We start from the raw sequence: 70,323 nt of genomic DNA, 5'->3' as shown, positions 1-70,323 counted from the left end.
TTGCACTCCAGCCTGGTTAACAAGAGCGAAACTCCGTCTCAAAAAAAAAAAAAGAAACAAACAGTAGAAGAATGTCGCAGATTAACCTCTTAGGCGCCGCAGGGGTTAATCGTTCTTCCTTCCAGCTACTTCAGGTTTCTAATTCCAGAAGGTGCTCCTGAGGCATACGTGGGTGTCACAGGGGTTGCCATGCCATCCTTGGCGCAGTCAGACCTTACCTATACCTGTCTGCTACAGTTTTTGTTTTGTTTTGCTTTGAGACTGAGTCTTAATCTGTTGCCCGGGCTGGAGTGCAGTGGCATGATCTTGGCTCACTGTAATCTCCACTTCTTGGGTTCAAGCAATCCTCCCACCTCAGCCCCCAAGCAGCTGGGATTACAGGTGCGTGCCACCACGCCCAGCTAATTTTTGTATTTTTAGTAGAGATAGGGTTTTGCCATGTTTGCCAGGCTGGTCTCAAACTCCTGACCTCAAATGATCCACCCGCCTCAGCCTCCCAAAGTGCTGGGATTACAGGCATGAGCCGCCACTCCTGGCCCAGTTTTTATTTTGGCAGCACCCAGGGCCTCCTGTGCAGGTCTCTGGTTGGCTTCCTCACCTGCCTTCCTACTCCGAGGCACTAACTGCAGGAACACAGCAACCACCAGCCAACGGCACAGTGAGGGGAGCTCAGGGCCAACAAGGCTGGCTAGCCACTGCCAGTGCTCACCACCGCCCCAGGGCTGCCCTGCTGCCCCCTGCTTTACAAAAGCACATTTCTATAGAAAGTAAATCTGCAGGAAATGAAAGCAGTTATTGATTTCCATTTGGTCAATGAGATTACAGCTGGGCAAGGGATGTGGGTTCATTTATCTTCCTTTTTTTCTAGTTGAGCTATCTTTATGTCCTTAAAAAAAAGAAATTTCTGGCCAGGTGCGGTGGCTTACGCCTATAATCCCAGCACTTTGGGAGGCCAAGGCAGGTGGATCACGAGGTCAAGAGATCAAAACCATCCTGGTCAACGAGGTGAAACCCCGTCTCTACTAAAAATACAAAAAAAAGAAAAAGAAAAAGAAATTTCTGACGTGTACCTCAATTTTCTATCTACACACTTAACTTCTGCTAGAAAATGCCTACTCATAGAGGGGAAAACTCCTGAATTTTTAGATCCCTGAAAAATGATCCTTGACCTTTGGCAGAAAACTTAGAGGACACCGGTGTGACCGGAGCCTGTCGTTAACCCCTTCTCTGTGAGGAGTTACCTTTTTTCACACATGCCAAGCCAAGTCCCCAGAGAAGGCGTGACACCGAGACCGGGATGTGCTTCCCAATTTTTTTGGAGGACAAGTCATCAGGACACATGGTGGGAGCAGGCTTCTTTGGGCAAGAGGCTGCCACCACAGTGAGGAAGGGAATGGAGGAGAGAAGGTGGCACTGCCATCAAAACCACAGCAGTTCTTGCCTATAATCCCAGCACTTTGGGAGGCCAAGGCTGGTGGATCACTTGAGGTCAGGAGTTCAAGACCAGACTGACCAACCTAGTGAAACGCCATGTCTACTAAAAAAAATACAAAATTAGCAGGTGTGTTGGTGGGCACCTATGATCCCAGCTACTTGAGAGGCTGAGGCAGAATAATCGCTTGAACTCAGGAGGCAGAGGTTGCAGTGAGCCGATATCGTGCCACTGCACTCTAGCCTGGGCAACAGAGCCAGACTCTGTCTCTCTCACACACACACACACACACACACACACACACACACACCCCATCTGGGGAACAACAGGTTAGGTGTACTACTCAGTTTGGTTTTTTTTAGCTTGAGTGTCCTAGAGTTGAAAGCCATCACTGTATCTAGAGAAGAAAGAGCTGGATGGAGCAGATGTTTTCGGAAGTTCTTGGGGGGTAGGGTGGGGGGACCAGCACAGACGAGCTGGACCCTGGGCCATGCCTCAATTCCCAAGGCACTACCCCCACATCTGGGCAGCAGGGTGAAAAGACTGCTGCAGGGCACCCACCCCTGCCAGAGCCCGCAGCCTCTTAAGGAACTGTTTGCTTTCGTTTTCTCTAGTACTTCTGCACTCATCAAGCTGGCTCAAGATGCATATAGTAATGAAAGCCAGGAATAGAAAACTCCTGGAAACCCTGCTGGGTTCCAGAAAAAGAAGAAAGGAGGCTCCTCTGGAAGCTCTTCCCAGCAGGGACCACAGACACACTCCCAACCCCCACTTCCACCCACGTAGCCACAGACGGGGGCGGGGAGGGCCTCTTCACACTCAGCCCCCCATCCTGGGGCTTCTTTTTCCCAAGAACTCACCAAAGGTCACTTTACAGTCCTCAGAGGGGACTCCTGATAAATATTTCCACTCTGGCCTTGGTTCTGAGCCACCTGCCTTTTGTGATTACTGAGAGTCCATTTCCCTCTCTCTGCTTCCAAGTGTTACCTGGTGGCTACTTCAAAATCGGTGACCAGCCATGGTGGCTCATGCCTAGAATCCCAGCACTTTGGGAGGCTGAGGCGGGTGGATCATTTGAGGTCAGGAGTTCGAGAACAGTCTGGCCAACATGGTAAAACCTTGTCTCTGCTATAAATACAAAAATCAGCCAGTTGTGATGGCGTGAGCCTGTAATCCCAGCAACTCAGGAGGCTGAGGCAGGAGAATCACTGAGCCTGGGAGGGAGAGGCTGCAGTGAGCCAGGATCGTGCCACTGCACTCCAGCCTGGGCAACAGAGCAAGACTCCGTCTCAAAAAAAAAAAAAAAAAAAAAGTCTTCTTTGAGGTAACTATGAGGTTTGACAAATATAGTTTAAAGCATAGTAATATCTGGAAGTTAATTCTGAGTTTTTTCTTTTTAGAAACTTGAATACAGAACCATAGGAACTGGAGTTAGAGAGGATCTCATTGATATCTAATACTCCTCTAGTAACTCATGAACTCATTAATAATTACAACATTAAAACCTCATAAGTAACTCATTACTCACTGGGAACTCATTTATTGACTCTCTAGTCACCTACAACTTCCCCCAAGTGTCCATGGAAGGAAGGTAAGGAGGGTTGTGCTGGCCCCACCAGCCTCTGCTGGCCCATCCCATCACATCCATCATCTGTCCCACAGCTTCCCTGGCCCTTCCCCAACAGGACCCAACACCAACACCACCAACACCACCTCCCCCTCCCCCAGCGCTTCCACTCCAGCAACAGCTCACTGGATCAAGCTGGGCCAGGGCTCTTCCCTACTTTTCACTTTGATCAACGTACTTTATGAACATGGAAGGAAATCAAATCTCCTTGGCCCTGCTCATCCCCACCCGGAGTGCAGCTACCCAGTGAAAGGACTCACAACCCACCAGAATGGAATAAAGATTGCTTTAGACCAGCAGTCCCCAACCTTTTGCCACCAGGATGGGTTTGTGGAAGACAGTTTTTAACCCAGGGTTGGGCATGGGGGATGGTTTCGGGATGAAACTGTTCTGCCTCTGATACCAGGCATTTGTTAGATTCTCATAAGGAGCGGACAGCCTAGATCCCTCACACTCGCAGTTCACAATAGGGTTCGAGCCTCTATGAGAATCTAGTGCTGCTGTGGATCTGCAGGTAATGCTGGCTCACACACCCACTATTCACCTCCTGCTGTGTGGCCTCGTTCCTAACAGACCACAGACGAGATCCAGTCCATGGCCTGGGAAGCTGGGAACCCCTGCATTAGACTAAAGACATCTGAGATGCAGCAGATGCAGCTAGGGGCCTTTTGTTTGTTTGTTTCTTTGAGTCAGCGTTCTCGCCCTGTCACCCATGCTGGAGTGCAATCTCAGCTCACTGCAGCCTCCACCTCCTGGATTCAAGTGATTCTCCTGCCTCAGGTTCCCGAGTAGCTGGGATTACAGATTCACACCACCACCCATGGCTAATTTTTAAATTTTTTTGTGGAGATGGGAGCCTCTCTGTGTTGCCCAGGCTGGTCTTGAACTCCCAGGCTCAAGACATCCTTGAGCCTTGGTCTCCTGAAGTCCTGGGATTGTAGGTGTGGCCCACCACACCAACCTTTTAGTAGAATTTATTGCTCACATTTGAAGTCATTTTACAGGAGAATATTTATGATAAACAGAAAGTGCTCACTATAGGCCAGGCAGGATGGCTCACACTTATCATCCTAGCACTTTGGGAGGCCGAGGCAGGCAGATGACTAAAAGTCAGAAGTTCGACACCAGCTGGGACAACATGGTAAAACCCTGTCTGTACTAAAGATACAAATATTAGCTGGGCATGGAGGTGTGTGCCTGTAGTCCCAGCTACTTGGGAAGCTGAGGCGGGAGAATTGCTTGATCCCTGGAGGCAGAGGTTGCAGTGAGCTGAGATCATGCCACTGCACTCCATCCTGGGCAACAGAGTCAGGCTCCGGCTCAAAAAAAAAAAAAATGCTGACTATATATTGAGTGGGGGAAAGCAGTTTACAAAATAGGTTTTGGGAATGAGTGCGGTGGCTCATGCCTGTAATCCCAGCACTTTGGGAGGCCAAGGTGGGCGCATCACAAGATCAGTAGTTCAAGACCAGTCTGGCCAACACGGCGAAACCCCATCTCTACTAAAAATAAAAAAATCAGACGGGCACAGTGGTGGACACTTGTAATAACAGTTACTCGGGAGTCTGAGGCAAGACAACCGCTTGAACCCGGGAGGTTGCAGTGAGCCGAGGGGAACTCTAGCCTCACTGCACTCTAGCCGGAGGGGGAAAAAAAACAGGTTTTGACTTAAAAAGAAAACAGAGAGATATAATATGGATAGATAAAGACAGGAAAGTGATATCTCTAGGTGGCTGGATGCTAGGCATAAGTTTTATGCCATGTTATTTTTGTTTGTTTGTTTGTTTGTTTGTTTGTTTGTTTTGAGATGAAGTCTCACTCTTGTTGCCCAGGCTTGAGTGCAATGGTGTGATCTTGGCTCACTGCAATCTCTGCCTCCTGGGCTTAAGCAATTCTGCTGCTTCAGCCTCCTGAGTAGCTGGGGTTACAGGCGCCTGCCACTGTGGCTGGCTAACTTTTGTATTTTTAGTAGAGACAGGGTTTCACCATGTTGGCCAGGCTGGTCTCAAACTCCTGGCCTTTAGTGATTTGCCTCCCTCAGTCTCCCAAAGTGCTGGAATTACAGGCGTGGTGGGGAGGTGGGGAGTACTACAAATTATAGCCGTTCTAGCCGGCGAGGTGGTTCACATTGTAATCCCAGCACTTTCAGGTCACCGCTCCTGGCCTAGAGGCTTTTTTTGAGCTTCCCATATCTGATTAAAGGCAGAGATTTCTGATCATGGAGCTGTCATACATCCCCTGTCTGGGAGAGTTTGCAGCCAGGAAGATGCCTGTTAACACCAAGATTAAACCCTATGTAAACAAGCCCTCTGCAAACCTTCCACACTTCCCTCCAAAGTCCTAACCACCCCTTTTTACTCTGCTGATGGATGAACTCTCACTCCAGCCGCTCCTGGAGCCACTCCATTTGGAGTGCTCCTAAATACGGTGGAAGCAAACTTTTCTGCTGTTACTCTTTCTACTGTCAATTAATTTGCAGTCCTCCCCACTGCCCCTCCACTCAGATCTATTGGTAAAGAAAAGCCTTTGGTCAAAGCTGGGAACACTTATGTTAATACTTTTTTGGTGGTTAACTCTATTACTTTTCTTTAAAATCTTACAATTTCCCTTTTATTACTATTTTATACATCCTCAGTTCAATCTGATTCTTTATTGCTTATCTTTACACTTTCAAATAATAACCACAAAACTCCATTTCTTGTTTTGTCAACTTAACATGCCCCCACACTGTGTGAGAGTGTGGGCACCTGCTGCTCCGTCATCAGCACAGTGGACCCTCCTGGCTCTGGCCGGCAGCACTCCAATTTTGACAGCACTCAGGCTTGCCCAATTGCATTCTATTCTGCAACTATACTGGGGTTGTCCATGTTTTTGTCTAACTGCTGCTTCTACAAGATAAAAATCAATATGCATCAAATGTATTATATTGACTATTATGTAAAAAGTGGTCACTATAGCCAGGCGCAGTGGCAATGCAAGAGTATGTTCTTCAATCCCAGCACTGTGGGAGGCCAAGGCAGGTGGATCACTTGAGGTCAGGAGTTCGAGACCAGCCCAGCTAACATGGTGAAACCCTGTCTCTACTAAAAATACAAAAATTAGTTGGGCACCTTTAATCTCAGCTACTTGGGAGGCTAAGGCAGGAGAATTGCTTGAACCTGGGAGGCGGAGTTTGCAGTGAGCCGAGATCTCGCCATTGCACTCCAGCCTCGGTGAAAGAGTGAAACTCTGTCTAAAAAAAAAGGTGGTTGTTATAAACCCAAGTGAAGTGGTTTCCCAATGCAGACGGTTTTGAGTATCTGCATAACCATAGTGACTTAGTTTCCACTCTTTTGCCAACAGTCCTGAAATTTGGTTGTATGGATCTTGAAGTAATCTTTCATGAGAACAACCCTAATCAACATTAAGGCCACACAGATAATCATCACCCTGGGTCCGTCGTCCAAACTGTTTAAACATAACTATCTCAATCCCAATCTGCCAAATAGAAATATGGTAAAAACCTGGATCATGATGTGCCACATTTTCTTCTCCTTAAGCATAAAATGTGCTGTTTCCTGCTATATGGAATATTTGATCAGATTCTGCTTTAAAAAAAGAAAATATAAAAAGCTTTCTCAAGTCCAACAGAACTTATAAAGAGTAAAAATAAAAAGCTTTCATCAGACATTAGGGGCTAAGGTTTTCTGTTTTTAATCAAATGTGCCATTAACAAGAACAGAGAATACGTGAAAAAAAATTCTTTTTGAGACAGGGTCTCACTCTGTTGCCCAGGCTGAAGTGCAGTGGCGTGATATTGGCTCACTGCAGCTCAACCTCCCAGGGTCAAGCCATCCTCCCACCTTAGCCTCCTGAGCAGCTGAGACTAGCTGTTGGTAGCTGTATACCACCATGCCTGGCTAATTTTTGTATTTTTTGTAGAGAAGGCATTTCACCATGTTGACCAAGCTGGTCTCAAACTGCTGGGTTTGAACGATCCACTTGCTTTGGCCTCCTAAAGTGCTGGGATTACAGGCGTGAGCCACCGTACCCAGCCAAGAATTGAGAATACTTAATCTCCATTTATCTGTATAATATGCTAGCAAAATTCTATATAATGCTCCTAGGCCCTTGGCCAATTAATACCTTCAGTCAATCATCCAGCTAACCTTGGTGGATTGTTATTACCTGTCATAAACAATACAATACACCATTTCCTCTGCCTCCCATGTTTAAGGTTATTTAAGCATCAACAGTTTCACATAGCTGAGTGTCCAACCCAGAATCAATGCAAGAGTATGTTCTTCAACCATTTTTTTTTTTTTTTTGAGATGGAGTTTCACTCTTGTTACCTAGGCTGGAGTGCAATGGCACAATCTTGGCTCACCGCAACCTCCACCTCCTGGGTTCAGGCAATTCTCCTGCCTCAGCCTCCCGAGTAGCTGGGATTACAGGCACGCGCCACCATACCCAGCTAATTTTTTTTTTGTATTTTTAGTAGACAGGGTTTCACCATGTTGGCCAGGCTGGTCTTGAACTCCTGACCTCAGGTGATCTGCCCACCTCGGCCTCCCAAAGTGCTGGGATTACAGGTGTGAGCCACCGCGCCGAGCCGGTAAGCATTTTAAATGTATCAGTATCTTGTTCCTTGGAAGCAGAACACCTAGTACTGGACTCCCTTTACTCTAATTAACCAAAGGCACCCCACATGAGTGGTTAATAAATGGTTGGACTTTGTCCCCTTCAGAGCGGACACATATGGTACAGTTGCCAAGTCATGGACTCACTTTCTGACAAAGGAAGTCATATGTGTCAGTTTGCTGTGGTGAATAATACTCTGAACTCTGGACATCCGAACTTTGTGTGTTGAAATCCCAACCGCCAGTGTCTCAGAATGTGACTGTATTTGGAGACAGTCTTTAAAGAGGTAACTGGCTAGGCATAGTGGCTCATGCCTGTAACTCCAGCACTGGGAGGCCAGTGTGTGCCGATCACCTGAGGTCAGGATTTCAAGGCCAACCTGGCCAACATAACAGAACCCTGCCTTTACTAAAAATAGAAAAAGTAAAAAAAAAAAATAGAAAAAGTAGCTGGGTGTGGTGGCTGAGGCAGGAGAGTTGCCTGAACCAGGGAGGCGGAGGTTGCAATGAGCCGAGATCACGCCATTGCACTCCAGCCTGGGAGACAGAGTGAGACTGTCTCAAAATAAAAAAAGAGGTAACTAATGTTAACTGAGGTCTTTAGGGTGGCACCTAATCCAATATGACTGGTGTTCTTTATCAGAATAGGAGATGAGGAGGATCGATTCAAGATGGCCGACCACTAACAGCTCAGGATTGTAGCTCCCAGTGAAAGCTCAGAGAACGAGACGACGCCACATCTTTAGACGAATTTTCGTCACTCACCGATTAGCCGATTCCCAGTGGAGGAGCCCCACGGGTCGCCAGCGCGGTTCATCTATAATGAAGGGAAAAAAACAGCCTAAGAAGGCCGAATATACTCAAAATCAGAACCCATCAGCAACGGAACAAGCCCTGATGGAAAAGGACTCATCAGCAACCGAACAAGCCCTGATGGAAAAGGACTCATCAGTAACGGAACAAGCCCTGATGGAAAAGGACTGTGTTCCATTATCTGAAGTAGGCTTTAAAAGGTGGATGATAAGAAACTTCTGGGAGTTAAAGGAACTTGTTCTAACCCAATGTAAAGAAACTAAGAACTTGGAAAAAAGGTTCGATGAAATGTTGAAAAGAATAGACAATATAGAGAGGAATACAAATGAACTTATGGAGTTGAAAAATACAACACGAGAACTGAGTGAAATATGTACAAGCTTAAACAGCCGAATGGATCAAGCAGAAGAAAGGGTATTAGAGGTCGAAGACCAACTTAATGAAACAAAACGACAAGACAAGAATAGAGAAAAAAGGATAAAAAGGAATGAGCAAAGTCTCCAAGCAATATGGGACTATGTGAAAAGACCTAATATACGCTTGATTGGTGTACCTGAATGTGACGGAGAGAATGAAGTCAAGCTGGAAAATACTCTCCAGGACATTATCCAGGAAAATTTTCCTAATTTAGCAAAGCAGGACACTATTCAACCCCAGGCAATACAGAGAACACCACAAAGATATTCCTCAAGAAGACCAACCCCAAGGCACATAATCGTTAGATTCACCAAGATCGAAACGAAGGAGAAAATATTAAGGGCAGCCAGAGAGAAAGATCAAGTTACCCATAAAGGTAAGCCTATTAGGCTTACAGCAGATCTCTCAACGGAAACCCTACAAGCTAGAAGAGAGTGGGGGCCAATATTCAATATACTTAAAGAACAAAACTTTCAGCCCAGAATTTCATATCCTGCCAATTTAAGCTTTACATTTGAAGGAAAAATAAAATCTTTTAGGAACAAGCAAGTACTCAGAGATTTTATTACCACCAGGCCTGCTTTACAAGAACTTCTAAAAGAAGCATTATACACAGAAAGGAACAACCAGTATGATCCTTTCTAAAAATACACCAAAAAGTAAAGAGCATTAACATAAAGAAGAATTTTTATCAACAAAAGGACAAAATAGCCAGTTAATATCAAATGGCAGTAACCCTAAAGTTAAATCAACCAAATCTCCCAATCAAAAGATACAGACAAAATCCAACGGTATATCCAAAGATATACATAGACTCAAAACAAAGGGTTGGAAAAAAAAAAAACGTATCAACCAAATGGAGAGCAAAAATAAATAAATAAAAAGCAGGAGTTGCAATTTTCACATTTGACAAAATAGATTTCAAAGCTATAAGGATACAAGGGTAAAAGGATTAATGTAACAATAAGAGATCTTAACACCCAGATACATAAGACACATAGTGAGATTTAGATTCAACGAGACAACAAATTGATAACGATATCCAGGATTTGAACTCAGAGCCAGAACAAATAAACACAATAGAGGTCTCCATTTTAAACACATAAAATATGCATTAACCACTTTAAACACTCAAAATATTGATCGGCCATTATTGAAACCCATTTTAGGAATGAAGTAATATTCCTTTTTTCCTCTTTTTATTTTTTTCCCCTTCTTTTTCTCTTTTTCCCTAAAAAAAAAAAAAAAAAAAAAAACAGAATAGGAGATGAGACACACGGCAAGATGCCCACCTGCAAAGCTAAGGAGAGAGGACTCAGGAGAGAACGCCACTGCAGACACCTTGATCTCAGACTTCCAGCCTCCAGAGTTGTGGGAAAACAAATTTCTATTGTTTAAGCTGCCCAGTGTGTGATACAGAAAGCCCTCACTTAACATTGTCAATAAGTTCTTGGAAACTGACTTTAAGTGAAATGACATATAACAAAATCAATTTTCTAATCAATAGGTTAATTGATATAAACAATAGTTAAGTTCCTACAGCGCACTTCTCCCTTTGCAGGGCGCCTCCCACACACGCTCATAATCACTCACACTGGGACTGTGTAGACACACCAGTTCACCTAACGGACATGACCTTGGGACTGAGGAGGAAACAGGAGCACCCAGAAAAATACCCACACAGACGTGGAGAGAACATGCAGACAGACTCCAACTAACACAGGTAGTGGCCCCAGATGAGGATCATTCTTTTCGCATCAGCCTTATAACAGAGCCATGTTGAGGCCGGGGTGGTGGCTCATGGATGTAATCCTAGCACTTTGGGAGGCTGAGGCAGTAGGATCGCTTGAGCCCAGGAGTTTGAGACCAGACTGGGCAACATAAGAAGACTCCAGTCTCTACAAAAAAAAAAATATTAAAAAAATTAGCCAGGAATGGTGGCACAGGCCTGTTTTCCCAGCTATGTGGGAGGCTGAGATGGAGGAGGATCACTGGAGCCTGGGAGGTCAAGGCTGCAGTGAGCCATGATTGAGCTACTGCACTTCAGTCTGGGCAACAGAGTAAGACACTGTGCCAGAACAATAAAAAAAGTAAAAACAAAATGACTTTATTCTAGGATCTGCTACTTTGTTACAATAGCCCAAGCAAACTGAGACACCATGTGAATGCCAGTTTTCCCTTAAATGAAGACAGTGGCACACGTACCCTAGATGTGACAACTGTAGGATTCCATTTGAAAGAGCAGGCAGACCAGGCGCAGTGGCTCAGACTTGTAATTCCAGCACTTTGGGAGGCCGAGGTGGGAGGATCACCTGAGGTCAGGAGTTTGAGACCAGCCTGGCCAACATGGTGAAACGCCATCTCTACTAAAAATACAAAAATTAGCCAGGCATGGTGGTGCATGCCTGTAATGCCAGCTACTTGGGAGACTGAAGAAGGAGAAGAGCTTGAACATGGGAGGTAGAGGTTGCAGTGAGCAGAGATCGCACCACTGTACTCCAGCCTGTGTGAATGGGAGTGAGAGCTCCATCTCAAAAAAAAAGAAAAAAGAAAAAGAAAGAAAGAAAGAAAGAGCAGGCAAGCTAGGCACAATGGCTCACCCTGTGATTCCAGAACTTTGGGAGGCCAAGGTGGGTGAATCATGAGGTCAGGAGTTCGAGACCAGCCTGGTCAACATGGTAAAACTCCATCTCTACTAAAAATACAAAAATTAGCCAGGCATGGTGGCTGGCGCCTGTAATCCCAGTTAATCAGGAGGCTGAGGCAGGTGAATTGCTTGAAGCCAGGAGGCAGAGGTTGCAGTGCGCCAAGATGGCACCAATGCACTCCAGCCTGAGAGACAGAGCAAAACTCCATCTCGAAGGAAAAGAAAAAAAAGAAAGAGCAGGCAATTTTCACCTTACAGTAACCTATGATTGAGGATCTCAGTTGCCCCCTCAACAGACTTTCCTGTTTTATTCTTCAGTTCTTCTCTGCCCTTGACCAGAGACCAGACATAGCACAAATCTGAGGGTTGAGCCCTGGGGTGGAGGACAAGAAAACTGTCTTCTCACCACCACGACCCTCTGTGAGCTACCACTTGCTTCTTCCAAGAATTGTCCTTACAGTGAGCACCTTCCTTACCTGTTATTTTCCTTCTTCCTTGCAACAGGCAATTTATCCCCCCTCATCTTGATGTTGACAAAAGGTGATATTCTTTGCTAATTTAAAGTGTGATGAAACATACAGAAAAAAAGTTTCTGATAAACATTCTTTGCTAATTTAGTATTTGGAAATCTACTTATACCAAAATAATATGACATTCCTCCCTCTGCCTTTTATTTCCTCTAATAGAATTTTTTTCCTCCACAGAGGTGCATTCTTAATCACTAATTTCTCCACCTCACTTGGAAGATTGCTAGAAATCACAAATAAAGTCTGTAATGTAGTTATATTGCTTTCACTGAACATTTAAAATCCTTGAACAAAAATTTCACGAGGATTACACATAACCAAGCCCATCCCAAACTTTTTGAAGACTTCATTTGTCAGTCCCCCCATAGTTAATAAATATTGTATTTTTTCATGACTGTCATTTTTAATCATCATTCTGACTCATACCACTCAAAACTGCAGTTTAATTATATTAGTTTTCTCTAATATATAGGTAATTAGTTATGTATTTAATTAACTTCCCTTCTCCCAAAATAGCAACCATCGTCTTTGATTAACCTAGCTGAGTCATGCAAAACCTTATGCTTATCTTGCTGTCAATTACACGCATATTTTAGTTTTAGGCAGAAGTAGCTCACATTGTACCATGCAAAAATTACAGAGTTAGGAGGAAGGATGACAGATGGTTAGGAAATTAATTTCACAAGTAAATGGATCCTCTATTAACTCTAACAGACAAAATGTAGGAATAAGAATCCAAAAGTAAGACCTTTCTATATTCCTAGACTTTTTTCTTTCTTTCTTTCTTTTTTTTTTTTTGCATGTACGGATCACTTTGGTACCAAAAGCTCTCTTATTCAATAAAGACATGGATAGTTCATGACTGCTTTATTCATTACAGGTTTATTTCATTAAAAAAATTTTTTTGGCCGGGCGCGGTGGTTCAAGCCTGTAATCCCAGCACTTTAGGGGGCCGAGGCGGGTGGATCACGAGGTCAAGAGATCGAGACCGTCCTGGTCAACATGGTGAAACCCCGTCTCTACTAAAAATACAAAAAATTAGCTGGGCATGGTGGCGCGTGCCTGTAATCCCAGCTACTCGGGAGGCTGAGGCAGGAGAATTGCCTGAACCCAGGAAGCGGAGGTTGCGGTGAGCCGAGATCGCGCCATTGCATTCCAGCCTGGGTAACAAGAGCGAAACTCCGTCTCAAAAAAAAAAAAAAAAATTATACCAGGGAGAGCGCGAACGCAGTCCCCCACTACCATAAATTATGCAGTCGAGTTTCCCACATTTGGGGAAATCGCAGGGGTCAGCACATCTGGAGTGTAATGGATAAGCCTCGCCTTGGGAAAACCACCTTCGTGATCATATCTTTCCTGCCAGGTAAGAATGATCATTTAAAATGTTATTACTTTTGAAATCTGAATGTCACCGCCGAGGTTGGGTAATAACAATTTAAGGTCGGAGCCCTCCTGCAAGGAGAAGGATGTCAATGGGAGGTGAGGAGAGTGCCAAGCTAGGACAGGCGCAAGCTAGGACCAGGCGGCTGAAACGCAGCCGGAGCGGTATCGCCCAGGCCGGAGGCGCTCTCACAGCGCCCCCTGGTGGTCCGCCTCTGGAGTAGACGGATGAGCTGCTCTCAGTAGTTCTGGAACTCTAGTCCCCAGACTAGCAGCGTACGCATCACCTGGGAGCCTGTCGGAAACGCAAATTGTGGCCAGGTGCGATGGCTCATGCCTGTAATCCCAACATTTTGGAAGGCTGAGGCGGAGAATCTCTTGAGCCCTGGAGTTTGAGACCAGCCAGGGTCATATAGCAAAGCCCTATCTCTAACTCCAATGCACGTTCCAATTTGAGAACCACTGTGCTATTCTAAATATGAGCTGGAAATGTAGGTTGAGCCACAATGATCACGGCTGCAGTCAAAATATAAAGAAAGTTACAAAAGCTTTTTAAAGGAAAAATCATTTGGGACCTAGGTCTAAAAGCAATTCTTTGGGAGTGTGGGTCCTAACAGAGCAAACACTGAGAGGCTGCATGGTGCCTCTCAAATGTCATATGTTGAAGTGCTAACCCCAAGAAGCTCAGAAGGTGACTCTATGTGGAGGAAGGGCCTTTACAGAGATAATCAATTTAAAATGAGGTCATACAGATGTGTGTGGGCCCTAATCCAATCTGGCTGGGTCCCATAAGAAAAGGAGATGAGGCCAGGCACAGTGGCTCACACCTGTAATCCCAGCACTTTGGGAGGCCAAGGCAGGTGGATCACAAAATCAGGAGATTGAGACCATCCTGGCCAACATGGTGAAATCTTGTCTCTATTAAAAATACAAAAATTAGTGAGCGTGGTGGCATATGCCTGTAATCCCAGCTACTTGGGAGGCTGAGGCAGGAGAGTCACTTGTATCCACGAGGCAGAGGATGCAAGCGAACCAAGATCTCGCCACTGCACTCCAGCCTGATGACAGACCAAGACTCCATCAAAAAAAAAAAGAAGAAAGGAAGGAAGGAAGGAAAGAGAAAGAGAGAGAAAGAAGAAAGAAAGAAAGAAAGAAAGAAAGAAAGAAAGAAAGAAAGAAAGAAAGAGGGCCGGGTGTGGTGGCTCACGCCTGTAATCCCAGCACTTTGGGAGGCTGAGGTGGGTGGATCACGAGGTCAAGAGATTGAGACCATCCTGGTCAACATGGTGAACCCCCACCCCCACTAAAAATACAAAAAATTAGCTGGGCATGGTGGCAGGTGCCTGTAATCCCAGCTACTCAGGAGGCTGAGGCAGGAGAATTACCTGAACCCAGGAGGTGGAGGTTGCAGTGAGCCGAGATCGCGCCATTGCACTCCAGTCTGGGTAACAAGAGCGAAACTCCATCTCAAAAAAAAAATAGAAAAAAGGAAAGAAATGAGGACATAGGCACACACAGTGGGGACAACCCTGTGAAGACACAGGGAGAAGAAGGCTGTCTGCAAGCCAAGGAGAGAGGATGCAGGAGGACTGAACTCTGCCTACACCTTGATTTTGGACTTCCAGCCTCAAGAACTGAGAGAATAAATGTTTGTTCTTTAAGCCCCCCACTTGTGGCACTCTGTTACCAAAACCTTAGCAATGTTTTTGTTTTTTTTGTTTTTGAGACAGAGTTTCGCTCTTGTTACCCAGGCTGGAGTGCAATGGCGCGATCTCGGCTCACTGCAACCTCCGCTTCCTGGATTCAGGCAATTCTCCTGCCTCAGCCTCCTGAGTAGCTGGGATTACAGGCACGCACCACCTATGCCCAGCTAATTTTTTGTATTTTTAGTAGAGACGGGGTTTCACCATGTTGACCAGGATGGTCTCGATCTCTTGACCTCGTGATCCACCCGCCTTGGCCTCCCAAAGTGCTGGGATTACAGGCGTGAGCCACCGCGCCCAGCCCAACCTTAGCAAATTAACACGTGCATATAACAATATTCCTCAACAAATGCAAAAGTGGCTTTAAATGGAACTTTGTTATCCCATCGTCTGCGTATAGTAAGGTCAAAATGTCTGCATTTAAATGGATGAATGCAATTTTCAAGGAGGGACATCACTTTCAAACAAGTGGGATTTGCAAGTTCCTCTGCCCATTGCAGGCTCCTCAAGCCCACAGGAGAGTACAGGTGTAGAGTCAGGAAAGAGAAAGGGATGCCACCTCTTTGTGGCACACACAAATGACCCCAGGGATGAATCTCAGCAAACAGGACCTCCCGCGGGGGAAGCCCCTGCTGCTGACTCTGCGTCACTCGTGGCAGTGCCACAGAACCGAACTCTGGCCATGCTGCTTTACAACAGTGGGTGTTTCCTGAGCGTTACACATTCATCCCAAGTGAAATGGCTTATGGAGAAACAGCTCTGCCTTGAGTGCTAACTTCCATGGGGCAACTGATGAGCGCTATTGCTTAGGATAATGAAGAGATACATCAGATATTTGAGATGGGAAACATGGCCAGGACATATCAAGGCTAAAGACAACAGCTGCTGCCTGGAGGGCCAGGGCCTTTGCCAAGTATCAAAAGGGTTGGTCCACCTCAGGAGCTCCACTCCTCCCCTCCAGAACCCAGCCTCTCCCCCTCCCCCTCCAGCCCCCTTTCCAAGCTGCCAGAGTGCCACCTGCTGCCCTCCCCCACGAAGATCCCCTTCCCAGGAATTGCCCTCTGCCGAGTTTTGTCCCTTTCCTGTGAGCAGCCTGGATCTAATGGTCGCATGTGCAGCAAAGCCAGGAATTCAGAGGCCAATCTCACCCAGTGTCCATTCCCCTACGGGGAAGGCACATTTCCTTGGGGTGGCAGTGAATTGAATGTCCTTCAACAATGCTACATAAGAACTGCCAAGCGGTATTAAACAGGACTCTAGATTTAGGGGCAGCAGGTAGTGCGCTAAGAGCCCCGGCCCGCCTCCTTCTCCTACTGCCCTTGCTTTTATAGGGAACGTTTGCATTCTTCTCTGGAAGTGGAGAAAGTAATGCATAATAACTTTCTTTGACTGACAAGTATGTGTTTTTGCCGTGAGCTAACAGGCACTGGACTGAGATGCAGGAGTGCTTGCAGCAGGCCTTCCAGTGAAAGCCTCTTAATTAGATGATTTCCTAAGTCCCCGTTGAAGTCTCTTTTCCCATACAAAGCCATCTACAAATGACTGGGTGTTTGGTCCTGAAGTAGTGGCTTTGAGAAGCAGGCTTCAGAGGGCAGTGAAATATGACCAGGTTAGCAGGCCATCCATCAGCTATTGACTGAATGAGAGCCTGGAAGTCTCACGAGGAGATGTCGTCAAATGACCGCTCCTCTTGCAGCCTGTCACGCAGATAACAGGAGAAAAAGCCTGCAGGATCTGGAGCCATTTTCAAATAGTCATCAGTGATCACCTCCACGTGATCCACAAGCAGGCCCCTTCCCTGTCTCCAAAACATATCTTATCTTCTCTTATCACTTATGGATTTTGCATGAATTTGCATGAAGTCTCTCCCATGACCCCTCAAACCTAATAAAAAATTTCCAAAGCCCTGTCTAAGTACTGCAAGTCAAACAGCTCTGACTTGGCCAGGAGCCCTGGCTCATGCCTATAATCTCAGCACTTTGGGAGGCTGAAGTAGGTGGATCACTTGAGGTCAGGAGTTGGAGACCAGCCTTTCAATGTGGCGAAACCTCATTTCTTCTAAAAACACAAAAGTTAGCCGGGCGTGGTGGCGTGCGCTATAATCCTAACTACTCGGGAGGCTGAGGCAGGAGAATTGCTTGAACCTGGGAGGCAGAGGTTGCAGAGAGCCAAGATCACACCATTGCACTCCAGCCTGGGCAACAAGAGCAAAATTCCATTTCTCCATTCCAAAAAAAAAAAAAAAAAAATCTCTGGCAACCTGTATTATATGGTACCTGTGTCATCCATGGGCTATGAGACTCATGGACTGTCATGTATGGCCCTGTCTTCCCATGTTCTTCCCTCACATCTCCACTGAGCATCTTTCCATGGTTCACAGATATGATGTATTTTCTCTTCCGCACTTGTAAAGGCGGATTTCACGGAAGAGCTATGTAGTAAATGCTGATTAATGCATTTAAAGAACTTTTTAAACAAACAAGCTGGCTTATTATTTTTGAATATATTACTTAAGTCTTCCTTCAGGACCCAGACAAAATTCCCATGGGATACCCCCCACACATACTGTCCCCCCACCACCAACAGCCAGCTTCTTCCCTTCTGGGCACACACAATGCACAGGTCATATTCTGCCCATATGTTCTTTGGCTTCGTTTTCTCATATGCAGATCAAGACCAGGACCAGCAGCTTGTTAAAGGATTTCCAGATGTTTAGCATAGGCTGGCATGGTGGCTCAGGCCTGTAATCCCAGCACTTTTGGAGGCCAAGATGGGTGAATCACAAGGTCAGGAGTTCAAGACCAGCCTGGCCAAGATGGTGAAACCCATCTCTATTTAAAAAAAAAAATTAAAAGGCTGGGTGCGGTGGCTCATGCCTGTAATCCCAGCACTTTGGGAGGCCGAGGCGGACAAATCATCTGAAGTCAGGAGTTCAAGACCAGCCTGACCAACATGGTGAAACCCTGTCTCATTAAAAAATAAATAAATAAATAAATAAAATTTAAAATAAAAAAGATGTTTATGCTGGAACAGTAGTGGTAAAAATAATAATAATAATTTTCAAAAGATGTTTAGCATATGCATGAGGAAGAAAAACCCAGGGCCTGGAAGCTGGCTACATTACCCACTTTCTTCTCACCTGTTTATTGAGTAGTGGGCAGTGATGCTTTCAGCCTTTGGTAGGAAGTCTGCTGATATAAGAGGACTCTTGAAATAAAAATAACTTTTTAAAAATGTATTGGCCAGGCGCAGTGGCTCATGCCTGTAATCCCAGCACTTTGGGAGGCCAAGGTGGGTGAATCACCTGAGGTCAGGAGTTTGAGACCAGCATGAACAACATGGCAAAAACCCATCTCTGTAAAAAAAGAAAGAAAAAGAAAATGCATTTAAATTTCCTCTAGATCTTTTTATCTAATGTGTGCATTCGCCCATTTTGCATTGCTAACGGAATTCTTCAGACTGCACAATTTCTAAAGAAAAGAGGTTTCTGGGCTCACAGTTCTGCTGGCTGTATAAGCATGGTACCCACATCTGCTCAGCCTCTGGGGAGGCCTCAGGACAGGTGAGTGGAGAGCAAGTGTGTCACATGACGAAGAGAGAAAGCAAAAGAGATGCCAGGCTCTTTCAAACAGCCAGCTCTTGAATGAATTAATAGAGCAAGAATGACCCATGACCACAGGGAGGCCACCAAGTCCTTCCGGGGGGATCTGCTCCCATGACACCTCCCACCACGCCCCACCTCCAACATTGAGGATTGTATTTTAACATGAGATGTGGAGGGGTCAATGTCCAAACCGTGTCACTCTGACTAAGTTGAGCTCAGAACCAAGTACAGTGTTTATTTGCTTGGCACTGCTTCTATTGTGTTAAAACATAGCCTTTAAAGAATATCAAACTGTCTTTTTAGAACTATCAGTCTTTAGATACAAAAGTGAGACTTCCAAATTTAAAGGCAGATTTAAAAAAAAAAAAAAATTCAGATCTGGCCGGGCGCAGTGGCTCATGCCTGTAATCCCAGCACTTTGGGAGGCTGAAGTGGGTGGATCATGAGGTCAAGAGATGGAAAACATCCTGGCCAACATGGTGAAATCCCGTCTCTACTAAAAATACAAAAATTCGCTGGCTGTGGTGGGGGGTGCTGTAATCCCAGCTACTTGGGAGGCTGAGGCGGGAGAATTGCTTGAACCCCGGGGCAGAGGCTGTGGTGAGCCAAGATGGTGCCACTGCACTCCAGCCTGGCAACAGAGCAAGACTGTCTCAAAAAAAAAAAAAAAAAATCAGATCTGGGAGAAAAATGGAGAAAACAACTGGGCTAACTCCCAACTGTATAAACATACATCTATTGTTTCTCGTGCTTGTCTTACAAAGGTGTGTTGGGTAAAACCAGAGGTGTTGATGTGACAGGACTGACTATAAGTTATTTATGGTGAAGTAAATTGACTGGCAATAAGAGGAAAAGAAAACCACTGATTTTTCCCTAAAACAAAACTCTTTTAAAGAGGAAAATTCATTTCTTTGAAGAAGCGGCAGGATTTTTTATTCTGCTCAGGCTCTGTGGGGTGCCTGGTTGAAGAGCTGATCCATCCACCAACTGTTCAGCCTTGGAGGATGGTGAAGGGCCACTCACTGCAGAGGAGACAGGACGGCGGTCAGGAAACTTGGCTGCAGGTGAACAGTACCCCTGAGAACCATGAGAGTTTCCCCCAGATGCCCAGCTAAAAGACAATGAGCTAGATTCATAATAAACAAGTTGACTCACACATAACTGTAAGTTCCTTGCCTGGAGGATTACTTTTCAGACATAAATGAGATGCTCTCTCTTCCCAGAAAGCTTTAAAAGGGAGACCCAGGGATATGGCAACAGTGGCAGCAGCTTGGTTCTCGGATCTTACAAAATCTTTTAAAGAGAGAGAGAAGACCAGGCACGATGGCTCACTCCTGTAATCCCAGCACTTTCGGAGGCCAAGGCAGGCGGATCACTTGAGGTCAAGAGTTCCAGACCAGCCTGGCCAACATGGTGAAACCCTGTCTCTACTAAAAATACAAAAATTAGCTGGGTGTGGTGGCGCGTGCCTGTAATCCCAGCTACTTGGAAGGGTGAGACAGGAAAATTGCTTGAACCTGGAGGTTGCTGTGAGCCGAGATCGTGCCACTGAACTCTAGCCTGGGTGACAGAGCAACACTGTCTATTGGAGAGAGAGAGAGAGAACTAGAAAGCAAAACAAAAAAAGAAGATCATTTACAACAAGCAGGTGATGAGCTATCTTCATAAATGCCAAAATTAAAACAGGGAAGGGACAAGCCACCAACAGCCCCAGCCCTTCACGGGATCAGCAACTGCAGGAGGAAGAGGGGAGGCCCCGGGCATCAGATGAGGCCCCCAGAATGCCACCCGCTGTTGGCTGGAATGCAGGCCTCCGAGTGGGGAACAGGAGCTGGCACTGGGAAGGGATTCGCCCTGGCCAGTAGTGGAGGAGGCAAGCAACCCCTGTGAGGGCTGAAGGGACGGAGCAGGCCAGCCCTAGGAGCTGGTAGAACTGAGTGCCAGGGCCCCCCTCCAGGACAGGGTGTGGTAGGGGAGTGACAGGGACAGTAGAGATATGGGAAAGAAGGCTCCGAGGCCAGGTGTGGTGGCTCACGCCTATAATCCCAGCACTTTGGGAGGCCAAGCCAGGCGGATCACAAGATTAAGAGATGAAGACCATCCTGGCCAACCACACCCGGCTAATTTTTGTATTTTTGGTAGAGATGGAATTTCACCATGTTGGCCAGGTTGGTCTTAAACTCCTGACCTCAGGTGATCTGCCCCTCAGCCTCCTAAAGTGCTGGGATTACAGGAGTGAGCCACAGCACCTGACCAATTTCTTTTTTCTTTTTCTTTTCTTTTCTTTCTTTCTTTTTTTTTTTTTTTTTTTTTGAAACAGGGTTTTGCTCTTTCCCCCAGGCTAGACTGCAATGGTAGGATCTTGGCTCACTGCAACCTCTGCCTCCTGGGTTCAAGTGATTCTCCTGCCTCAGCCTCCCAAGTAGCTGGGATTACAGGCGGGTGCCACCATGCCTAGCTAATTTTGTATTTTCAGTAGAGACAGGGATTCTCCATGTTGGTCAGGCTGGTCTCAAATTTCCAACCTCAGGTGATCCGCCTGCCTTGGCCTCCCAAAATGCTGGGATCACAGGTGTGAGCCGGCCAACAATTTCCTTAAAGCAAAAACAAAAACAATAAACAATCTGGTGAACAAAGGACTACTGCTAGTCACCATATAAGAGAGGCACTGGGCTTCACCTAACTGCTGAGCATGGATCTACCTATAGCCTCTGATATCAAACCTTGAATGCAGACTTTGTCAGGAAGAAGACTCTTGATAGGAGAAAATCTTGACAACGAATCTGCTTTAAAATGTTACGTATCCTAAGCAGGACAGAAAACCAAAGGCTGCATGTTCTCACTTATAAGTGGGAGCCGGAAACTGGGTGCTTATGGACACTGAAATGGAAGCAATAGAAACTGGGCACTACAGCCAGGCTCAGTGGCTCATGTCTATAATCCCAGCAATTTAGGAGGCCGAGGCAGGTGGATTGCCTGAGCTCAGGAGTTCCAGACCAGCCTGGGAAACAGGGTGAAACCCCATCTCTTAATACAAAAAATTAGCCAGGCATGGCAACATGCTCCTGCAGTCCCAGCTACTTGGGAGGCTGAGGCAGGAGAATCGCTTAAACCCAGAGGTGGAGGTTGCAGTAAGCCAACTTCTTGCCACTGCACTCCAGCCTGAGTGACAGAGTGAGACTACATCTCCAAAACAGAAAAAAAAAAAGGGAGCCGCGGTGCCTCCGGCCAGTTGTCCTGGCACTTGAGGAGGTGAGGCTATGAGTTCAAGGCCAACCTGAGCAACATAAGAAGCTCTCATTAAAAAAAGAAAAAAAAATGGCCGGGCGTGGTGGCTCACGCCTATTATCCCAGCACTTTGGGAGGCCGAGGCGGGTGGATCAAGAGGCCAAGAGATTGAGACCATCCTGGTCAACAAGGTGAAACCCCGTCTCCACTAAAAATACAAAAATTAGCTGGGCATGGTGGCTCGTGCCTGTAGTCCCAGCTACTCGGGAGGCTGAGGCAGGAGAATTGCTTGAACCCAGAAGGCGGAGGTTGTGGTGAGCCGAGATCGTGCCATTGCACTCCAGCCTGGGTAACAGCAGCGAAACTCTGTCTCAAAAAAAAAAAAAAAAAAGAGAGAGAAACTAGGCACTACTAGAGAGGCGAGAGACGGGGCAGGGGTTGTAAGACTATTAGGTACTGCGCTCAGTGCCCAGGTGACAGGATCGATTGTGCCCAAACCTCAGCATCGCACAATACACCCAGGTGACAAACTTGTATAGGTACTCCCTGAATCTAAAATAAAAGACTTTTAAAATAAAAAATAAAAATGTCAAGTATGATTTGACAGTGTATCTACTACAAACTTCACAACAGAAATAAGACAAACTTAGATATCCTAGAAAATCCAAGGGGATAAATTCTTCTTCACTCTGCTGGTCAGAATGAGAGCTAATGGGGTCAAATGGTTGCAGGGGCCAAGGGAAAATCTCCCCTTTGCCCTCTGAAGATTTACTGAAAAATCAACTCACAAGGGCTGGGTGTGGTGGCTCACACCTGTAATCCCAGCATTTTGGGAGGCCGAGGCGGGTGGATCACAAGGTCAAGAGATCGAGACCATCCTGGCCAACATGGTGAAACCCCATCTCTATAAAAATAATAATAATAATAAATCAACTCACAAAAGGCAGATTAATTGGAGAGGGCACAGAAGTTTACTGGCATGCACAGGGCAGAACCACAGAGTGACTGTCCTGCATCTCAATGGAGTGCAAATGTTTATACACCCTACTGCTTAGGGGAAAGGGAGATGGGAAAGTGTGGATGATTTTAGGGGAACAGTAAATGACATTTAGGGAAATTCAATCGATATGTAAAACATACAATGGTAGCCGGGTGCGGCAGGCAGCACCTGTAATCCCTGCTACTCGGGAGGCTGAGGCAGGAGAATCACTTGAACCTGGAAGTCGGAGGTTGCAGTGAGCTGAGATTGCACCACTGCACTCCAGCCTGGGCAATAGAGTGAGAATCCGTCAAGAAAGAAAGAAAGACAGAAAGAAAGAGAGAGAGAGAGAAAGAAAGAAAGAGGGAGAAAGAAAGAGGGAGAGAAAGAGAAAGGGAGAGAGAAAGAAAAAAAGAAAGAGAAAGAGGGAGAGAAAGAAAGGAAGAAAACAGGTATTCCCATTACTACTGGTGGATCACACCATCCACAAATTTAGTGGTGCAGGTATGCCACAATCATTTACTATACACACAGATCCTATGGCTCAAGAATTTAAACTGAGCAGAGCAGGGACAGCTTGCCTCAGTTTCACAGTGTCTGGGGCCTCAGCTAGGAAGACTCAAAGTTTGGGGACAACTCAATGGCTGGGGCTGGGTCATCAGGAATCATCTTCCTTCACATATTAAAAATTGATAACCAGGCAAGGCAGCTCATGCCTGTAATCCCAGCACTTTGGGAGGCCAAGGTGGGTGGATCACCTGAGATCAGGAGTTCAAGACCAGCCTGTCTAATATGGTGAAACCCCATTTCTACTAAAAAAAAAAAAAAAAAAATTAGACGGGCATAGTGGTGCATGCTTACAATCCCAGCTACTTGGGAGGCTGAGAAGAGAGAATTGCTTGAACCCGGGAGGCAGAGGCTGCAGTGAACCAAGATCGTGCCATACTGCACCTCAGCCTGGGCAACAGAGCAAGACTCTGTCTCAAAATAAATAAATGAATAAACAAACAAATAAATCCTAACAACAAAATAAATTTAAAAATTAAAAAGAATTGATAACCTCTATTGACCAGGACTTCACTGGACTTTTGGCTGAAACATCTACACATGGCCCCCTATGTGGTGTCTCTGCGTGGACTGGTTGGGGCTTCTTCATGACATGATGCCTAGCTTCCCAAGAAAACCAGGTGGAAATGACCTTCTTTTGTGACCTTACCTTAGAAGTTGCAGAGAATCAACTTCATCCTAGTCAAAAACTCATGCAAATCTTTTTTTTTGTTTTTGTTTTTGTTTTTTTTTCGAGACAGAGTCTCATTCTATTGCCCAGGCTGGAGTGCAGTGGTGCAATCTTGGCTCTCTGCAACCTCTTCCTTCTGGGTTCAAGTGATTCCCCTGACTCAGCCTCCTGAGTAGCTGGAATTATAGGCGCACACCGCCACTCTCGGCTTTTTTGTACTTTTAGTAGAGATGGGGGTCTCACCATGCTGGCCAGGCTGGTCTCAAATTTCTGACCTCTTGATCCAACTGCCTCAGCCTCCCAAACTGCTGGGGTTACAGGCATGAGCCACGGAGCCCGGCCCCCAAAGTCATTCTTAAATGACATTGGGGATGGGGAGTGGGTCCATCCAATGCTGTGCAATGGACTCTGCTCTGTTGAAACTACAGCAAAAATGGTATCCTTTTCAAGTCTTCAGAATGCTCCTGTCACAATTCCAGGACCTCCCAAGGTGCTCTGGGTGGGGCAGAGGCAATGATGCTCTGGGGCGGAGGGGGGCGCTCCCAGCACTCTGACTCCCACCCCAGATTTCCCTCCCACACATCTCAGTGAATGAGAAAAAATGTCATTGAAATCTCACGGGTGTTTGCCTTGACCTTACTGGAAAAGAAGAGAAGACAATGAGGGAGAAAGAGAAAAAGGAAATACACCAGGCATGGTGGCTTATGTCTGTAGTCCAGGCTACTCAGAAGGCTGAGGCGGGGGCGTCTCTTGAGTACAGGGGGTTGAGACCAGCCTGGGCAACTAAGCAAACTAAGCAACACCTCATGTCTAAAAGAAAAATTTTAAGGATTTTTTTGTGTGTGTGAGACAGAGTCTTGCATTGTCGCCCAGATTGGAGTGCAATGGCTTGATCTCAGCTCACAACCTCTGCCTCCCAGGTTCAAGTGATTCTTCTGTCTCCGCCTCTCAAGTAGCTGGTATTACAGGTGCCCACCACCATGCCCAGCTAATCTTTTTGTAGTTTTAGTAGAGATGGCGTTTCACCATGTTGGCCAGGCTGGTCTCGAACTCCTAATCTCAGGTGATCCCCCTGCCTCAGCCTCCCAAAGTGCAGGGATTACAGGCATGAGCCACCGCGCCTGGACTGAACTGGCTTTGTCTACCCAGGACATAAAATCACAGGTGTCTATATTCACATTTCAAGTAGTCTGCTTTGTTAGAGGTAGGCAGGGATTGCTATCTATATATCAGAGCATCCTCCCTGGCAGACAGGAGATGCAAACCAGGCCTTCAGATGGAATACCAGGGTTCTTTGTGGCGCCCCCCGCACTGTCTGCTGTTTGTATTATACACCCCAGAGAACTCATGGGCCCCACACTGAGTTTCTTGGGAGCAGTTTTCACTTTTCACGTTCCCATTCTCCAAATCTCCCTGGGAAGCTACCGCTGGGAACCTAAAGGTAGGTTTGCGCTTAGACATTCCACTACCTCCTACCTTTCACCCCCACTTCCAGGAAGGGGGCTGCCTGCAAGGAAGGATAGAGCTACATCGATGCATAGATAAGGGAAACTTTCCAGAAGTGAGACATTTCCTGGGGCAGGAAGGGGAAGGCAGGGTCCTCTTTGTCTTGCTGCTTGGCTGGTGTTTTGATTTGATCCCACCAAACCCAAAGATGTTATTTCTTAGCTTGTCCTCATCTCTCTCCTGTCCCCGCCCCTTGTACAATTGGAGTTTTATCTTTATTTTTATTGAGACAAAATCTCACTCTGTTGCCTAGCCTGAAGTGCAGTGGCAAAATCTTGACTCACTGCAGCCTCGACCTCCTTGGTCCAAGCAATCTCACTTCAGCAGCTTGAGTAGCTGGGACCACATGTGTGTACTACCACACCCAGCTAATTTTAAAATTGTGTGTAGAGAAGAGTTCCCACTGTTGCCCAGGCAGGTCTCAAACTTTTAGGCTCAAGTGATCCCCCTGCCTCAGCTCCCAAAGTGCTGGGATTGCAGGCATGAGCCACCAATCCTGGCCAGTTAAAGCTTCTCAACAGATCTCAGTTCAGACAGGTGGGTTCTGCTCCTGGGTCTGTCTGACTTTATGCCAGATCAAACCAGGACCAAGACAGTTCAGAAGCTTCAGGGGTTTCACTATTTTGGCCAGGCTGGTCTCGAACTCCTGACTCAGGTGATCGGCCCGCCTCAGCCTTCAAAGTGTTGGATTACAGGTGTAAGCCACTGTGCCTGGCCTAGCATGATTCTTTCAATGTCTCTTGCCCATTTATAGCTATGCTTTCATTTTGAGAGGTGCAATGCATGGTGTCAAAAGACAAAATTACAACAGATTTAGTTGGGGCTTTCATTTGAAATTCATAAATCAGGGTAGCCTCCATTCTACAAAACAGAATGAGAGCTCCCCTGAGCAATGGCAGAAAAATGGGTTTTATAAGGTAGGAACAGGGAAACAACAAACGGGGGAAAAAGCTGACTTGTTAACATCAGGGTAATTCTGGTTACTTTTTTATAAGAGCTATAGCAGAGGAATCTTCCTTATTAAGCTAACTCAGGAAGACTGGAGTATTTGATTTTCAGAAAAAAAGAATGGTCTTTCAGGGATCTATTTGTTTACATAGATCAGTTTCAGCTTAAAGTTTCAGTTCCATCATCTGGCATTTAGCATAAGATACTTCATATCAGTTTGGTTTGGTTTTCTGGGGTCCAGTTCAGGAGCTCAGTCTAAAACAATAGTTTCTCAGGTTTTTTGTTTAACAATCATTATCAGCTGGGCGCGGTGGCTCACCCCTGTAATCCCAGCATTTTGGAAGGCCAAGGTGGGTGGATCATGAGGTCAGGAATTTGAGACCAGCTTGGCCAATATAGTGAAATCCTGTCTCTGCTAAAAATACAAAAAATTAGCTGAGCTTGGTGGTGGTCACCTGTAATCCCAGCTACTCTAGAGGCTGAGGCAGGAGAATCACTTGAATCCAGGAGGTGGAGGTTGCAGTGAGCCAATATTGCACCATTGTACTCCAGCCTGGGCAACAAGAGTAAAACTCCGTCTCAAAAATAATAATAATAATAATAATAGGCCAGGCATGGTGGCTCATGCCTGTAATCCTAGCACTTTGGGAGGCTGAGGCGGGTGGATCACAAGGTCAAGAGATCGAGACCATCCTGGTCAACATGGTGAAACCCCGTCTCTACTAAAAATACAAAAAATTAGCTGGGCATGGTGGTGCATGCCTATAATCCCAGCTACTCAGGAGGCTGAGGCAGGAGAATTGCCTGAACCCAGGAGGCGGAGGTCTCGGTGAGCCAAGATCGTGCCATTGCACTCCAGCCTGGGTAACAAGAGCGAAACTTCATCTCAAAATAATAATAATAATAATAATAATAATAACAACAATAATAATAATAATCTGAATTTACTAATTTATCTGCCAGTATAAATGTTCTACTTTTTTTCCAGCTTGTCATTTGCCTTTCAAGTTCTGTGTGTCCCATCTTCTCTCCATTAACAGCAGAGCTGGCTCTTTCCTATTGTTTTTTTATTTTCATGCTTTCCTCTTTTCATGTATTTCTTTATGCTGTTATTACCCCTTGACTGAGCTGGGCACTCACAAGCCATCTTGTAGTGCGGAAACCAGGCTCTATGAGACAAGGAGCAGCCTGCGAGGGCCTTTCTCAGATCAGACGCTGTCTTGGTTCAGAAAGAGCCTGGGAAGTGAAGGGGGCTTCAGGGGGATGCTAAAGTTCCCAAAGGCCATGGAAGAGCAGACAGACTGCTGTCCACTCCCACTGCCAGGCAGTTCAGCTCTCGTGCCTTCTTGTGGCGTTGGCAATGGGACATCCAAAACCTCTCCTCACTCAACAGATCCCTGACAGTGATCATGGTACACTGGACTGTGGGACTCTGCCTTCCAGGAGCTCACAGTCTGGTGGGAAATCCTATAGCCCCCTTCAACTTAAGACTGTCATTTTAGGAAGGTAAGTGGCTGTGGGTGTGCAGGAGCTGCAGCTCCAAAGCATCTACTGATGAAGACATGAGCCCTTCTGTATCAGAGCCTGCAGCACTGATGTAGGCCCAGTGTTGGACTTCAGGCTGGGTGGCCAGAGCATGACAGCCAGGAGCATGACCCCACTGACCAATCCCTGCATCGGACAAATGGAGAGAACAGGTGAATTACATATCAGTTATATGCTCAATTCCCAAAGGTATCAGCTCTTTCCTAACTTCCAAGGTTGATAAAATGTGGGAGTACAGTGGCTCAGGCCTGTAATCCCAGCACTTTGGGAGGCTGAGGTGGGCAAATCACATGAGGTCAGGAGTTCAAGACCAGCCTGGTCAACATGGTGAAACCCCATCTGTACTAAAAATACAAAAAATTAGCTGGACATGGTGGCGGACACCTATAATCCCAGCTTCATGGGAGGCTGAGGCAGCCACCCAGGAGGTGGAGGTTGCAGTGAACCAAGATCGCACCAATGCACTCCAGCCTGGGTGACTCAGTCTCAAAGCAAAAACAAAACAATGTGGTAGTGACAAGCATTTTTGTGGACAAGCACAATGAGCTTGGCTTCTGATTTTAGACTGTCAGGCCACTTATCTCCCTAATTTCCTCTCTAATTTACACCAGATCCTTATTCAGTAGCCCCAAAGGCACAGTCTCCAGAAAAATGAGAGGGGTCTTTATTTCCTGAACCATGAGGTAGCAGTGTCCGCCCTCCTTGCTGAGTGAATCACCTCTGTGCTGGTGTGCTCCCCTTCCTCCATCCCCCCTCACGCTTTCCATCTCCGTCTCAGCACTGCTGGACAAATATTGCACAGGGGAGAAACACCATATGCCAGACCCTGTGAACGCTTAGACAGAAGAAATGTATCTTCTACTCAGACCCACTCTCAAATTTTACTGCGGAGTTTGGCAGGGAGGGGACTGTTTCAGGAAACTGGCCTGTGGCAGGGACAGGCTCAACCTCCAGAAAGAACTCCATTTGGCTGGACGCAGAGAAAAGAAGGTTGGTTAACGCTGGAGAAGGGGAGATGGATCAGGGAGCAGCACAAACGCCAGGACGGGAGAAGTCACCATCATGCAGAGAAGAGGGAGCACCAGCGGGACGCAGATGCGGCCAGAGTGGAAATCATTGCTCTTTACTGATCACAATATAATACATTTCTACAAAGCTGACCTCATCCTGCCGCACCGGTTCTCTCTAGTGGACTTTGTCATTCTAAGTGCTCCGTGTTTGCTCGGTCAGGAAGTGGAAGGACCGATGAATTTATAGTCTATCCTTTTTTATCCCATCTAAGGCAACTTCCTAGCTCCCATGCACCCCAAGGCCCTCCCACCCTAACAACTTCATTTCCCTGAAAAGTATGTCTGGAAGCCTTTCCATGACAAAGTTATATAAATCGTGATATTCCTCTTCAAGTTTCATAATATGAACTCTAGCTATGAGCCCTGGCTTAGTTCATCTGCCTCTCATCGCGCGACACTGGGAGGTCATTTCCACTAGTTTCTGCGCAGTCCCCAGAGGTGCAGACCCCGCAGCGGCCGCTGGGGCGGGGGTGCTGGGGCCTCCGGCACGGGCAGGGTTCGAGGAAGAGAACCACCCTATTCCTAGAGCTCAGCGGGGTCCAGCGACGGCTGTGGCTGTGGCTGTGGCTGCGGCTGCAGCCGGAAAAGAGGCCAGAACTGTTGCGGCGGAGACGGCTCCTCCCAGGTCCCGGCGCACCGGGGCGCTTCCCCCGGCTGCCAGCCCCACCTCGGCTGCTGCTCCACCCCGAGCGCGGGAGCAGGCCCGGTGCCCTGGGACGAACTTGAGGCCCAGTACTGCCAGCTTCCAGCTGTGGGAAAGGCTGGTGGCAAGTGGGACCTGGAAGCAGCGCTGAGCCCGAGGGCGGAGAGCACAGGACGTCTCTGTAAGGCTGGCCCTGCGCGCTGGCTGCCACCTCCAGGTCAGCAGGGGCCATATTCGTGCCCGAGACACCAGCGTTCCCCCGGAGAAGAGCTTGGCCCGAAGCGACCTCCAGTTCCCAAGAGAAGCTGTCCACATTGCTCAGACTCCTGGGAAGCCCTGCTGGCAGGAGTAGCTGGGGACCAGTAGCCCAGGCTGACCGGGGCCTGGCATCAGGGCCCGTACCCAGGCTGTCTCCACGCAGGGCCTCCTCTGGCTTCTCTTCGGTACACGAGCTCTCTGGTTCTGAAACCAAACCTGGGAGGGCAAGAAAGAGAGATGGATAGCCGGGCGTGGTGGCTCACGCCTGTAATCCCAGCACGTTGGGAGGCCGAGGCGGATGGATCACGAGGTGAAGAGATCGAGACCGTCCTGGTCAACATGGTGAAACCCCATCTCTACTAAAAATACAAAAATTAGCTGGGCATGGTGGTGCGTGTCTGTAATCCCAGCTACTCAGGAGGCTGAGGCAGGAGAATTGCCTGAACCCAGGAGGCGGAGGTTGCAGTGAGCCGAGATTGCGCCATTGCCTGGCTAACTAGCGAAACTTCGTCTCAAAAAAAAAAGACGGAGATAGGGAAGGAAGGAGAGAGAGGGGGAAAAGGCACTTTCTAATCAAGCTCAATCCCATAATTATCACCAAGTAGCATATAACCCACTCTCAAATTTTACTGTGGAGTTTGCTGTTAAGCCCGGAAAGGTGAATGGCAGGGAGGGGACTGTTTCAGGAAACTGGCCTGTGGCAGGGACAGGCTCAACCTCCACAAAGAACTCCATTTGGATGGACGAAGAGAAAAGAAGGTTGGTTAACGCTGGAGAAGCGTTAAACACCTTCCAAATAAAACACCTGGAGCTTAGCGCACGAGCAAACTCCTTGGCTAGACTGATTCAAACCGTTACCTGTGTGGCCCACCTTCGTCCCCTGAAGTCTTCCCAAAGCCCCCACCTTGCAGCCTCACTGCTGTCCTGTTCCCCAGCCCCTCTGAGAGTGTCCTTTGTGCCCACACCTTCCTCGGACCGCTTCTCTTCTCTCCTCTACCTTCCAAGTGCAGTTTAACCTTTGCTATCCCTGTCCCCTCTCAAAAACACCTCTTCTGTCCTATCAAACAGATTTTGTTTTTAAAACCGTGAGGATCTTTGCCTTCTTAAAAATTTTTTATTCAGCTGGGAGCGGTGGCTCATGCCTGTAATCCCAGCACTTTGGGAGGATAAAGCAGGAGGATCACTAGGTCAAGAGATTGAGACCATCCTGGCCAACATGGTGAAACCCCATCTCTACTAAAAATACAAAAATTAGCTGGGTGTGGTGGCGCACACCTGCAGTCCCAGCTACTTGGGAGGCTGAGGCAGGAGAATTACTTGAACCTGGGAGGTGGAGGTTGCAGTGAGCAGAGATCTTGCCACTGCACTCCAGCCTGAGTACAGAGCAAGACTCCATCTCAAAAAAAAAAGTGTATGTGTATATGTATATATATATCATGTAACTCCCCCTTTTAAATATATACATTCATTATTATCAAATATGTATTAAAAACATACTGTGTGGCTGCACAGCCCTGGGAAAACGCCCAGGGCCTGACTATATAAATGGACCACACAGGCCAGGCCACTTGCCACACCAGCCCCGGGCCCATGCCTCTGCAGCCTCCTTACAGAACTGCTCTCCTGCTTTTTATGTATACACCCCCTTCGCTTCCTTGCAACCCAGGACCAACCAAGGAAAGCCAAATGTGCTGCTCTACCCGATCCCATAGAACACCTCCTTCTAGTCAACCACCCCAGCTCCCCCAGGCCCACAGCCTCCCTCAGAGCCTTCCTGGGGCTTCCCTGGTCCAATGATGAAGCTTCCCACTCCTAGACCTGCTGGAACTCTGCGAACGGCAGCAGTGGCTGACTCCCTTGCAGCAGCAAGATCTGAATAAACAGCTTTTGCAGTCCTGCAGGGTGGCTCACACCTGCAATCCCAGCACTTTGGGAGGCTGAGGCAGGTGGGTCATTTGAGGTCAGGAGTTCAAGATCAGCCCTGCCAACATGGCAATAAACCTATCTCTACTAAAAATACAAAAATTAGCCAGGCGTGGTGGGGGGCACCTGTTGTCCCAGCTACTCCAGAGACTGAGGCAGGAGAATCGCTTGAGCCCGGGAGGCTGAGGTTGCAGTGAGCCGAGACTGCTCCACTGCACTTGCTCTAGCCTGGGCCACAGAGCAAGACCCTGTCTCAAAAAACAAAACAAAAACAACTTTTGCCTGTTCTCATGGGGGTGGTCTCATGTTCACAACAGCAATGCATAAAACAGACACGTCTCTGGGTAAATGCCTCTTGCCACCACAAATCTTAATTCAGTTTCTTTTCTTTTTTTTATTGAGACAGAGTGTTGCTCTGTTGTCCAGGCTAAAGTGCAGTGGCACCATCTTGGCTCACTGCAACCTCCACCTCCCAGGTTCAAGAGATTCTCCTGCCTCAGCCTCCCAAGTAGCTAAGATTATAAGCATACACCACCATGCCTGGCTAATTTTTGTATTTTTAGTAGCAATGAGGTTTCACCATGTTGGTTAGGCTGGTCTTGAACTCCTGACCTCGGGTGATCTACCCACCTCAGGTAATCTATCCACCTCTGCCTCCCCAAGTGCTGGATTACAGGCGTGAGCCACCACTCCAGGAATTAGTTCAGTTTCAATCCTTGTGGGTTTCTTTGACTCTACCTCAGGCAAATATATCCTGTGTAAAAAACATACCTCTCCTTTTCCCAAACATTCAGTCCCTTCTCCTGAGTTTTGGGGCAGGGCATCAAAATCACCCAAAATGATGAGTCATGGGACCCAGGCTGGCGGGTGGGTTCAGCCAGGCCTCCAGGATTGCAAGGGTAGCTTACCTGTCCCAGCCTCCAGGCAGCTGCAAGGCCTCAGACTGAGCAGTGCAGTGACAACACAAACAACCCACCAGCTGATTACAAGACAAAGACCCAATTCTTCAACCTGGCATTCCCCTAACCTCTGGACACACCCAGCCCCAGGCCCACCCAGCTGCTGGCCGCTCACCAAACCCAGCCCGCCTTCCTCCCTCAGGGCCTTTGCTTCAGAAACTTTTAAGGATTTGGAAAGAAAGAAAATTTTTTATTTAGATATTTTTAAAGGGGCCTTTGCAAGCACAGAGCCATCTTCCTATGCAGGTAACTCTGCCAGACCCTCTGGGTCAAATTACCTGAAGGGACATGCATTATCAAATCTAAGCTGAAGAATTTTGGGGTTTCCCATTTCAATGCTGGGAAATACAAGGAGAGCCAGCCATGACCCCAAACCATTTACTGAATTTTGAAGCCAGTTCTTTTGTCTGTAAAGTGGTCATGAAATTGTAGGTACCTAGTAGGGGTGTTTGGGCTTCCAGAACAGAAGGACTGGAAAGTCTACGGGATGCTGTGATAAAGATCTAGCAGGGTGGCTGACTCCCTCCCCCAGAGCTGCATTTTCCTAAGGCCAGCAGATAAGACTGTCATCCTCTTTGCTTCCAACCCTTAGGGCTATCTCAACTTTTCTGTCTCCTATCGAACACTTTGTAAAGTTGGAACAGCAGACATTCATAGGAAAGAAAACCCCTACCTTGGCAGGGCGCGGCGGCTCACGCCTATAAACCCAGCACTTTGGAGGCTGAGGCAGGTAGATCACGAGGTCAAGAGATCGAGACCATCCTGGTCAACAAGGTGAAACCCTGTCTCTACTAAAAATACAAAAAAAATTAGCTGGGCATGGTGGTGCGTGCCTGAAGTCCCAGCTACTAGGGAGGCTGAGGCAGAAGAATTGCTTGAACCCAGGAGGTGGCGGTTGCGGTGAGCCGAGATCGCACCATTGCACTCCAGCCTGGGTAACAAGAGCGAAACTCCATCTCAAAACAAAAAACAAAAGAAAACCCCTACCCCATCCCCACCCTCACCCTGCTCTACCGTGTTCTTAATTCTGAGGTCAAACCTTTCCCATCTGGGTTGTGTTGTTTTAAATATCTCTGGGATATATAGATTTTTTTTTTAATAAAAAAAATTTTTTTTTAGACAGAATCTTGCTCTGTCACCAGGCTGGAGTGTAGTGGTGAGATCTCGGCTCACTGCAACCTCTGCCTCCTGGGTTCAAGCAATTCTCCCACCTCAGCCTCCCGAGCAGCTAGGACTACAGGCATGTGCCACCATGCCCAGCTAATTTTTGTATTTTTAGTAGCGATGGGGTTTTACCAGGGTGGCCAGGACGGTCTCCATCTCTTGATTTCATGATCCATCCACCTCCGCCTCCCAAGTGCTGGGATTACAGACGGGAGCCAGCTCACCTGGCCCTCAAATAAAATTCTTAATAGAGAGCCTTGCACAGAGCAAATCCTCAGTGGATGTTCGTTCTTACTTGATTAGGTCCTGAATTATTGCATCATCTTTATCAAGCACCTCCCAAAGGCAAGAAGAAAGAGAAAAAGGGAATAAGACACAATGCCTGCCTGAGAGAAGCTCTCAGATGACTGGGAAGATGGGGGCTGATGGTTGGAGGAGGGAGAGTTCCAACAGCAGGAAAAGAAGATGGGGTGGGAGCGGCACTCCCTTCCGCTGTGAGACAGCTGAGGATGATTCAACTCTGCTGCACCTGTGGACCCCCTGGGGAATTTCAGAACTCCCTGGGCCCAGGGATTGAGCCCTAAACTAGTAAATTGGACATTGTACAGTTCAGTCCATCGTAAAGCTCTCCAGTTGATGACAACAAGCAATCACGGCCAAGAGTCCCATATGTAGGGCCTGAGGTCTGCATGTTGGAGTCACCTGGAGCTGAAATGCTTAGACATGCCTGGGCCAGGCTCCCAAAGATTCTGATTGCAGGTCTTTGGGGTGGGGCACTGATGGAGTGAGTCTAGGGTTGAAAACCTTTGGTCCAGAACAGGCACTGTTTAGTCCTAGCTACACATCAGAATCATCTGGCGAGTTTGCATTCTCGGCCTCCACTCTGAGAGACTCAGAGTTCATTTTGGGCAGCTACTGTCAAGTTTCTCAAACTTGGCTGTACCCGTCAATCACCTGGGGGTAGGGAGATGAAGTCAATCACCTGGGGGTAGGGAGATGAAAATTCCCGGGCTGCACCAGACTGATCACTTCAGACCTCCTGGGGGAGACGCTAGGGGCCCTGAGTGACTACAGTGTGCCCCAAGGCTGAGACCCAGAGGACCAAATCCCACAGAAGCCCTGGGAGCCTCAGGGATCCCCACACTTCCAGGGGTTCCTGCGAGGATACAACTGTGTCTGTACCACACTCAGTGATTTGCCTCTGCCTTTTCACTCCCCATTCTCTCAGTGGATTTCTCTAGAGGCTGCATGAGGTGGGGCATGGGTGAAATTCGGAACATTTGAGAACTTTCTATTCTCTAGTCTTCTGATGCCATTCCTCCTGCTACATGTTCTGGCTTTGCAATACAGTTGCTTTTCTTGAAAAAAAAAATGTTATTTAAGTGACCATGTAATAGATTAATTTTTTTAATGTATTAGTGAATATTTTTCAGTTTTACAGTATTTTGGATTTTTTTTTTTTTTTTTGAGACCGGGTCACCCTGTGTCACCCAGGCTGGAGTACAGTGCCACAATCACAGCTCACTGTAGCCTCAACCTCTTGGGCTCAGGTGATCCTCCGATCAGCCTCCCGAGTAGATGGGAGCACAGGTGCACGCCACCACACCCAGATAATGTTTTGTGTTTTTTGTAAAGATAGGGTTTCACCATGTTGCCCAAGCTGGTCTCAAACTTTTTTTTTTTTTTAGACGGAATTTCGCTGTTGTTACCCAGACTGGAGTGCAATGGCACGATCTCGGCTCACCACAACCTCTGCCTTCTGGGTTCAAGGAATTCTCCTGCCTCAGCCTCCCGAGTAGCTGGGACTACAGGTGCGCACTGCCATGCCCAGCTAATTTTTGTATTTTTTAGTAGAGACAAGGTTTCACCCCGTTGACCAGGATGGTCTCGATCTCTTGACCTCGTGATCCACCCACCTCGGCCTCCCAAAGTACTGGGATTATAGGCACAAGACACTGTGCTCAACCCAGTTTCGCAGCTTTAATTTCTAATTTTTAATTTTTAATCTCGCACCTTTCATTTTTCATTTCAACTATTTGACAGCTATAATCCACATAAACCAATTTAGACACCACCCCTGCCAGAATAGTAACCTAAATCACTAAACCTTGCTTATCTTTATTTTCCCAGTCCAGTGAATGGGGATATTACTGATCTCTCAGAGACATTGAGAAAATTAACTCAAAAATGGTTTTTAAGCCTGTGGAAAAACAGTCCTCCCCGCCTCCCCGCCTCCCCGCCTCCTTCCGCCCCTGCCCCGATTCCCAGTTAGAGAAACACAAGCAGCTACATTTATACTTTACCTGGATTCGTGGCTTGGGAATCTGTGTTTTTCTGGCCAGTTCTTCTCTGACAGTAATTCCAGGATAAGGGTCTGTTTTGAAGGCCTCTAAAAGAATCATGTATTGATATTTGTCAAACTTGGTCCTCCTGCGCCTCTGGCCTCGCTCAGTTACTGGGACAGCCACACAGTGTGAGGCAAGAGAAATATTAAGAGATGCTAGAAAGCAAAACATAAGCAAATTTTTATGTTAAATGGGAGAAAAACCTAAAATGAAGTATTTTCCCTTACAACTTGGGAAAGCCCCAGCCCTCACTTTGAGCCTCAGGTCCCCTGAGTCAATCAGATTTGGATTCACTCTTGACTTGTGACTCAGCTCAAAATAGAATTCACTCAGAGGAATACAACATGGCCCAAGCAAAGAAGCGAAGGCTGCCTTCCCCTGAAAGACCTCCCCTGCGTAGTGGAGGAGAAAGCCAGCCTCTGCCCAAATCCAGAGCACCCAGGAGTGCCCCCTCCACCCCGCTGCCCTGCAAAAGGGAAATTTTCCACTTTTCTACACTTTCCAGTTTGAAAAAGAACTGTATCATGCATGGATGCCTTCTACTTTTTGAACTCATCAAAGGTGGCTTTAAGGGCTTGGCTTGATTTCTCAGCTTTCATTTTTGAAGCCTTCCTTTTTTATTTTTTATTTTTTAAAAATTAAGACAGGATCCCATTCTATCCCCCAGGCTGGTGTGCAGTGGCATGATCACAGATAATTGTAGCCTTAACCTTCTGGGCTCAAGCCATCCTCCCACCTCAGCCTCTCGAGTAGCTGGGACCATAGGCGCATGCCACCGCACCTGGCTAATTATTTAAAAAAAATTTTGGAGAGAAACGAGTTCTTACTATTTGCCCAGGCTGGTCTTGAACTCCTGACCCTTCCCCTTTTTAAGACTCAGCACTGAACATCATGTTGGACAGTAAACTTTAAGGCAGCCACATCAGGCAGGACCTGCCATTCACAGTCCACAATGTATCACCAAAAGAGAGGCTTCCACCAACTTCCCCACCTTCTCCCACTTCCAGAAAGAAAGCCCGCCTGACCCTCAGAAAGGACTCACTGTCTGAAGCCATGAGCCGAGCTCGCTGTCCACTGGGAGCATCAGTGGAAACAGATCACCTCCTTCGAGGCTTGTTAAAATGCTCCAAGGGACCCACCCTGTTAAGCCCCTTTTTAACACTTTGCAAGGTCTGCCTCCCTTCATACTATCTTCTCTGGAAATGGACGTTCCCAGGAGTAGTTAAGGAATGCTCTTCCGGCTTCCCTTGAGAGCACAGAGATTTTTCTTCATCTGCTCCCCTGGCCTCGCGGAATTGTTGAGATGAGCATGCCTAAATCAGGGCTTCGAGAAACATGACCTAAGGTTGTCAAGGATGTCCTCAGAATAGTGTAGAACCAATCTGAACACCATTAGTCAACAGGGAGTGTTGTTTTGAAGGGCACCGCCATAAGTGAATTCATTACAGATGGAAAAGGAAACATCTTTGCATCCCAAATGTGTCCCTTCCATCCTCATTGGGTGCAGCAGACTCCAAGAAAACATGCCCTGGAGAAGAGTTGAGCTTCAGCGTTGGTTGGTTACATGGAGCTCTCCACTGCTCTGCTTCCTCATCACAATCCTCATTATTACCATGTACCCATATGATGCTTTGATCATGAAATGAGCTTTTTTTTTTTGAGATGGAGTTTCACTGTTGTTACCCAGACTGGAGTGCAATGGCACGATCTTGGCTCACCACAACCTCCACCTCCTGGGTTCAAGCAATTCTCCTGCCTCAGCTTCCCGAGTAGCTGGGAAATGAGCTCTTACAAAGCAGCTACCATTGTGCCTGAAGTGGAAATTTTGCCTGGGATTTTGTCACCACTTTGTCAGCAACTGTCCCTATTTTTAAAACTGATTCTATTTTTGTTAGTAACTGTCTCTTTCTGCTTCTGTGCCTCAGCTTATTGCTTACTAACTGGAAAACCTTAAGAGAAACTGCCTCGTTGTCTAAAGTCCTGAGTTACTTCCCATGCCCCTTCACCTATAACTGTGTACTCCTCTTAGCCAGGGTCCAGACTTCTGGGTGTGAACCCTTCTGGGCCCACCAGCATAATAAAGTGTGTTCCTCTGATCCCCTGAGTGCCGCTTGGGTTTCTTGTCAGGTAAAATTTTCCAGAACATGCCTACCTAGCACATAGATGATGGTGAGTCAAGGTTCAGATTCGTGCCATATCAGAGCCTGTTTCTCATGAATTGGGATGGACTGATGGTTTTCTAGTGGCAGGTAAACAGAAGTAAATAGGACAGTGCCAGCTGGGAGTAGTGGCTTACACCTGTAATCCCAGTACTTTGGGAGGCCAAAGTGGGTAGATCACTTTAGGCCAGGAGTTAGAGACTAGCCTGGCCAACATGGTGAAACCCCATCTCTACTAAATATAAAAAAATTACCCAGGTATGGTAGCAAATGCCTATAATCCTGGCTACAAGGGAGGCTGTGGTAGGAGAATCACTCGAACCCAGGAGGTGGAGGTTGCAGTGAGGTGAGATCGAGCCACTGCACTCCAGCTCGGGGGTGACAGAGCAAGACTTCATCTCAAAAACAAACAAACAACAACAAAAACTTACCCAGACGTGGTGGTGGGCACCTGTAATCCCAACTGCCTGGGAGGCTGTCAGGAGAATCACTTGAACCAAGGATGCAGAGGTTGCAAAGAGCTGAGATCATGCCACTACACTCCAGCCTAGGCGACAGAGTGAGACTCCATCTCAAAATAAATAAATAAATATAAATATTTTTTAAAAAAGGACAATGTCCTGAAAACTGCATTGAGCCACAGGTAGCAGGAAAGGAAGAAGTGAACAGAGGCCCAGGGGACAATCTGCGTATCTACTGGCTTAACTCACTGTGAGACTGGCAGTGTAGGGCATTACTTACAATCACATTTTGTTTTTTTGTGAGATGGAGTCTTGCTCTGTCGCCCTGGCTGGAGTGCAACAGTGTGGTCTCAGCTCACTAAAACCTCTGCCTCCCAGGCTCAAGCAATTCTCCTGCCTCAGCCTCCTGAGTAGCTAGGATTACAGGCACCTGCCACCACGCCCAGCTAATTTTTGTATTTTTAGTAGAGATGAGGTTTCACTATGTTAGCCAGGCTGGTCTTGAACTCCTGACCTCATGATCTGCCCACCTCCACCTCCCAAAGTGCAGGGATTACAGGAGTGAGCCTGGCCACAATCACATTTTAATGACCTTCAAGTGGTCTCTTTCAGGCTGCTGTGAAGTTTTGTTTTGCTTCTAGGTAGATTAATTTGCAAAGGAGATGTTTTGGGCATCCTAATAAGGTATTTGGGGATTGTTTTAGAAAAACAAAGAAAGAAAAAGAAATTATTCCCACCAAGGTAAGTGCTGAACTCGAAGATTTAAATACCAAAAGGAAATTGTGTTTTTTGCAGCAACATGGATACAGCTGGAGGCCATTATCTTAAGTGAATTAATGCAGAAACAGAAAACCTTGTGTTCTCTCTGTTAAGTGGGAGGTAAACACGGAGTTAACATGGACACAAAGATGGGAACAATAAACAGTGGGAATTCCAAAAGGAGGGTGGGAGGAAAGGGAGCAAAAAATTACCTGTCCGGGACTATGTTCACACTTGGTTGGTGGGATCATTAGAAACCCAAACCTCAGCCAGGAGCGGTGGCTCACACCTGTAATCCCAGCACTTTGGGAGGCTGAGGTGGGTGGAACCCCTGAGGTCAGGAGTTCAAGACCAGCCTGGCCAGCATGGTGAAACCCCCGTCTCTACTAAAAACACAAAAATTAGCTGGGTGTAGTGGCAGGCACCTGTAATCCGAGCTCCTCGGAGGCTGAGGCGGCAGGACAATCGCTTGAACCTGGGAAGCAGAAACTGCAGTAAGCCTAGGTCATGCCACTGCACTCCAACCTGGGCGACAGAGTGAGACTCTGTCTCAAAAACAACAACAAAAGCAACCCAAACCTGACCAGATGCAGTGGCTCACAAATCTCATAGAATGGGTACTCACAGAATCCCAGCCCTTTGGGAGGCCAAGGAGGTTGGATTCATTGAGCTCAGGAGTTCCAGCTTGGGTCGTAAGGCCAAACCCTGCCTCTCCAAAAAAAAAAACAAAAACAAAAAAAACACACCAAAATTAGCCAGCATGGTTACAGGGAATACGCCTGTATTCCCAGCTACCTGGGAGGCTGAGAAGGGAGAGTCACTTGAGCCCAGGAATTCAAGACCAGCCTGGGCAACATAGTACGACTCTGTCTCTACAAAAAAAAAAAAAAATTTAAAATGAGCCAGGCGCAGTGGCGCATGCCTGTACCTCCAACTACAGTCTCAACTGCTCGGGAGGCTGGGAGGATCCCTTGAGCCAGGAAGCTCAAAGTTGCAGTGAGTCATGATCATGCTACCACACTCCAGCCTGGATGACAGAGGGACACCATGTCTCAAAAAATCATACTAGGCCAGGCGTGGTGGCTCATGCTTGTAATCTCAGCACTTTGGGAGGCCAAGGCAGGTGGATCACGAGGTCAGGAGTTCAAGACTAGCCTGGCCAAGATCGTGAAACCCTGTCTTTATTTTTAAAAAGAAAAACAAAAAAGAATAATACTAATGGAGTATACGGGAGGATATGTGTAGGTTATATGCAAATACCACGCCATTTCACATCAGGGACTTCAGCATCCTTGAATTTTGGTAACCGTGAGGGGTCCTGGAATCAATCCCCTTCAGATACTGAGAAACAAATGCAATGCCTCCTCAGTCGGCTGTGGAGAGTTCCATTTCAGTGTACTGAGGGGAAATGTCATCCCTTTCTTCTTCCTTTGTTGTCCTGGAATCTCAGAGAAGCAGCTTCATCACAGGTCCTGAGTCAGACACCCCGCTGCCTTCCTCGTCTGCTCTGAGGATCAGGTTTTTTTTGTTGTTGTTGTTGTTGTGTCATTTTTAAGAGACAGGGTCTAGCTATGTTGCCCAGGCTGGAGTGCAGTGGCTATTCACAGGCATGATCCCACTGCTGATTAGCACAGGAATTTTGACCTGCTCCATTTCTGATCTGGGCTGGTTCACCCCTCCTTAGGCAACCTGGTGGTCCCCTGCCCCACTCGGGGGACGTCACCATATTGATGCTGAACTTAGTGCAGACCCCCGATCGTCATAGTGCACTACAGCCCAGATGGGCTCAAGGGAACCTCTCACCTTAGCCTCCCGAGTAGCTGGGACTACAGGCACGCGCCACCGCGCCTGGCCAGTTTTGCTAACCTGACTGCCCAGTCCCTGTGCTGAAAGGTAGAAGCAGCCGGCAAACATATGGAAGACCTCTAGTTCTGGCCGGGCCCGGTGGCTCAAGCCTGTAATCCCAGCACTTTGGGAGGCAGAGGCGGGTGGACCACGAGGCCAAGAGATCGAGACCATCCTGGTCAACATGGTGAAACCCCGTCTCTACTAAAAATACAAAAAATTAGCTGGGCATAGTGACGCGTGCCTGTAATTCCAGCTACTCAGGAGGCTGAGGCAGGAGAACTGCCTGAACCCAGGAGGTGGAGGTTGCAGCGAGCCGAGATCGCGCTATTGCACTCCAGCCTGGGTAACAAGAGCAAAACTCCATCTCAAAAAAAAAAAAAAAAAAAAGACCTCTAGTTCTAACAGGCTTTCCGTCCACACCAGATCTGGTTGGAAATGGTCTGCAAAGCTAACCACTTATGGAAAGATGTGCCTGAATCCTGTCAGTATCAGGAAGCCAGCCTGGGGCCTAACCTTTATTTTTTTGAAACAGTGTTTCCCTCTCTAGCCCAGGCTGGAGTGCAGTGGTGCAATCTCAGCTCACTGCAATTTCTGCCTCCTGGGTTCAAGCCTTTCTCCTGCCTTAGCCTCTTAAGTAGCTGGGATTCTAGGCGCCCACCACCATGCTCTGCTAATATTTTTTCTTTTTGTATTTTTAGTAGAGATGGGTTTTGCCATGTTGGCCAGGCTGGTCTCGAAATCTGACCTCAGGTGATCTGCCCGCCTCAGCCTCCCAATGTGCTGGGATTATAGGCATGAACCACCGCACCTGGCCAGAAGTAACTACCTTATAGTTATTGTAGTCTCCTCTTATCCGTGGGACACATTTCAAGAACCCCAGTGGATGCCTGAAATCACAGATGATATTGAACCCTTATATATTCTGCACAAATTTCTTTTTTCTTCTTCAAAATTTTAAGGATAAAATATTCTTTCTCGCTGGGTGTGGTGGCTTACGCCTATAATTCCAGCACTTTGGGAGGCCAAGGCGGGCAGATGACAAGTTCAAGAAATCGAGACCATCTTGGCCAACATGGTGAAACCCTGTCTCTACTAAAAATACAAAAAATTAGCTGGGCATGGTGGTGCACGCCTGTAGTCCCAGCTACTCAGGAGGCTGAGGCAGGAGAATTGCTTGAATCCAGAAGGCGGAGGTTGCGTGAGCCGAGATCGTGCCATTGCACTCCAGTCTGGGTAACAAGACACTCCAGTCTTTTTGAGACACTCCAGTCTGTCTCAAAAAAAAAAAAAAAAAAAAAATACAAAAATTAGCTGGACATGGTGGCGCAAACCTGTAGTCCCAGCTACTGAGGCAAGAGAATCTCTTGAACTCAGGAGGCAGAGGTTGCCGAGAGCAGAGATCACACCACTCTACCACTCCAGCCTGGCGATAGAGCATGACTCTGTCTCAAAAAAAAAAAAAAAAAAAGAATATTTGTTCTTACCACAGATCTTAGTAACCTTAACATATGATGTAACCTTAATATATGATTTTTTTTTTTACTTATAAAGTCAAGAGCTTTCACAGTTTATTTATTTATTATTTATTTTTTTTTTTTTTTGAGACAGAGTCTCCCTCCGTCGCCAGGCACCAGGCTGGAGTGCAGTGGCGCAATCTCGGCTCACTGCAACCTCCGCCTCCCAGGTTCAAGCAATTCTCCTGCCTCAGCCTCCTGAGTAGCTGGGATTATAGGCGCACGCCACCACACCCAGCTAATTTTTGTATTTTTAGTAGAGACGGGGTTTCACCATGTTGGTCAGAATGGTCTCGAACTTCTGACTTCAGGTTACCAGCCCACCTCAGCCTTCCAAAATGCTGGAATTACAGGCATGAGCCACCATGCCCAGTCTCACACAGCATCTTTGGAAGGTAATCCAAGGTAATCACGAGACAGGCTTGTCTCTGGGGATAGGACTAGAGAGATGGGGAATCCCTTACTGGAAAGGGGTCCCGATCCAGACCCCTAGAGAAGGTCCTTTGATCTCATGCAAAAAAGAATTCGGGGGACATCTACAGAGTAGAGTGAAAGCCAGTTTATTCAGAAAGTAAAGGAACCGGGCATGGTGGCTCACACCTGTAATACCAACACTTTGGGAGGCTGAGGCAGGTGGGTTACCTGAGGTTGGGAGTTTGAGACCAGCCTGACCAACATGGAGAAATCTTGTCTCTACTAAAAATACAAAATTAGCTGAGCATAGGGTGCATGCCTGTAATCCCAACTACTAGGGAGGGTGAGAACTGCTTGAACCTGGGAGGTAGAGATTGCTGTGAGCTGACATTGGGCCATGGCATTACAGCCTAGGCAACAAGAGCAAAACTCTGTCTCAAAAAAAGCCAGGTGTGGTGGCTCACACCTGTAATCTCAGCACTTTGGGAAGATGAGGTGGGCACTCCAGCCTGGGCAACAGAGTGAGACTCCATCTCAAAAAAAAAAAAAAAAGACACAAGATAAGACAACACAACACAACCCAAGACAAGATAACCCAAGACGAAACAAGACAAGACAACCCAAGACAAGACAAGACAAGATGAAACAAGACAAGATAACCCAAGGCAAAACAAGACAAGATAACCCAAGTCAAAAGAAGACAAGACAACCCAAGACAACCTGAGACAAGATAACCCAAGACAAAACAAGACAAGACAACCTGAGACAAGATAACCCAAGACAAAACAAGATAAGACAAACCAAGACAAGATAACCCAAGATATGATAACCCAAGATGAAACAAGACAGGACAACCCAAGACAAGATACCCAAAGACAAAACAAGACAAGACAACCCAAGACAAGATAACCGAGACAAGATAACCCAAGACAAAACAAGACAAGACAATCCAAGACAAGATAACCCAAGACAAAACAAGACAAGACAATCCAAGACAAGATAACCCAAGACAAAACAAGACAAGACAACACAAGACAAGATAACCCAAGATGAAACAAGACAAGACAACCCAAGACAAAAGAAGACAAGACAACCCGAGACAAGACAAAACAAGACAAGACAACCCAAGACAACCCACGACAAGACGAGACAACCCCTAAATACTAAAACTCACTTGAGGGTGGTGGTGCATGCCTGTAGTCCCAGCTACTTGGGATGCTGAGGCAGGAGAAAGTCTTAAACCTGGGAGGCAGAGAGTGCAGTGAGCTGAGATTGTGCCACTGCACTCCAGCCTGGTGACAGAGTGAGACTATGTCCTAAAAAAAAAAAAAAATAGAATGACTGACATCCTGGAAATGTGGCCCAGCAGGATTCAGCCTCATTTTACCCAGACCCTATTCAAGATGGAGTTGCTCTGGTTCTAACCTCTCTGAAAAGACTGCCTTTGTAAAATTGAGACAGTCACAGAAATCAGAAATTTAGTTCAAAGTTTAAATAAGAAAGCCAACCCAACAAGCTACCCCTCTAAAACTAATAAAAGACTACCAAGTTAGGAGGGTGAGAGTGGCCTGAATTCATCCATTATTCCAGAGGTCACAAGATTTTTGCAAATTCCCCAATCACTCTGTATCATCACATTGTAGAACCTGAGATTGGCCTTTGGAGGTCTTTTTTCAGGCTTTGGCATTTTTTTTTTTTTTTTTTTTTTGGAGACAGTGTCTTGCTCTGTCGCCCAGGCTGGAATGCAGTGGTGTCCTCTTGCCTCACTGAAACCTCAGAAAGCCAACACTGGGCCCAGAGAGGCCACCAGGAGGTACTAGCTTGGCCTAAAGAGGCCACTGGGAGGCCAGGGCTGGGCCTGTAGATACAGGCTGCCACAAAGGCAGGAGCTGAGCCTGACTCTGTCTTGGGTGCTAGGGACAAAGAGAAGAGTTGGGTACATTCCTGGCCCTCAGGGAGACAGTGGCAGGCAAAGGGCATCAAGTTCCCAATGTGTCGGCCAGGCATGGTGGCTCACCCCTGTAATTCCAGCACTTTGGGAGGCTGAGGTGGGCAGATCACAAGCTGAGAGTTCGAGACCAGCCTGACCAACATGGTAAAACCTCCTCTCTATGGGAGATAAAAAAAATTAGCTGGTTGTGGTGGCGTGCAACCTGCAATCCCAGCTACCCAGGAGGCTAAGGCAGGAGAACTAATTGAACTCAGGAGGTGGAGGTTGCAGTGAGCCTAGGCTACTTGCACTCCAGCCTGGGCGTCTCAAAAATAAGTTCCCAATGTGTCATAGAGAGGGAACCATCAGGGTACGCAGGCCTACCTGGCCCAGGCTGGGCTTGGTGGTGGGTGCTTGTAATCCCAGCTACTCAGGAGGCTGAGGCAGGACAATCACTTGAACCTGGGAGGCCACAGTTGCAGTGAGCAGAGATTGAGCCATTGCACTCCAGCCTGGGTGCTGTGGCACGATCTCAGTTCAAGCAATTCTCCTGCTTCAGCCTCCCCAGTGGCCGAAATTACAGTCCCATGCCAGCACACCTGGCTAATTTTTTTTTTCTTAGTAGAGACAGGGTTTCACCCATGTTGCCCAGGCTGGTCTTGAACTCCTGGAATCAATCCGATCTCCCACCTCAGCCTCCCAAAGTGCTGGAATTACAGGAGTAAGCCTCCACACCTGGATTTTTTCCTTTGTGAATGTGTGTGTGTGTGTGTGTGTGTGTATATATATATATTTTCCTTAATTATTATTACTATTATTATTTTGAGACAGAGTCTCCATCAGCTGAGCTGGAGTGCGGTGGTGAAATCTGCTCACTGCTACCTCCACCTCCTGGGTTCAAATGATTCTGTCTCAGCCTCCTGAGTGGCTGGGATTATGGGAGCCCACAACAATGCCAAGCTAAGTTTTCTGTTTTTATTTTATTTTAAGATGGGGGTTTCATCGTGTTGGTCAGGCTGGTCTTGAACTCTTGATGTCAGGCAATATGCCCACCTTGACCTCCCAAAGTGCTGGGATTACAGGCGTGAGCCACTGCGCTCCGACCTCCTTTTTTTTTGAGAAGGAATCTCACTCTGTCACTCAGGCTGGAGTGCAATGGCTCAATCTCGGCTCACTGCAACCTTCGCCTTCCAGGTTCAAGTGATTCTCCTGCCTCAGGCTCCCAAGTAGCTGGGGACTACAGGTGCATGCCACTATACTCAGCTAATTTTTTGCTTTTTAGTAGAGATGGGCTTTCACCATGTTGGCCAGGATGGTCTTGATCTCCTGACCTCATGATCCACCCACCTCAGCTTCCCAAAGTGCTGGGATTACAAGTGTGAGCCACCACGCTAGGCTAGCTTTCACCTTTTCCCTTAAAGGTAGCACTTTATGGTCTCCTCCAGCATCTCTAAATTGCCAGCATCACTACTCTCTTCCTTTGGGGTCATTATGAAGTGAAATAAGGGCTCCTTGAACGCAAGCACTGTGATATCTACACACCTGCTAACTGAGTTGGCTACTGAATGACTAACGGGTGGATTAGGGAGAATTCATGAACTGGGTGAGATGAGCAGGATAGCAAGAGATTTTATCATCTACTCAGACCTGTTCACAATGAATAATCTATGAATTGCATATGGTATTTCTGGAATTTTCTATTTAATATTTTCAGACCTTAGTCGATCTCCAATAATTAAAACCAGATTAATGGGGGATTAGTATTCCAAAGCTCTTTGCCTGAATCCTCTGGAACTAGATGAGTACAAGCCACCCCTCTCCTCACCTGGGGACAGCTATTCCAACTCTAAACGGACTCTCCCACCCTATACCACCTTACACAACACCACTGGCAATCCTCTACCATGGAAATCTCTCATTTAGTTTCTTGCTTTCCAGAATTCCATTTAAGACCTAACTCTGGTTTAAGGGACCTATTGCAGTTCCAGGGGACAGAGGGGAGGGATGCTTTTCCCAGGGAAGAAATATATGAACGGGAGGCTAGAAGTGAGGACAGCAAGTGTAGCATGACCCTGGGGGGCTGGGCGCAGTGGCTCATGCCCGTAATCCCAGCATTTAGGGAGGCCAAGATGGGTGGATCACCTGAGGTCAAGGGTTCAAGACCAGCCTGGCCAACCTGGGGAAACCTGTCTCTACTACAAATACAAAAATTAGGCAGGCATGGTGGTGGGCACCTGTAATCCTAGCTAGTTGGGAGGCTGAGACAGGAGAATCACTTGAACCCTGGAGGTGGAGGCTGCAGTGAGCCAAAATTGCACTACTGTACTCCACTGTGGGCAACAGAGCAAGATTCCGACACACACACACACACACACACACACACACACACACTCACCAAGCAAAAAAAAACAAAACAAAAACGTGACCCTGGGAAAGTCTGCATGGGAAGCAAAGGAGCTATGTTTGCAGATGAATGGACGTGGGTTTTTTGTTATTGGTTGTTTTGAGGCAGAGTCTTGCTCTTGTCGCCCAGGCTGGAGTGCAGAGGCGCAACATCGCCTCACTGCAGCCTCTGCCTCCTGGTTTAAGGGATTCTCCTGCCTCAGCTTCCTGAATAGCTGGGATTACAGGTGCCCGCCACCACACCTGGCTAATTTTTGTGCTTTTAGTAGAGACGGGTTTTTGCCATGTTGGCTAGGCTGGTCTCGAACTCCTGACCTCATGATCCACCCGCCTCAGCCTTCCAAAGTGCTGGGATTACAGGCGTGAGCCACCTCCCAACCTGGAGGTAAGTTTTAGAGGAAACTTGTTTTAAAATGAGAGGAACTCAAATATTGTTGTAGGTCTGTAGGTTTCCCTGGTTTTCTTGCTTTCTGTATCTTGAAGTACTAAAGTATGTGCCATCCCAAAATATGCTAGATTGCTATAGTGATTATTTTGAGTTGAAAATATCGGAGACATTGTAGTTTCAGGAAGAGCTAGCTGACTGGTCTCCTCTAGCATGCAGCAAGCCAAAAAGATTCCTATGCAGGCAGGAGGAGGTGACAAGCCAAGCGAGCTGGGGAGGGCCTGGGGGCCCGGCGAGCTGCACCCTGGCCCCTGCCCCCTGCCCCGAGCCCCGGGCCCCCGCCTCCCCTAGGGTGCGTTTCTAGTACGCGCGGTGGAGACGCCAAAACAGACAAGGGCTGCTTTTTCCCTGTTTTTTTTTTCTTCCTTTTAATACAAAGCAGCGATTCATTCCCTCTCCCCCAGCAGCGCGGTCGGGTGAGATGGGCAGGGGAAAAGGCTGTTTTCCTAGCACTGGCCTGCAGGTCCCTCCCTGAAACGCAGTGTCAGATGATTACTGATTAATATTTTGGAGAGGCCGCGGCGGCGGGCAGCGGGTGAGTCTCTGATCTTCTAAAAGAGGTTCCTATAGAAACGCGGACCAGGGCGCGCCCCCGGCTCGGCCCAGGCCCGGGCTGCCGCCCTTCGCACCGCGCGCCCCTCCCCAAAGCCCCTCTTTACGTGGTGCTCCCCTTTCCCCCCACCAACAAAAAATCAGAGCAGAAAAAAGGATTAGATCGGCTGAGCGCGAACTGAATCCCTCTCGATTGGGACATTTCAGCCTATTAGCATTTCTCCACGGAGCCTTCTGAAACCTATTAAAGTGTAATATCAAAAAAAAAAAAAAAAAAAAGATTCCTATGGGAGTGGAACACAAACCATAGCGGAGTAAGAAAATAGCCCTCGAGTCGCAACCATTTTCTGAAACCCCTTCTCATGGCTCGTACGAAGCAAACAGCTCGTAAGTCCACTGGCGGCAAACGCCGCGCAAGCAGCTGGCCACCAAGGCTGCTCGCAAGAGCGCTCCAGCCACCCGCGGCGGGAAGAAGCCGCACCGCTACCGGCCGGGCACCGTCGCTCTCCGGGAAATCCGCCAGTACCAGAAGTCCACCGAGCTACTGATTCGCAAGCTGCCATTCCAGCGTCTGGTCCGTGAGATCGCGCAGTGCTTTAACACCGACCTGCGTTTCCAGAGCTCTGCGGTGATGGCGCTGCAGGAGGCCTGCGAGGCCTACCTGGTGGGGCTCTTTGAGGACACCAATCTGTGCGCCATCCACGCCAAGTGGGGGCCAAGGCAGAGCAGAACCTCAGGTCCTGAGCCCCATAGACTCCGTCTACACCGCTTCCGGGCACCGAATCCGGGACGCCGAACAGCGGAGGATCCACAGGGCGGCTGTCAGGGGTGACGCCTGGGAGGTGGAGCTGCCTGGCCCGCAGGAGCCGAGACCTGGACGCCCAGGACAAGTCGCACAGCTGAAAATACAGATAAATGCATAGAACCGAACAGGAAGTCCAGAAACACTGAAATGATATAAGATATATGTAAGGACTGATAATGTTCACAGATATGAATAGGAAAGGATGAATTATTAATGAAAAAATGCCTGCTCTTTGAAGAAAACTAATGAAATTTTATATCACAAACATGAGTGGCTGATGGAACACAGATTGAAACTTTTACATATGCAAGTGAGAAAAGTATCAGAAGGAAACACGAATGCTTATTTTACAGGTATATTATGTCGACAAAGGCCTTCCTAAGAAAGATCTCAGCGGCAGGCATTCTGAAGGTTGATTTAGCAAACTAAAAATGAATTTAAACTTTATCTCCCATCTTTCAAACAAAAGAATTTATGAAGTTAGAAAATAGTAGAAGATGGCCGGGCGCGGAGGCTCACGCCTATAATCCCAGCACTTTGGGAGGCCGAGGCAGGTGGATCATGAGGTCAAGAGCTCGAGACCATCCTGGTCAACAAGGTGAAACCCCGTCTCTACTAAAAATACAAAAATTAGCTGGGCATGGTGGTGCGTGCCTGTAGTCCCAGCTACTCAGGAGGCTGAGGCAGGAGAATTGCTTGAACCCAGAAGGCGGAGGTTGAGGTGAGCCGAGATCCCACCATTGCACTCCAGTCTGGGTAACAAGAGCGAAACTCCGTCTCAAAAAAAAAAAAAAAAAAGTAGAAGATAACCTTTAACTGCCCTTTCAAAAGCTATCAGTCTTATACACTAATATTAATCATTGGAAAGTCTGATTCACATATATTCTCTAAATACAAGTATTGAATAAAATGATCCATACCTATTCATTTGAATCATGAGTTTCCTTTGGCTTCAAGGTGTTTGAAAAATCAAAGAATTAATTTGTTTAAAAAGATGTGTTACTGTTATTTTAGTGTTCTTTCCCCATACTACCTTTAAGAACTGAAATGTATTTAAGTGCCAGTTATATCCCTAGAACTGCCCTAGACCTGCTTTGTATACCATATGCTACTTAATGTAGGGACTCATGGATTGTGTGATGCCCCATTATTATATATGCCAATAAAATAATTTTTTTTGAGACGGAGTTTCGCTCTTGTTACCCAGGCTAGAGTGCAATGGTGCCATCTCGGCTCACTACAACCTCCGCCTCCTGGGTTCAGGCAATTCTCCTGCCTCAGCCTCCTGAGTAGCTGGGATTCCAGGCACGTGCCACCGTGCCCAGCTAATTTTTTGTATTTTTAGTAGAGACGGGGTTTCACATGTTGACCAGGATGGTCTCGATCTCTTGACCTCGTGATCCACCTGCCTTGGCCTCCCAAAGTGCGGGATTACAGCCTTGAGCCACCGCACCTGGCCAAATAATTTTTTTAATGCAAAAAAAAAAAAAAAAAAATAGCCCTCTGATGAAATCAGAGACTGGGATTTGGAGCCTGCAATGGACCTACATGAATATACTTAACAAAGTCACTCTTATCCTTTGCTAGTTTTACACTGACCCCCACCCCATATCTCCTAGTGACTTCCCTAGGAAATTTACTGCCCCTAGCCAGCTGTTCTTTGTCCTCTCATTTCCTTCTTCTTTATTTATTTATTTATTATTTTTTTTAAAGACGGGGTTTCACCATGTTGGTCAGGCTGGTCTTGAATTCCCAACCTCAGGTGATCTGCCCGCCTTGGCCTCCAAAGTGCTTGGATTACAGGCATGAGCCACCACACCCAGCCCCTTCTTCTTTTTTTTAATTTAAAATTTTCTTTTTTTTGTAGAGATGGGGTTTTACCATGTTAACCACGATGGTCTTAATCTCTTGACCTGGTGGATCCACCTGCCTCGGCCTCCCAAAGTGCTGGGATTATAGGCTTGAGCCACCATGACCAGCCAATTTTTTTTTTTTTTTTAAGAGACAGGGTGTCGCCATCTTGCCCAGGTAGGAGTACAGTGGCTATTCACAGGTGGGATCCCACTACTGATCAGCACAGGAGTTTTGACCTGCTCTGTTTCCAACCTGGGCCAGTTCACCCCTCCTTAGGTAACCTGGTGGTCCCCCGCTCCTGGGAGGTCACCATATTGATGCCGAACTTAGTGCGGACACCCAATTGGCATAGCGCACAGCAGCCCAGAACTCCTGGACTCAAGCGATTCTCCAGCCTCAGCCTCCGAGTAGCTGGAATAACAGGCACGCACCACCATGCCCAGCTCTTTTCTTTTCTTTTCTTTTAGATGGAGTCTCACTCTGTCACCCAGGCTGGAGTGCAGTGGCACAATCTCGGTTCACTGCGGCCTCCACCTCCCTTCAAGCAATTCTCCTGCCTCAGCCTCCCGAGTAGCTGGAATTACAGCTATGTGCCACCATGCCCAGCTAATTTTTGTATTTTTAGTAGAGAGAGAGTTTGGTCTCAAACTCCTGACCTAAAGTGATCTGCCTGCCTCAGTCTCCCAAAGTGCTGGGATTACAGGTCTGAGCCACTGCACCCAGCCATCCTTTGTTTTTTTTTTTGGTTTTGTTTTAAAGATGGGGTTTCACCAGGTTGGTCAGACTGGTCTTAAACTCCTGACTTCAGGTGATCCGCCCACCTCAGCCTCCCAAAGTGCTGTGAGTACAGGCGTGAGCCACTGCACCTGGCCCATCCTTTGTTCTTAAAGCTATCACTCATTGTCTAGAAAATAAAAGGTATCTTGCTTTGGCCTCTTCTTCAGACTTCATTCTCTTGTGGAGATCTTCAAATGGCCAGGCACGGTGGCTCACATCTGTAATCCCAGCACTTTGGGAGGCTGAGGTGAGAGGATCTTGAGGTCAGGAGTTCAAGACCAGCCTGGCCAATATGGTGACACCCTGTCTCTACTAAAAATACAAAAATTAGCCGGGCATGGTGGCGTGAGCCTGTAGTCCCAGCTACATGGGAGGCTGAGGCAGGAGAATCACTTGAACCCAGGAGGTGGAGGTTGCAGTAAGCCGAGATCACACCATTGCATTCCAGCCTGACAACAGAGTGAGACTCTGACTCAAAAAAAAAAAAGAAAAGAAAAGAAAAGAAAGAAATTATTTGTGAGAGCCGCGGTGGCTCGGGCCACTTGTCCTGGCGCTTGAGGAGGCGAGGCTATGAGTTCAAGGCCAACCTGGGCAACCTAAGAACCTCTCATTCATTAAAAAAAAAAACAAAAAAAAAACTTCACATACATGTAAAACTAACTTTTATATACTTTTGCTTGTTAATCTGTCTGGTGTCAATTTGGTTTCTAGGTCCAGCTAAAGAGCCTAGTAAGAGCAAACACGGGGTGGGAGGTGATCTCCAGGTCCCCTACAGACACTGGTGGCCCGCGTGGGGCCATCCTTTGCTGGCTGGAACACTACTCACCGGGAGCTGCTGCAGCTGAGATCCTGGAGCTCTGACAAAACGGCCTCAGATTTCTTACCGTCGGCTTTGTGGATCTCCGCCGTGGAAGCTGGCCAAGGTGACAGTGGTAAGGCTGTCTTTTTCCCACTATTCTGGGATTCACAGGAGAAAGTATTTGTGAACTAGTTCTTTGGGTAAAAGTGACCTTTGGTGTTTTTGTGGGTACTCTAGATTTCTATCTGATTCTTTGATCTCAGAGATAGTTTTTGTCTTCCTTTGTCTATGCCTTTTGTGCTGTTTGTCATAAGGAGAGCAACCACAGGCACAGGTCCTTATAAGTCTACTGTTCCAACCACCCTCCACAGACTGGTGAATTTATGGCACTCATCAAACCTGCATCTATCTAAATGAACTGTGCCGTGGGTCCCTGAAACAAAAAAACTGAATGAGGTTCTCCTCTTATCGTCTGGAGAGCTTGGCTTTATAACCAAAAAGGTCACCCTGTCTAGTCTCTGCCATCCAAGGGACAAAAGGTGTTTGATTCATGTCAGCCAGCCAGTCTCAAAACGCTGGGGACTCAGACGTGTGAGACATTAAACAGCATGCACGTTGTCCCAAAGGGTCAAGCTCTCGGGGAGTTTTGTCATAAAAGGCTGATTCATAAGGGCTTGTTGGCGGATCCTTCTTGCCTGGATTTGTGCTGGGAAACTCCCATGCCAGCATTGCCTGCCCAGAGTTATGGAATATCCAGTCTGTGATTGGAGGTATCTCCCATTTGTGAGACCAGAGACATTGTTTACACAAACACTACATTAACCACTGGTGACAATGAAATCTTTGGTTTTTCTAGTCTACCTCTGAGAGAGAATTAAAAAAAAATTTTTTTTTTCTTTTTTTGAGATGGAGTTTCACTCTTGTTGCCCAGGCTGGAGCGCAATGGCGCATTCTCGGCTCACTGCAACCTCTACCTCCTGGGTTCAAACGATTCTCCTGTTTCAGCCTCCAAAGTAGCTGGGATTACAGGCATGGACTACCATGCCCAGCTAATTTTTTGTATTTAGTAGAGGCAGGGTTTCACCATGTTGGCCAGGAATCTCTTGACCTTGTGATCCACCCGCCTCGGTCTTTTTTGTTTTTAGAGACAGGGTCTCACTATGTTGCCCAGGCTGGAGTGCAGTGGCTATTCACAGGCATGATCCCACTACTGACCAGCACGGGAGTTTTGACCTGCTCTGTTTCTGACTTGGGCAGGTTCACCCCTCCATAGGCAACCTGGTGGTCCCCCAATCCCGGGAGGTCACCATATTGATGCTGAACTTAGTGCAGACACCTGATCGGCATAGCGCACTATAGCCTGGAAGTCCTGGATGCAAGTGACCCTCCAGCCTCAGCCTCCTGAGTAGCTGGGACTGCAGGCATGTGCCACCACGCCTGGCAAAAATTTTTTTTTTTAACGAGATAGGGTTTCACTCTGTCACCCAGGCTGTTACAGTGCAGTGGTTTAATCATGGCTCACTGTGGCCTTGACCTTTTGGGCTCCAGTGATCCCAAGTAGCTGAGATTACAGGCATGCGCCACCATACCCAGCTAATTTTTAAATTTTATGTAGAGATAGAGTCTCGCTGTGTTGTCCAGGCTGGTCTCAAACTTCTGGCTTCAAGCAATCCTCCCTGCTCGGCCTCTCCAAATGTTGGGATTACAGGTGTGAGCCACTGTGCTCTGCTGAGAGTGAACTGTTGGATCATGGGGGCTGTATCCTCTGCACCCACTCCAGGAGTGTCCTTTGTGTCCCTGGTAAAGATTTATTCTAAGTGTAAAAAGATACCTCCTAGTCTTTCCATAAAAAGACTTACTGGATTAAGTAACTATTTAAAAATATTCACCAATAGGCCAGATGTGGTGGCTTGTGCCTATAATCCCAGCACTTCGGGAGGCCGAGGTGGGTGGATCATTTGAGGCCAGGAATTTGTGACCAACCTGACCAACACAGTGAAACATGTGAAAATACAAAAATTAGCCAGGCGTGATGGCACGTGCCTGTAATCCCAGCTACCTGGAGGCTGAGGCATGAGAATTGCTTGAACCTGGGAGGCAGAGGTTGCAGTGAACTGAGACTGTGCCACTGCATTCCAGCCTGGGTGACAGAGCAAATCTCTGTCTTAAAAAACAAAACAAAACAAAAACACTAAGATCCTAATTGTGAATGGCCAAAAAATAAACTCTTTACATTTAAAAGACTTCATTTTAAAACAATTTTAGAGAGCTCTCATTCTAAAATATTGGCCCATTGGTATTTACTTAAAAATCAGATAGCAAAAAACCTCAAAAAAGTATTATGGCTAGCCTTAAAAATTTCCTTAACTAGTCGGGCACAGAGGCTCATGCCTGAAATCCCAGTACTTTGGGAGGCCGAGGTGCAAGGATTCCTTGAGACCAGGAGTTCAAGATCAGTCTGGGCAAAATATGGAGACTCTATCTCTTTTAAAAACAAAAGTCTTTACTAAAAACAAAACAAAAAAATTAGCTGGGTGTGGTGGCACATGCCTCAGCTACTCCGGACGCTGAGGCAGAAGAATCACTTGAACCTGGGAGGCGGAGGATGCAGTGAGCCGAGATCACGTCACAGTACTCCAGCCTGGGCAACAGAGCGAGACACTGTTTCAAAAAAAAAAAAAAAAAAAACAAGCTGGGCACAGTGGCTCACTGCGGATTACTGCTGGCCAGTAATCCCAGCATTTTGGGAGGCTGAGGCAGATGGATCACTTGAGGTCAGGAGTTCAAAACCAGCCTGTCCAACATAGAGTCTCTATTGAAAAAGTACAAAATTAAAAAAAAAAAATCATTTAACTTGATTAAAAAACAAAAATCAGCCAGGCTTGGTGGCTCACGCCAGTAATCCCAGCACTTTGGGAGGCCAAGGCGAGCGGATCACTTGAGATTAGAAATTTGAGACCGGCCTGGCCAACATGGTGAAACCGCATCTCTACTAAAAATGTAAAAATTAGCCAGGTGTGGCGGCAGGCCCCTGTAATCCCAGCTATTAGGGAGGCTGAGGCAGGAGAATCACTTGAACTCAGGAGGCGGAGTTTGCAGTGAGCCTAGATTATGCCATTACACTCCAGCCTGGGCAACAAGAGCAAAAACAAACAAAAAGAAAAAGCAAAAACAAAAAGCAGACCTAGAGCAAAAGGTGCAGCTATAAATCCTCCTTCTCCAACCACTTACATTCCACATTGTCCCCAACTTCTTTTTCCTGACCCGCAGAGGAGCTATTAGATCTCTGGGTCCCTGGTTTGAACCCTCTTTCTCCACCTCATGTCCTTAGCCTCTGCCTCCTCAGTAGAACCCTTCAACTCCATCAACCTCTCTAAAAAACCCCTTAGACATCTGCCTGCTTCAACCCTCCTTTCCCTGGATGATTTTTGAAAAGCTCTCCAGCCTGATCTTAAAGCCTGAGATACACAGGTCATTTGTGTTAAAACTGACAGCCAGGGTCAGGCACAGGGGTTCACGCCTGTAATCCCAGCAATCTGGGAGGCCAAGGTGGGCGGATTACCTGAGGTCAGGAGTTCAAGACCAGCCTGGCCAATATGGTGAAACCCTGTCTCTACTAAAAATACAAAAATTAGCCAGGCTCAGTGACAGGCGCCTGTAATCCCAGCTACTCGAGAGGCTGAGGCAAGAGGATCACTTGAACCTTGGAGGCAGAGGTTGCAGTGAGCTGAGATCATGCCACTGCACTCTGGCCTGGACAACAGAGCAAGACTCCATCTCAAAACAAACAAACAACAAACAAACAAAAAATGACAGCCAGGAAGTTGATCTGGCACAGCTTTCCTGGACGTTCCACAGGCTCACTATTAGGCCTCACACTCTCTCCTGAGTACCAGGGCTTTGTAATCAGACCTTGTCTGCTCCAGACCTCCCTATTCAATATTCTGGACCCCTCTTCAAATAATTCTTACCCCTGGACAGCAGCAGATCTTTTATTTTAGAAATACTTTTTGTCCTCACTTTGTCTTTTTTTTTTCTGTCTTGAGATGTGTAAGGCTGATAGCCTTGCTAAGAGCTGGATGAACAACACCCACCCCTCTCTATGCCTGATAACAGTTTATCAGGCAGAACACATTACTCAGCATCTGGCTCCCCCATGAGGGCTCCCCCATGCGGGCTCCCCTCACCCACTTCTGCATTCTGCCCCCAGGTCTATATTCAGCACTAGACTATGCACTCTCAGCACCAAGCTATGCATTTGAACCTCAGCACTAAACTGTGCACCCTTAGCACTAAACTATACATCTGAACCCATGAAAATTGAAGAAATCTTGCCAAGCCTTACCCAATGGCAGCCCACCCCATGCATCCTAGGCCAGCCCACCTCTAACCCCCATAAAATCCCCTGCCCTGAGAAGTCAAGTACGACTTCTCTGGCCCCCTTTCCTTAGGACCACAGAACCTCGCCCGGGAGATAAATAAATTGGCATCTGATTGTTCTTATACTGGCCTCAGTTTCCTCATTTTAAACTCGGCAGTAACCATTACAAGATGGAGTCTCACTCTGTCGCCCAGGCTGGAGTGCAGTGGCACAATCTCAACTCACTGTAAGCTCCACCCCCAGATTCAAGCAATTGTCCCACCTCAGCCTCCTGAGTAGTATTTCGTAAAATATAAAAATTAGCCGGGCATAGTGATGGTGCCTATAGTCCCAGCTACTTGGGAGGTGGAGGCAGAAGAATAGCTTGAACCGGCAAGGCACTTCAGCTTGGGCGACAGAGCGAGACTCCGTCTCAAAAACAAACAAACAAACAAACAAACACAACCCTCAAGGACTGTCCTTTGCTCTGCTAAGGTCACTAAAGAGGAGTTTTCCCTCCACTTTGAAAGCAGGGATGCTGCACCTTTCTTAGGTCACATAACAGTGAGGCACTGCAATCAAAGCCTGTGGTTTGACTCCACCGACACCGTCCTTGAACCTCTTGTGAAGTTTGTGTGCAGTCCTGACACTGACCGTCATGGTGCAAACGTGCCAAACCCCCAGATGTTACAAAGGGCTCCCAAGTCAGCCCTGTGTAACTTGGAGGAGCTCACTTGCCTGCCCTCGTTAGCCTAGCAGACACCGAGATTACATACGGATAGACCAAACTTCTGGACTCACTTGGCCAGCTGACAGAATTCAGCTCTGTAATGGCCAAAATCAAACTAAAGGCTTCCTTTAGTTATTCTGCAACCCATTCTGTTCCCCTCTGGACTGAGAGGAACACATGGAGGATGGAGACACACAGATATCACTCTGACAGAAGACCTGGCACAATAAACCCCAACCTGGGGTCACAAAGTCCACTCTGACCTTATTTGTGAATTACCAGTCTTTTTTTCTTTTTTTTTTTTTAGATGGAGTTTCTCTCTTGTTGCCCAGGCTGGAGTGCAGTGGCACGATCTCAGCTCACTGCAACCTCTGCCTCCTGGGTTCAAGTGATTCTCCAGCCTTGCCTCCTTGGTAGTTGGGATTGCAGGCACCTGCCACCCCACCCCAGTATTTTTGTATTTTTAGTAGAGACAGAATCTCACTATGTTGGCCAAGCTGGTCTTGAACTCCTGACCGCAGGTGATCCACCCACCTCAGCCTCACAAAGTGCTGGGATTACAGGCGTGAGCCACTGTGCCCAGCTCGGCCTTTCTGTCTTGTGTGGTGATGAGATACAGAAACATTCCCCTAGACAGCTGGGGCAGTGTGGACTCAGGACTTAGTCACTTCTGTTCCCAGGTATTGTATTTTAAATGCTAGCTCAATTACACACTTAGGTTCCTTTATTTATAAGGTATTACTGCCGGGCGCCGGTGGCTCACGCCTGTAATCCCAACACTTTGGGAGGCCTAGGCAGGTGGATCACCTGAGGTTGGGAGTTTGAGACCAGCCTGACCAACATGGAGAAACCCGTCTCTACTAAAAAAACACAAAATTAGCCGGGCACGGTGGTACATGCCTGTAATCCCAGCTACTCAGGAGGCTGAGGCAGGAGAATCACTTGAACCCAGGAAGGAGAGGTTGTGGTGAGCCAAGATCATGCTATTGCATTCCAGTCTGGACAAGAGTGAAACTCCATCTCGGAAAAAAAAAAAAAAAAGGTAGTACCACACAAATGTACTGGATAGAATATTAAAAATCCACTGCATGTCACAATTCTTTTTTTTTTTTTTCTGAGATGGAGTTTCGCTCTTGTTACCCAGGCTGGAGTGCAATGGCACGATCTCGGCTCACCACAACCTCCGCCTCCTGGGTTCAGGCAATTCTCCTGCCTCAGCCTCCTGAGTAGCTGGGACTACAGGCGCGCACCACCATGCCCAGCTAATTTTTTGTATTTTTAGTAGAGGCGGGGTTTCACCATGTTGACCAGGATGGTCTCGGTCTCCTGACCTCGTGATCCACCCGCCTCGGCCTCCCAAAGTGCTGCGATTACTGGCGTGAGCCACCGCGCCCGGCCGCCAACTGACATTTTAAGACAGGACACCTAACAGACCCTTTCTCCACAACGCAGCCCTGGGCCTGTCTGTCTTCATCATCATTGTGTCTGCGTCTCAGAGCTAGAGGACAGTACACGCGCGTGAAGACCGAACCTCTACTTACAGGTGCGGGGTTTCCGGCCTGCGGGGAAAGGAGTCCGCCCCTCCCGATTGCGCGCACAAGCCCAGTTAGTCACGTGAAGCCGGGGTGGGGCAGATGGGCGGTGCCGGCCGCCATTGCTCCGCGTACCCTGTCGTCGGCATGCTCTCAGCGTGTGTGTTTTTGTTTTGTTTTGCTTTTATACCGGATTAAGCTTGCTGCTGGGTGACAGCAGAGGGCTAGGAAAAGGCGCAGTGGAGCCTGGAGCGGTCATCCCCGACTGGACGCAGCTTCTGTTCTTCTGGTGACGTGGCCCACAGGACCCGCCCTAGTGGTCGGCTGCAGCCTTATTGCTAGGCAACGGCGTGCGCGCCGGGGCGAAGTGGGATTTGGAAGCTTAGGGGCACAAGCCCAGTGACTGCACCGGGATGGACCAGTACTGTATCCTGGGCCGCATCGGGGAGGGTGCCCACGGCATCGTCTTCAAGGCCAAGCACGTGGAGGTGAGGCCGGACCGCGGCTGGCAGCCTGGCGGGGTAGTACTCCCGCCTCCCTCCGGCTAAGGCTCTAAGCCGCTTCGGTTCCCTTTTTACATCCAGTACAGTTTTTAAAACCTACTCGTATTCTAAACCTCCTTTGGGCCGTTGCGCTTCCCTCCCGACAGCTGTCTTGGTTCCCTACCCCAGCGGCTGGGTGCCAGGCTATTCCTAGACCCCTGAGAAGGGCCTCTGGCCTACCCAGGGTCGCGTGTCTCTCTCGCAACCCTCATTTATCCACTTCTTGATGTATTCATTCATTCACCAACTTTTTTTCCTCAATACATTTAGTGATTTATAATATAACTGGCACCTGTTGAGCTCCTGTGTGTTCTGTGGGCATTGTAGACATTGTCGTTTTGATACCTCTTTACTACTCTACAAGGCAGGTTTCAGGTTCTCTGTTTCTTAGGTGAGGAGAGGAGGTTAAGTCACCAGCTCGTGGGCCCTCAGTTGGTCAGTAGAGAGTTTGGCCCAGGTTTGATTGAGAGTCTAGACATTCTTTCCTTGGGGCCTCCTGTAGGCCCTACCCTGTGTTGGGCACTGGTGACACAGAGAAATTAGCTCCAACCCAGCTCCTGAGGATATAAGTGCGCTAGCAAGAGATAGGCAGAGGCAGCAGGGCTCACCTAGTGTGGGTCGTGCTGTGATAGGGTATGAGGAGGGGCTGCTGGAACACACGCAGGGGCATCTTTCATCTCCAGCGTCATTACTCTTTTGGTGCTCTCTCTCATCCCTGTAGAAACAGGGAATGTATTTGACTCCCCGGAGAGTAACGGAGTTGGGTCTCTGTAATCATCTGACTTATCTTTGCTGTTCCCTGGAGATATTCATGATATATTGGATGACAAAAAAGCATGTTATAACACTTTGTGTCATCTGGGTTTTGTTTGGAAATATTATATATGTGAATGTGTATTTGTGTGTGCCGTATCTGTTGTAAAGTCTGGTAGAGTGCACTGTAAGATTGACTGTAGGATTTTTCTTTTGTTCTTTTTTTCTTTCTAATTTTGTGTCTTACCTGAATGTGTGGATGTGTTTTGATCTGTTAAATGATTGTGTACTACCTGAAAAATCAGAGAACAGTAATCAGGCCATTTTGATTTTTTTTTTCTTTTTTATTCTTTTTTTTTTTTTTTTTTTTTTTTTGAGATAGAATCTTGCTGTGTTGTCCAGGCTGGAGTGCTATGGCATGATCTCTGCTCACCACAAACTCCGCCTTCTTGGTTCAAGCAATTCTCCTGCCTCAGCCTCCAGAGTAGCTGGGATTATAGGCACCTGCCACCAAACCCGGCTAATTTTTGTATTTTTAGTAGAGATGGGAGTTCACCATTTGGCCAGGCTGGTCTTGAACTCCTGACCTTGTGATCCGCCCTCCTCGGCCTCCCAGAGTGCTGGGATTACAGGCATGAGCCACTGTGCCAGGCCCTATTTTGATTTTTTGAGGAAGATAAAAGGACTTCCAGACAGCCATGTGTGGGATAGGTGGAAAGAGATCCATAAGGAAGCTGGTGATATGGTGATATGGTCCCTGCATCCAGTTAGTCAGCAATTCTGAAGGTTCTAACTTTAAAACGTACTCCAGATTTGCTTCCTGCCCAAGTCATCACCACCACTCATCAGAACAACAGCGGCAGCCTCCCCGCTGCTCTCCATAGCCACAGTCTAGAGAGCTTTGTCAAAAGTGTAAGTCAAGTCATCTGCTCCCCTGCTTAAAGAGCCCTGGTGGCTTCTCTTTACACTTAAAGCATGATCACCATGTGCCCACCTCCAGCTGGCCTCTCCCTTTTCTCTCATTCAATACAGCTTCTTAGGCATCTCTCAGGGACCAGCACCTATCTAGGATCCAGGAGCACAGAACAGGACAGACATATCCTTTCCTTAAACAACCTCATGTTCTCACATCCCTCTAGTCTCCCTGTACTTGCTTCTCCCCCTGCCCAGAGCTTCATCCCAGATCCCCACAAACTGGGTCCTCATCTAGCCCCACCCCATCTAAATAAAGAAGTATCCTTTTCTCCACTCACACAGACTCACAGTATCCTCTCTTCTATTTCTGTTTTTTTGTTTTGTTTTGTTTTGTTTTGTTTTTTAATACAGGGTCTCACTCTCACCCAGCTGGAGTGTAGTAGTGTGATCTTGGCTCTGTGTAGTCTCAACCTCCTGGGCTCAGGTGATCCTCCCACCTCAGCCTCTCAAGTAGCTAGGACTACAGGCATGTGCCACCATGCCTGGCTAATTTTTTTGTAGAGACAAGCTTTCACCATGTTGCCCAGGCTAGTCTCAAACTCCTGGATTCAAGCCATCCACCCACCTTGGCCTCCCGAAGTGTGGGGATTACAGGCATGAGATGCCATGCCTGGCCTTCTTCTATTTCTGCTCCTGTGCTTACAGAATTTGAATATATCCCATTTGTTCATTTATTTGTTAGTCCTCTGTGCTGTGAGTTCCTTAAGAGTCCTGTCTCTCAGCTCTGTGTAGCCTGACCCCTCTGACGGTGGTGGCCTCAGTGTTTGTGATGTGTCTGTAGCTGTCCCAGCACTGGGAAGGGTGGGATTTCTGGTGTCCTTTTCTTGGTGCTGGGATTCAATGGCTCTAGAGGAAAAAGGAGGAGACCTGTGTGTCCATCTCATGTGTGACCATCCAGATGATTTTCAGGCAAGTGTGCTGGGTGGGTGGAACAGATGCTGCCACTAAATGACCTTCTTTAGACCTTCTTCCTGAGTGTTCAGGGAGAATTAGAATGGGGGCCAACCTTATCTCAGGAGAGCAGAGCAAGTCATGAGCACAGAGCTTTCTGATTCTTAGCTCAGGTCCCATGTCACCTTCTCTGTCTACTTGGTTCTCTGTCAGGGCCTAGGCTGGGGTCTCGGTCACAGAGAGGGTCTGGTGATTGAAATCTAGGGGCTAACAGGATGTCCTGCCCACAGGTGGTGCAGCTGAAGGCTGTGTTCCCACATGGTGCAGGCTTTGTGCTGGCCTTTGAGTTCATGCTGTCGGATCTGGCTGAGGTGGTGCGCCATGCCCAGAGGCCGCTAGCCCAGGCACAGGTCAAGAGCTACCTGCAGATGCTGCTCAAGGGTGTCGCCTTCTGCCATGCCAACAACATTGTGCATCAGGTCAGTCTCAGCATAGGCCGAGGGTGGGGTCTGGGGAGCTGACTCGGCTTGGGGATGGGGCTAGCCCTTGTAAAAAGCATGACCAGAAGTGGGGACAGAGCTGGTCAAGGCCTCCAGGTAAGCAGCCAGAGCATAGCCCTGGAGGAGACAGGGACCATGGTTGACCTGTGTGGTTAGACTGCCAAGTCCTCTTGTCCCTAGGTCCTGTGGGGGATTTGGAGGGACTCATCCTTCCTTTGGCATTCCCAGGACCTGAAACCTGCCAATCTGCTCATCAGTGCCTCAGGCCAGCTCAAGATAGCAGACTTTGGCCTGGCCCGAGTCTTTTCCCCAGATGGCAGCCGCCTCTACACACACCAGGTGGCCACCAGGTAGGGAGGGCCAGATCCCTTCCAGCCCTCACCATGGGGAAGAGATGCTTCTAGCCCTCGCCATGGGGAAGAGATGCTTCTGGGCCTTTTCTCCAGACATTGGTTGTGGGGCTAGGGTCACCTCCCCAGGTATCCTTTTCTCAGCCCAATGCCCACCAGCTCTTTTCCTCGCAGTGGTACCAGGCCCCCGAGCTCCTGTATGGTGCCCGCCAGTAATGACCAGGGCATCGATCTGTGGTCAGACCCCCATGGGTGGTCAAAGGGTAACATGGCTCATGGATTTCTGCTAGGCTCTGAGGTCTCTGAGCTGTTTGGTGGTCTTTTCCGTGGTGGGAGTTTAGGCTCCCTTAAGGGTGTCTTCCCTGGTTGGGGTATTCTGAACACTTTGGGGTTGGGGTCCTCACTATGATGTTTTTGAGCTAGGTGTGGGTAAGGTGGGATGAGAATGGTGGTCCCAGGTAGGAAGCTTTCTGGGCTAAGTGGGGAGGTGGTCTGAGCTGGTCAGTGGCCCGTATCCTTGGATATGAAAGCTCTGAGCTTGTTTTGCAAGAAGATAGTTGGCAGTGCCCATGGGTCTGAGATTTGGGGCAGGTCTGCCCCCGAAAGTGCAAGGGAGCTGTGTGTCCTAGAGTTAGGAGTCTCTGAGAAGTCTTGGAACCGCTGGGGCTTTGCTCTGGGTTCTAGGGTTGAGGGCTTTGAGGGTTCAGGGACTGGGCCCCTAGACATGAGGCTCCAGTGCTGGCTTGTGGGGGCCTTGCCCTGGAGTGCGGTGTTAGAGCTGCTCTTTGGTGGGTCTGTGGTCCATGGTGGGAGATCTCTGAGCTGCTTGGGACTCTTTCCACAGGACCGTGGGATGCATCATGGGGGAGCTGTTGAATGGGTCCCCCCTTTTCCCGGGTGAGAACAACATTGAACAGCTTTGCTGTGTGCTTCACATCTTGGGCACCCCTAGCCCTCAAGTCTGGCCGGTTTGTAGGGCCCCTTGGTGCGATGGGTGTGGGGCAGGTTTACTCCACTCCCCGACAGCAAGTGACCACTCCCTCCCCTGAACCTTCTCTCTCCTGGCCTCAACCCCCCCCTTGATGGACAGGAACCACTGTCCTGCCCCAACTCGGGTTCCTCCTTCCTGCTGTCATGCAGGTTTGGGTATAGGTCTTGTCCTTTGTCCCCTTTCACCCCAGTGTACACATGTGCAGTGTCTCCGCAAACTGGGCACAGATCTGCCATCTGAGAGGGCAAGGGGATGGATGAAGGAATGTAGGGGTGGCTGAATGGGTCGAGGAGACACATGGTGGGAGAGCACCCCCCACATGAGGGTGTGTTAGGGGCTGAGAGCTGACAGCAGAGGGTGTGGTGAGGGTTGGGGACTACTCTTATGGACCCTGTTCCTTCTCCCTGGCCCAGGAGCTTGCCAAGCTGCCAGACTACAACAAGATCTCCTTTAAGGAACAGGCACCCGTGCCCCTGGAGGAAGTGCTGCCGGATGCCTCTCCCCAGGCATTGGACTTGCTGAGTCAGTTTCTTCTCTACCCTCCTCTCCGGCGCATCACAGCCTCCAGGGTAAGGTGAGAGGCTGGGGTCTTTGCTCCTTCAGCTCCCCTCCCCATCACCCTGGTACTCTGTACTTGGTAGCCATGTGACCCCATCAAGTCAGCGGCTCTCAGAACGTGTGATGGGCAGGGACCAGCACCAGACATTTGGAACCCAGGGGACAGGGACCTTGGAGCAGGTGTGCCTCTTCTGAGGCACGGGACATCCCTAGAGTTCTCCTGAGGGTGGCCTCCAAGAGGGGCGTGCCCACCTCACAGGAGAGCACATGTCCGAGGGTGCTGACTTCTGGGCTGCCTCTAATCCTGTAGGGGGAGCACTGGGGACTCGTTCCTTCATTCCTTGGGCAAGTATTTTCTGCACACCCTCACGTGGCAGGGGTTGTTCTGGGCCCCACACGGATGGTGAACAATCAGACCTGCCTCCATGGGGCACTCCTAGTGGTAAGGTAGCTCCAGGCCCGAAAGGTCACAAGAGATTGTGCTGTCCCAGTGTGGGAGACCCAGAGAGAGGTGAGGCCGACTTTGGGGTCAAGCAAAGCTTTCTGGTGGAGGGCAGGTTTAAGCAGGAGATGTTTGAGGAGGTGTTTGCTGAAGAGAGAAATGGTGGGCAGTGGCCTGGAGGCGAGGACCAAGGAAGGCTTGGAAGGCCTGGGAGGATGATGAGGACCACAGGATCATGGGCTGACAGGTGTCAGGGTGTGTCTCTCAGGGGTCCCTGTCCCCTCTCTGCACGCAGCACCAGCAGCAGGTGTTTATATACGCTCTCTTCGTCTCCAGTGTCAGCAGCTCCTGTGGGCTCTGCATCCACAGTGCACCCCAGCCATCTGACCCTTACCTCCTGATTGCCTCCCAGAATCTGGGTCTCCCCTCATCCCATGTAATCTCTTTTCCACCTGGCAGAGAGAGTAACTTTATCCAAATAGAGCAGGACACATTCCTGCTCTGCCAGGCCCTCCTGTGGCTCCATCTCAGAGGAAAAGCCAGGGTCCTCTCTGTGGCCCACAGGTGTCACATGTTTGGGTGCCATCACCTCATGACGCTGCCAGCTGTTGTGCCCTGTGCTCACTGCTTTCCAGCCCCAGGGCCTTCTTCACACACCAGGGCATCCCCTGGGGTCTGTACACTTTTGTCTCTGCCCTGGAACCTCATGTCCCACTTGCTCATGTCTCAAGTCTTGGCTAAAATGTCACTTCTCAGATGGCCTTCCCTCGTGACGCTTCACATCTGTAACCTCTCTCCAGGATTCCTCATTCCTCTCTCTTGCTGTGTCTTTCCCACTGCACTAATCATTATCTGACATACGGTGTATTTTACTTCATCTTGTTTATTACTCCCCGCCCCCACCTACGTCAGAAAGACAGAGCTTTTGTCTGTTTTATTAACAGCTATGTCTCCAGCTTCTGGAATAGTGCTTCAGACATAGTAGACACTCAGAAAATACCCAGGCACTGAGTCCACTGAATGCAGAGATGAAGGAACAGCTGCCTGAGGCTGAAGACAGGGAGGTGACTGGTTTCCTTCTGCTGTTCCTTACTTGCCACCCCCAGGCTCTCCTCCATCAGTACTTCTTCACAGCTCCTCTGCCTGCCCATCCATCTGAGCTACCGATTCCTCAGCGTCCAGGGGGACCTGCCCCCAAGGCCCATCCAGGCCCCCACCACGTTCATGACTTCCACGTGGACCGGCCTCTTGAGGAGTCGCTGTTGAACCCACAGCTGATTTGGCCCTTCATCCTGGAGGGGTGAGAAGCTGGCCCTGGTCCTGTCTGCCTGTGCCTAAGGACCACCCAGTCCACTTGTTCCTCTGCCACCTGCCTGGCTCCACTCTCCAAGGCCTCCCCATGGCCACACTGGGCCCACTCCACACCACACCCTGCCCCTTAACCCTTGTGAGGGTTGGTCTTGAGGCAGAGGTTATGCTCCTAGCCAAGAGCATGACAGCATCCAGTCCAGCAGAGGAGATTCACGTCCTGTGCTTGGTGAGTCTGTGTGCTGCTGACTTACCCATCAGAACAGTGAGCTCTGCTGCCATTCAGGGCCTGCCTGTGCAGATTGGCGATGCCTGCCTTGGTGATTACCCATCAGAACAGTGAGCTCTGCTGCCATTCAGGGCCTGCCTATGCAGAATGGCGATGCCTGCCTTGGTGATTACCCATCAGAACAGTGAGCTCTGCTGCCAGTCAAGGCCTGCCTATGCAGAATGGTGATGCCTGCCTTGGTGATTACCCATCAGAACAGTGAGCTCTGCTGCCATTCAGGGCCTGCCTATGCAGAATGGCGATGCCTGCCTTGGTGATTACCCATCAGAACAGTGAGCTCTGCTGCCATTCAGGGCCTGCCTATGCAGAATGGCGATGCCTGCCTTGGTGATTACCCATCAGAACAGTGAGCTCTGCTGCCAGTCAAGGCCTGCCTATGCAGAATGGTGATGCCTGCCTTGGTGATTACCCATCAGAACAGTGAGCTCCACTGCCATTCAGGGCCTGCCTGTGCAGAATGGCGATGCCTGCCTTGGTGATTACCCATCAGAACAGTGAGCTCTGCTGCCAGTCAAGGCCTGCCTATGCAGAATGGCGATGCCTGCCTTGGTGATTACCCATCAGAACAGTGAGCTCTGCTGCCATTCAGGGCCTGCCTATGCAGAATGGCGATGCCTGCCTTGGTGATTACCCATCAGAACAGTGAGCTCTGCTGCCAGTCAAGGCCTGCCTATGCAGAATGGTGATGCCTGCCTTGGTGATTACCCATCAGAACAGTGAGCTCCACTGCCATTCAGGGCCTGCCTGTGCAGAATGGCGATGCCTGCCTTGGTGATTACCCATCAGAACAGTGAGCTCTGCTGCCAGTCAAGGCCTGCCTATGCAGAATGGCGATGCCTGCCTTGGTGATTACCCATCAGAACAGTGAGCTCTGCTGCCATTCAGGGCCTGCCTATGCAGAATGGCGATGCCTGCCTTGGTGATTACCCATCAGAACAGTGAGCTCTGCTGCCAGTCAAGGCCTGCCTATGCAGAATGGCGATGCCTGCCTTGGTGATTACCCATCAGAACAGTGAGCTCCACTGCCATTCAGGGCCTGCCTGTGCAGAATGGTGATGCCTGCCTTGGCAATTACCCATCAGAACAGTGAGCTCTGCTGCCATTCAGGGCCTGCCTATGCAGAATGGCGATGCCTGCCTTGGTGATTACCCATCAGAACAGTGAGCTCTGCTGCCAGTCAAGGCCTGCCTGTGCAGAATGGCAATGCCTGCCTTCGTGCTGCTTCCCCAGGTGTTGCCTCCTGGTCAAGGAGAAGTGCAGAGAGTAAGGCGTCCTCATGTTGGAAACTCAAGTGGAAGGAAGATTTGCTTTTATTCTCAGAGACATTAAACACTAACTAGTTCAGTATGTGAGATTATAGATTCTAAAAACCTCAGGTGTCTCTGTGTTATGTCTGTTCCTCCTCCATTTCTCTCAAGGGAAATAAAGTGGCATTGTCTCATGGCCCTCATTTTTGGGTGGGTCCTGGGGAAGGTGGCACCAGGCACAGCACTTTTGCCCTGAGGGCCTCTCGTGTGCTTCATATGACTGAGCACTAACTTGGAAGTGAGGGAGACGGAAGTCTAGGCCCAGGGATGGCTCCAGTTGGGGATCCAGCAGGAGACCCTCCGCACTGAGGCTGGTTTACCAACATATCTACTCCCTCAGGATGAGTGTGAGCCAGAAGCAGCTGTGTATATAAGGAAACAAGCATTCCTGAAATTAATTTTTTAATTTAATAAATCTCAATATAATCCCAGCCAGCTCTTTTTCCTTATAATAATTTGACTGATGAGGTGATTTTAAAAGAGCCATTAAAGTGCAAAGGGCCAAGAGAAGGAAGTGGAACTTGCAGAAGAGGAAATGATGGAAGGACTTGCGGTATCAGATACCAATATTTTAAAGTTTATGTAAGAAGTAAGACAGCATGATTGTGGTTCAAGGATAAAAACAGATACACTAGAGAAACTTATTCTTAGCAATCCTTTATTTTTAAAATGTTTATTTTATGCTTCATGTGGATAAACTCTTCTATGAGCGCTGAGGGTGACTAACACTGTTACAGACGCTGGCCTCCAAACACTTAGTGGAAAGATAAAACCTATTAAACCCCCATTCTTGCTTTTAGGAAAGTCTGATGTTCTTATGATCTGGCCTCTGTTTATTTCTCCAGCCACATCTACAGACTAAGCTTCTAAGAGACCTTCAAAGAGAACTCTAAAATGTATATAACATTTGCAAGTAAAAGGATAAAAAATGATTACCATGCATACACACACCAAAAATCTGGTGTAGTTATTTGATATCAAACAATAGAGCCCGGATGTGGTGGCTCATGCCTGTAGTCCCAACACTTTGGGAGGCTAAGCTGGGCAGATCACCTGAGGTCGGGAGTTCAAGACCAGCCTGGCCAACATGGTGAAATCCCATCTCTACTAAAAATACAAAAATTAGCCAGCTGTAGTGGTGCATGCCTGTAATCTGAGTCTGAGGCAGGAAAATCGCTTGAACCTCATAGACAGAGGTTGTGATGAGTAGAGATCGTGCCACTGCACTCCGGCCTGAGCAACAGAGTGAGAGTCTGTCTCAACAACAACAACAAAAAACAGATTTTAAGGCAAAGAGCCTTATATAAGATACAATTTCAGGGCAAAAATAATTACTAGGGGTAAACACATTTAGTTCTAATTATATTCAGTTCATTGGCAAAATTTTCCAAATTTGTGTGTACCTAATAATATAGTCTTGGCTGGGTGCAGTGGCTTATGCCTATAATCCTAGCACTTTGGGAGGCCGAGGTGGGTGGATCACCTGAGGTCAGGAGTTCAA

The 70,323-nt window shown here is 48.0% G+C and overlaps 2 protein-coding genes, 1 non-coding gene and 1 pseudogene across 23 annotated transcripts; 2 read left to right on the top strand and 2 right to left on the bottom strand.

Moving 5' to 3' along the window:
- Nucleotides 1-13,292: 13,292 nt before the first annotated feature.
- On the bottom strand, nt 13,293-13,453 carry LOC118147889 (U1 spliceosomal RNA). Its single transcript, XR_004734592.1, has one exon. It is a non-coding gene; the product is annotated as a U1 spliceosomal RNA (small nuclear RNA).
- Nucleotides 13,454-29,314: 15,861 nt separating this feature from the next.
- On the bottom strand, nt 29,315-59,976 carry LOC108591695 (uncharacterized). Of its 16 annotated transcripts, none has more exons than XM_078365227.1 (7): nt 59,926-59,976; nt 53,322-53,452; nt 49,667-49,958; nt 44,904-45,045; nt 39,165-39,304; nt 36,533-36,729; nt 29,315-30,399 (listed from the first exon to the last, which is right to left on the bottom strand). In XM_078365227.1, exon 7 carries the CDS (start codon nt 30,155-30,157, stop codon nt 29,651-29,653), a length of 507 nt encoding a protein of 168 aa, XP_078221353.1. In that variant the 5' UTR covers nt 30,158-30,399; nt 36,533-36,729; nt 39,165-39,304; nt 44,904-45,045; nt 49,667-49,958; nt 53,322-53,452; nt 59,926-59,976; the 3' UTR covers nt 29,315-29,650. The 16 variants fall into 16 exon arrangements, with proteins under 16 accessions (XP_078221353.1, XP_078221360.1, XP_078221340.1 ...); XM_078365234.1 differs by having other exon boundaries at nt 39,165-39,280; XM_078365214.1 differs by lacking the exon at nt 39,165-39,304.
- LOC144581433 (histone H3.1-like) lies at nt 48,948-50,791 on the top strand (annotated as a pseudogene).
- Nucleotides 59,719-69,253, top strand: LOC100404937 (cyclin-dependent kinase 20). Of its 6 annotated transcripts, none has more exons than XM_078365178.1 (6): nt 59,719-59,927; nt 63,368-63,556; nt 63,758-63,927; nt 64,772-64,895; nt 65,332-65,487; nt 67,025-69,253. In XM_078365178.1, the coding sequence occupies exons 2-6, from the start codon at nt 63,428-63,430 to the stop codon at nt 67,220-67,222; spliced, it is 777 nt and encodes a 258-aa protein (XP_078221304.1). In that variant the 5' UTR covers nt 59,719-59,927; nt 63,368-63,427; the 3' UTR covers nt 67,223-69,253. The 6 variants fall into 6 exon arrangements, with proteins under 6 accessions (XP_078221304.1, XP_035155012.1, XP_035155000.1 ...); XM_035299121.3 differs by lacking the exon at nt 59,719-59,927 and adding an exon at nt 60,017-60,404 and having other exon boundaries at nt 63,806-63,927; XM_035299109.3 differs by lacking the exon at nt 59,719-59,927 and adding an exon at nt 60,017-60,404.
- The last annotated feature ends 1,070 nt before the right edge of the window (nt 69,254-70,323 follow it).

The sequence above is a fragment of the Callithrix jacchus genome, chromosome 1, assembly GCF_049354715.1.
Source record: "Callithrix jacchus isolate 240 chromosome 1, calJac240_pri, whole genome shotgun sequence".
NCBI lineage: Eukaryota > Metazoa > Chordata > Mammalia > Primates > Cebidae > Callithrix > Callithrix jacchus.
Note: the sequence above shows the minus strand (reverse complement) of the source record. Positions and strands in the feature narration are given on the sequence as shown.

Bases quoted from the DNA above. Each gene is read 5' to 3' on its own strand.
- LOC100404937 (XM_035299109.3), top strand. From the start codon at position 60,330: ATGGACCAGTACTGTATCCTGGGCCGCATCGGGGAGGGTGCCCACGGC. The intron at 60,405-63,367 runs GTGAGGCCGGAC...TCCTGCCCACAG, and splicing joins TCAAGGCCAAGCACGTGGAG to GTGGTGCAGCTGAAGGCTGT. The intron at 64,896-65,331 runs GTTTGTAGGGCC...TCCCTGGCCCAG, and splicing joins CTAGCCCTCAAGTCTGGCCG to GAGCTTGCCAAGCTGCCAGA.